Source organism: Onychomys torridus, chromosome 12 (assembly GCF_903995425.1).
Source record: "Onychomys torridus chromosome 12, mOncTor1.1, whole genome shotgun sequence".
NCBI lineage: Eukaryota > Metazoa > Chordata > Mammalia > Rodentia > Cricetidae > Onychomys > Onychomys torridus.
Genome location: NC_050454.1, coordinates 32509491 through 32581579, shown reverse-complemented (window position 1 = coordinate 32581579; position 72089 = coordinate 32509491).

Here is a 72089-nt window from a genome sequence, read left to right as displayed (position 1 = left end):
TTAACATTATCTTTGACTGATGCACCTATATCTTCAACATCAGAGAGGGTGAAGAACAGTGTCTCTCAACGTAGTCCTGCCTGTCCTGGAGCTTGGTGCTTGGTATTTGAACTAGGCTGGTCTCAAACTCACAGATATCTACCTACCGCATCTTGCACAGTCCTGATTTAAAGGCATGTGCTACCACATCTGGCCACTGTTTTATATTTTGAATTAAGAATCTGTTGGGTTTGGTTTTTTGTTTTTTGTTTTTTGAGTTTTTTTTTTTTTTTTTTTTTTTTTTTGTATTTTCCATCTTACAGACTTTTGTTAGTTTTGATTTGGGTGTTTTTGTTTATTTAGGAGTTTTTGTGTAGAGAGGGAGAGCTTGAAAATGAATGGGTAAAGAAGATCAGATATATTAAGAAGGAATTTGTGGAGGGGATGGATAGTGGGAGACTTTAATACCCAACTCTCTCCAATTTACAGGCCCTCCTGACAAAAATTACACATAATAATACTGGATAATTATAATACTAGATAATAATAATACTGGATGTTAGAAACTACATGGACTTAACAGATATCTACATAATCAAAACATAGTATATAAAATTAAAATATAAACAGAATTATAAACACACATAAAAATAATCTGTGGTTCTAATCAGCTGGGCCTAAAGAAATTTCCATGATTACTAAGAGAAGAACCCCATTAAAGGGAATCTTCTGCTCTACTTGGACAAATGATATTGTTTAACTGAAGCCAAGAAACTCGCAGTGATTAACAAGAAATTATCATGAGACAGAATCTTCTGGAAAGTGTTTCTTCAGAATCTGAACAAAGAAGGTATATTAAAATTGTGGCAAGATTGTGCCTAATAGGTAGAATCACCCAGGTGTTTCTGCTTTTGAAGGCATGGAGGAGTCACATATACCATCAGAGACTTGGTTAGTATTGTGGAGCAATGCTGGAGTCCCTGAAGAGAGCTCATTGGTGAAGGTGTAGCTTCAATTGTAATAGAAAAACTAGGAATGAAGGAGTCATGTGTGGAGAAAAGCTGAGATTTGGTACCATGTTGCAGGCATATAATCCCTTATTAAAACCAAAGTGAGTCAATTGCTAAAGGTAAACACAGTTTCAGCAAGAGACTCCAGCATTTAAAATTGAAATTGACATAGGATGCCATCAATATCAGCAGCAGCCGTGGAGCTGAGCAATTGTGGATGGTAGGACAGAAGAGTACAGCCTAGGGAAATAATGAGAGCATCCCAGAAGTTAACCCATGAACTCTGCACTGTTGAAGTTTGTCTTTGCTTTGATTTGATAATAACTGTGTCCTGGTTGGTTCTTCTTCTTTTATTTAAAATTATTTTTTCATTTTACATACCAACCACTGTTTTCCCTCACCTTTCCCCATCCAACCCCCCATTCACTCCTCATAGGGGATAAAGCCTGCCTTGAGTAGACAACTCAGACTGGCATACCAAATTGGGGCAGGACTAAGCCCCTTGTTCCTACCTCAAGGCTGAGTAAGGCATTCCACCATAGGGAATCGACTCTAAAAAGCCAGCTCATATACCCAATATAGATCCTGGTCCAATTGCTAGGGGCCCTACAAACAGATCAAACCACATAACTGTCACCTACATTCAGAGGGCCTAGTTTGGTTCCATTCAGACTCCCCAGCTGTCAGTCCAGAGTCTGTGCGCTACTACTAGCTTGGATCAGCTGTCTCTTGTAGTTGGAGAGCTTCTCTCCAGGTGCCACCAAGCCCTGTTAGTCCAACAACCCATTTGTAAAATAAACACACAGACATTTGTATTATTTAAACTGCTTGGCCATTAGCTCAGGCCTATCATTGTCTAGCTCTTACTCTTATATTTAGCCCATTTCTATTAATCTATACTTTGTCATGTGGCTCATGGCTTACCAGTACCTTATTTCTTTCTTGTCATGGCGGTGGCTGGCTGTGTCTCTCTCTCTCTCTGCCTTTCACTTCCCAGAATTTTCTTTCTTCTTGTCTCGCCTATACTTCCTGCCTGGCTACTGGCCAATCAGCATTTTATTTATACAGAGTGATATCCACAGCAGTCTCTGTCATTTTTCCTATCATGATCTTGACCTTGCCCCCTTTTGCTACTATAGTCCCTCCTCCCTCTTTTCAACTGAACTCCAGTTCAGCCAAGCACTTGGCTGTGAGTATCTGCATGTGCTTCCATCAGTCACTGGATTTAGGTTCTATTATGCCAATTAGGATAGTCACCAATCAGAGTACAAGGTAAGGCTAGTTCAGGCACCCTCTACATCATTGCTAGGAGTCTTAACTGGGGATATCCTTGTGGGTTCATGTAGTAGGTCAGGCCCATAGGTTTGAGGAAATTGTCTCAGACCAGTTGCTAAGGCATGCACATAATGTACTTCTTATGAGCAAACCAGGAGTCTGCCTGCAGGCCTAGCAACAGGTGCTGTCAGAATTCCTAGTCACTGTCAGAGTTCCTGATCATGACCAGCCAATGAGGGATGACCATGCAATGCCATCAGACTGTGACACGACTGGGTTCTGGGAGGAGGGTATATAAGGTCTTCCCTGTGATTAAATAAATGAGTTTGTTGTTTGCCTTCAACTGACTCCCAGTGTCTGTGCCATTGACACCATGCCTTCTCACCTGCTAGGATCCAGCAATATCCTCGGGATTTCCATTGCTCCAGGTTTCTCCCTAATCCCACACTGGCTCACTTAGTGTCCTGGTTCTTCCTTCTTGGAGAAAGAAAATGTTTAACTTATTTTTCATGTTACAGGAACCCATGGTTGAGAGGGTTAATTGTAAAGACATTTAGAAATTCTACAGATGCTTTGAAGTTTAAGAGAATTCAGGTTTTTTTTTTTTTTAAAGAGGATTTGGATATTTAATGGAACAAAACTTCTAAAATGTTTGAATTTTTAAAGACTACAGGACTTTTAAAACTTACAATATTTATTTTGTGATATCAACATGCCATCTTGATGATAAATGAAAAATTAAAAGTTCTAGTTGAAAATTCATGTGTTTGTGTGTGAAATCTAGAGAGAGTCAATTGTGCTGGTTAGGATTATGTCAACTTGACACATACTAGAGTCACTTTGGGAAAGAGAACCTCAATTGAATAAATGATCCTACCATGTGGCCTCTAGATAACTGTTTGAGGCATTTTATTAATGTATGATTGATTAGGGAGGGCCCACCTCACAGTGGGAAATGCCACATCTCTGCAAGTCATCCTGAATGACATAAGAAGCAAACAGGGTGATCAAGCCATGGAAAACAAGATAGCACTCCTCCATGATGTTTGCATCAATAAGCTCCTGTCTCCAGGTGCCTTTCCTGACTTCTTTCATGATAGACTGTGATCAAGACATAAAAGCTGAAAAAATTCTTACTATTCCATGTTAACATTGGTCATTGTATTTTAGCATAGCTATGGAAACTCTTGAAGTATCACATTATGCAAAGGCATGGTTGACTTACTAATAAGAATTTTGAGCTCTGATATATAATAATTAAGAATTCACCTCTTGTTTTTGGCAAATTTTAAAAATATTCTTAAACCACATTTTGCATAACTTAGAGCTTTAGATCAAACTAGATATGCAATGCTTGTCTTTTTAAAGATTCCATGGTATGAAAAAATCTTGAGCCTTTTTTGTTACTATAAAATCTTCCAAGAAACTTAAGAGTAACCTTTTTTTTGGTATCAAATGGAATCTTATCAATTTAATATGATTTCTTATCACATAATATCATTTCTTAAAGTTAAATTTCAAATGTCAATGCCTGGGGGTATGGCTTAGTTACCAGAGTGATTACTTTGCCTGTATGATGTCTCTTTTTGATTCCCAGCAACACATAAAACTGGAGCCAGTGGCAAATATCTGCAATCTCAGCCCAGGAGAGTCTGAGCAGGAGGATTAGAGTTCAACACCATCCTAAGCTGTGGTCTGAGTCAGACTGTAATGTATGAGATCCTGTCTCAAACAAACAAAATTGATGAAAAAAATGAGGAAGGCAGGAAGAAAGAATAAAGAAAAACACTATCTCTACATGATATTTATTTGCTATATATTGAGAATATGGGATACCTGTGAGGGACAAAATTATGTTCTCTCATGTGTAGTATATTATATATATTTTATACATATATTTATTTATGCTTAATGAATATAATTTAAAACTTTGTGTGGTTGAAAGACCTTCTGCTTAACATTGAAGTGCTATAATTTACATTTGTTTTTTCTATTTATCTGATTTTATGGCATGTTAGATTGTATTTTCTACTTATTGTTTTATGCAATTTGTATATTCATGCAATTGTATTTTACACCTATGCAGAAAGTAAGCATGAGCACTAGTGACATTTCTAGATAGTGGAGGAACTTACATAATACTTTCAGAGAATATTTTTCCTTGACCTTTAACTTCACTCAGTTATTATTATTTTCTCACCTTGCATTTCTGTTGTAATGTGAATTAGTATAGATGAATTTTATATCACTCTGAGTTTGTGTTTATAATATAGTTCTCTTCAATTTGATCACAAAAAGGATAACTTTGGAAATAGGATTTCATTACATTTTACATTATATTCCAAAAACTGCTACAACTTAAAATAACCAACTGTTTGCAAATGTAATGGATCAACACCTCTCAATCAGTCATGTGGCTTTTGCTGTATTTCAAGATTATAATCAATGAAACTTTCCTCATTCAAAGTGAAATTTCAAATTTTTAATTCTGTTTTATTCATTTATGCATTTGAAAAGTAATTATTGATATGGACCCTTCTGTCAAAATCATATTGTTCTAGTTACTTGTGTACTTCCTGACAATCCTTTAAATATTGAAATCATGAATTAGAGAAATATTTTTATTGACTATAATGTGTTTTACAACTTAGGTGGCAGGAATAGCTTTTCAATAATACTTAGCCATTACTTAGGGCTGTCTCTTGTCTCAGTATAAAACATTATAAAACCATAAATATTTAATAGTGCAATTTCAGACATTTAATTATTTAATATTTTGAATTGGATTCAGATGATATTTTAATATATATTTGTGTAGGTGACTTGGATGTTCTCTATTTAATTTAATTATTACATATGTTTAGCCAATTTTTAGCTAAAACATAATGGATCCCAGTTTGTTAAATCTATAATAAGATGGTTAATTAAAATTAGATGCTCAAAGTCAATACAGCATTTTTACTGCCCAGGAAAACACTTTATTTACCATATTAAATCTCAAAATCATTTACCTAAAAATACATATTTTTTTAGTTTGTTTACAAAAATCTGAGGGATTCTGAATAAATAAACTAATATTTGTCATTCTTCATCCTTTTACAACTGACATCAAATCATATCACCTTACTTAGAAGTCACTTTTGACATTGACTGACTCATTTATCAAACTATTGCCCAAACACTTTTTGAACATCTGAGTTCATCAGTTATCAATATTTATGATCACACACACACACACACACACACACACACACACACACACCACACACACACACACACACACACACACACACACATATATAATTATATATATATATATAATTTAAAACTAAGGAAAATATTATGTGTTTATGAAGCTGCATGCTTATGACAACTGGAATGGAACAAATCTGGCCATACATCATAATGACTTAATCAGAATATTCTCTGGTTAGATTTATTTCAGAGGTAGTTTGTCTTTATTTCTACTTTGATGCTCACACTTTCTTACCCTTAATCACTGCATTTTTTTTCTTAATAAATGACACATTTCCATTCATTCACACATTCATGACTATTTGATAAATGTCTTGAATTAAAAAATCTATTTAGATAATAAATACAAGATTGGGTGTGCATTGAACAATGAGTAGTGGGTCATGAATTAAGCAGAAGCATTCTCTAATTCTTACATCTTTGCATCTTTTCTGTTCTTTCAAACATACCTCCAGATTTATGAATGTGTTTGTGTATACATATATATAAATGAATGCATGTGTGTGTATATCTGCAAATTAAAATATTAGTGTCTTCAAAATAGCTAGGGGAGTTATGACATCTTTATATCTTCATACTATTTCATTTTATAAATTGAATATCTGCTGTTAATAATTAGTTTTTATTATAATAAAACAAAAAGTTTTACTTCATAAGAATTACCAGTATAAATGTTATTGCTTTTATGATACCTTAGTCTATGTGTGAACCTAAGCACATTTCATTAAAAAAAAAAAACTCAATTTATTGACTTCTATGGGATATTAATGTACAAATGCCTAGAGAATAAGAATGTAGGCAGGAATTAACCAATGATATTGGAAGAAATTTTGAAAACCACCACAACATGGTAGAGTCAAACATTACCAGGGAATAACACCAAAGAAATCAGTGAATGAACACACATTCCCTGAATAAATATTGCTTACTGAAGTGGGTGACATTTTCTTAGAGTTTAGGCAGGAGAAACCAGCTTCAAACCTCTTATTTCATGAATTAATCATTATCATTTTAGACTATTTTATCTTCTCTTTAACTTTTTTTAGACTATCCTTATCATGTCTTATTTCTTCTTTTACAGGTGTTTTGAAAATATTCCATGTGATCATTTGAGGATATATCTTTTTTTTAATGCTGCTTGAGAATAATTTAACTACCCACTCATATTGCTATATCTCTACCCAAAATTAATTATAAGGAAAAGTAAGAAAATTCATACTATATAATCTTAATTTTTTATTTACTATATTTTCCAATGATGGAATATGATTCAGAATTTAGAGAAAAATAATGCATACAAATCTTAAAAGACAATTAATAAAAATGCATGACAAGAGATTTAGAAATATATTGTTGACATCTGTAACTGAAAACAGCAAATTCAATCTATACATTTGAATAGATGTGGCTCACCCATAAGCAATCCAGACAGGCTGCTCTAAAGGAGTCTTATTCATTTACAAAAGTGAGACTCAAAAGTAGACTGATGTTACTGTTGTGCATCTCCCCAACACAAGCACACCATCTACCATTTTACTACTTTTTATAAATTTATTATAACAAAATTACCTACAAACCACCTACCACTACTTCTAGGGCAGTGTACCCTTAGCAATTAACTCACAATGTGTGAACAAGTAAGAGTTTTAAAACTACATAAGTAAGATGATCTAAACAATTACCCCAATTAATTAAAACATTCGTGGATGTCAACAAAACACAGAGGACCCCTTCCTGATGTTTGTAGCAGGATTTCTTGTATTGCCAGCCCACAAATCATGACATGGGGACATATAATTGATTGTAAAAATTTAGCCTTAGTTTAGGCTTGTTAGTAGCTCTTGTTACTTAATTTAATCTTTTTTTTTTCTTCATATACATTTTGGCTCAGGGCTTTTTACCTTTCTTTCATTCTGTATGTCCTATTTTCCTGCTTCTTACATGTCAGGCTGGCTGGTGGCTGCCTGGCTACCTGGCCCTGGGTATCTCCCTCTCTTTCTCCCTAGTTGTCTCTTGAGCCTAGATTCTTCCAATTTTTTCTCTCTGCCCACTGTTCCCACCTATTCCTCTACTACCTGGCAGTTGGCTGTTCAGCTTTTTATTAGACCAATCAGGTGCCTTAGGCAGGCAATGTGAAGCAGAAGCACATCCTTACATAGTTAAACAAATGTGATATAAACAAAAGCAACACTCCTTTACATAGCTAAAAAATGTAGCATACACAAATGCTATGCATCTTTACATAGTGAAACAATTATTCTGCAACAGGAACAAGTATAACACATATTTACTTAGTTGAACAAACATTCTATTCCAAAACAGAGGTATTAATTTAATAACAGGTCAGTGTCAGTGTTGCTATTAAGTTTTGCCAATACCTTTCTGTAGAAAACATAAGCAAAATCAATTCCTAGTTGAGGAAGAGAAAGGGATAGAAGAAAAGGGAAGACTTCATGTGAAGCTGTTTATTTTCCCTCTCAATTTACAGCAACTATTCTCAGGAATAGTCTCGATTATAGCAATGATTCCCAAAATATTTCCAAGTATTATTATTTTTATTAATAATATCAATGTTTCATGATATACACCATGGTTATGAGTGTAATCCCTTTGCTTGCTGTTGTGTCCTAACAGTGAATTAGAATGATATTCTGATTTTTTAGATAGAATGTTATTTGTTAAAAAAAATACATTTTGAATAATTATAAAGGGACTTTTTTTTACTATAGGGTTTCATTTGTATATTTGTACACGAACAGTAACATGTTTTAAATGATGAAAATTTTTATCAGTCTCGCTGCTCATGAAGAGGTTTACATAAACCGGAAATAATTCTAGCCTATTTGTCCTTCCAGAAGTCATTTGGTTGTAAGGGTGTACTGATTCATCAAGACTTTAGGGAAGCAGAAGTGTAAAGAATTGTGATGCTTAGTGTTAACTATAAGCTTCCCGAGCTGAGAATCCCCAGAGTGATGGATCTTGGTATATACTTATAAGAGATTATCTTGATTACATCAATTGAAGTTGGACCACCTCCCCACCATGGGGGATAGGGAAGATGAGCATAACGTACATATTTATTCCTCTCTGCATCCTGACTATAGACACAATGTTTCCAGTTGCTACAAACTCCTGCCACTTTTACTTGCCCATTATGACTGACAGTGCCTTTGAACTATGATCCAAACAAACAAAAACAAACAAACAAAACTCCATTAAATTGCTTAAGTCAGGATATTTTATTCACAGCAAGAGTTTTTAGTTATTGTATAACTGTCATCTCAATACTGAGTTCATTCTTGAGAAAAATAACACAAAGTGAGATAAGACTGCCATGGTTTTCTTCTGGGAAGGAATACCAGAAGGGAAAAAAGAAGTGTCATGAGACTGAATCTATGATTATCATGAAGGCAAGAAACTGAAATTGTAATGTGGGGAAAGGTAAATTTTCACCAAGAAGGGTTCTATACAGGAAACTTATAGAAATGTAGCACAGCCTACACTAGACAGGACTGTAGATGTTTAAGCCTAAAACTGCAACTAGTGATTCCTGAGTCAAACCAGGACTGCAAAACATCACTTCAAATCTGGGCCATAGAGAATTTTCCAATGAGTAAGTATTATTAGCTACACATACTGAGAAACCAGTTACATGATACAAAGCCTTGCCTCATAAATACTAATAAAATCCTAATTTCAGATCTATATTAAGAAATCTTAAAAACATTAAATTCATAAGACTTCTAGAAAGAAGAAGGAAAAATAATAACTGTGATACTTTATCTTATCAGCTTGACAGAATCCAGAATCTCCAGCATGTTGGGTCCTGGGACATACTTATAAGACATACCTATTCTTCATTATAATAAATATCTCAGAGATGAATCTGAGATATGAGTGAATTAAATCCTTCATGTAGAAAAAGAACTTTATCAGAAAGTTTAAGACTTACAAAATATACAATACAAATGGAAATTAGTGTTAGTGGAAATGTATAAAAATACGATCTCAAACAAGAAGGAAAACAGTGTAAAGAAAGTAAGGGAAAAAGCAGAGTTTCATATTGGAAGAGAGGAACTTTGAAGTAAGTACTATAAATATGGTCAACTGTTTAAGAAAATGTGTTATAAAGTATATATGCAATATATAATAAGAAGAAATATATGTGTGGTAGTTTGAATGTAATTGGCTTCCATGAGCTCATTGGGAGTGGAACTAATAGGGTGTGGCTTTGTTGGAGGAAGTATGTCACTGTGGAGGCAGGCTTTGAGTTCTCATATATGCTCAAACAATACTCAGTGTCTCCATTTACTTCCTGTTGTCTGCTAATCAAAATGTAGAACTATCAGCTACAGCATACTGTCTGTGTATGACACTGTGTCCCACCATAATGATAATGGACTAAACTTCTGAAACTGTAGACTACTCCATTAAATGTTTTCCTTTATAAGAATTTCTGTGGTTGTGGTGTTTCTTCACAGCAATAGAAATCCTAACTAAGACAGCAGGTTGAAGATGAATTTCTAAATGGTCTTATTAAATAAAAAAACACAGAGCCAAATATAGCTGGCGAAAGCCTTAGAGAGAAGTCAGGGAAATAGGAAAAGCCACCAGATAACCTTACCTCACCAATGCTGGAGCTTCCAAATGCCAGTTACTTCCTGTCTACCCACACTGTTCTGCCATCTGATTTTCTCTCTGTCTAGCTACATCACTTCCTCTTCCTACACAGCTCTGTCACTTTCTAGACCTACCTGTCTGTATAGACCTCCAGACCTTTATGCTTAACTAGTATTGGAATTAAGGCATGTGTCGCCCCACCTAGCTCTGTTTCTAGTGTGGCCTTGAACACACAGAGATACAGACTGCTAAGTGTTAAGATTAGTGGCATGTGCTACCTTTGCACAACTTCTTTGTTTACTTAAAATGGCTTGGCTATTTCCTCTGATCTCCAGGCAAGCTTTATTTATTAAAGCACAAATAAAATATCACAACATTTCAGCAGAAATAAAATATCACTACACTGGGTCAAAATTTAAAGTGCATGATAGTGTCAATAAATGACTTCTCACCATATTAACTTATATATTAAAAGCAATAACATCATAATTCCAAAACTTTTTGAAATATATTGATTTCTAAATATTCCTTTAAATGTAGATAAAAATACAAAACAATAATCTAGAATAATGAAAGTTGTCATGGATATAGAAAGCATAGATAATGAAAGGCATATAAATTCTTAATCATTCTGATATCTCCATAGTATTGAAATGATTTAGTCATTGAACATTTGTTGTGATATTAGAACTCCATGAGTAGCTCTATTTTCTATAATCACTCAGTTTTATATGATGTGGAATAAAATCAATAGAAAAATGAATTCAATGATTAAGAATAATCAATTGTTAAATGTAAAACTATAATAAATATTAAAGTTAATAAATTCCATATGTGTGTAGAAAGACTATATACATCATATTTTGATAAAATAAGAAATATTTATTTGTTTTTTTGCCTCTAGTTACTGATGCAGAGCTCCTGAAATCCTTGTAGTTTATTGAGCTATAGGGTCAGAGAGGATCATAATTCATGATTCATAATAAATTAATTCTTTTAATCATAGTTATATTTATATACATTTGAGAATTTTTTGTGAGGCTGTAGATACTTTGAGGAAGGGAGTTGGTTGCCAAAGGAACTAACCATATAGAGTTTGGAACTTCTAAACCCACTTTCATGGTCTATAGAAAGAACAGGACAGGATGTTAAATTACACACTAATACTCAATTATACAACCAATGGCATTTTCATGACACACTCATTAAATGACACTTAATGAGCTCCTATATATCTTAAGGATTATGCCTGGTTGTTTCAAACAACCAAGCTTTGATGACTAGGTCAAAATTTCTTCTCCAATCTGCTTCCCCATGGGAGCTCCTGTAGAATCTTAGTTTAAATATACATCATGGCAATACATTTCTAGCATATTTGGCTCAGAGAATATTCATCTGGTGAATTAAAACACATGTTGGAAGAATAGCACATTCCAATTGTACTGGATAGAAAGCCCTGTGCTCAGGACCTTCCCAGGTATCTATGTACATTGTTACAGTTTTATTCTGTATGGCACTGTTTATATAAGAATCAGTAAATTAAACATATTTACCTGTGTTTTCTGAACCAATATACCAAATTATCAAAGGGAAAAAATGATTGTATGAGGATTAGGATTGTAGCCAAGTCAGAGAGATTGCCTAAACCCTGGGTATATAATAGATGAAACTCATAACTAAAATGCAGGAACTCTTATCGGATTGATCTCAAACTACCTAGAGACCATTACCATAAGAACTTAATATGTGTCTACAGATTATTAGAGAATTAGAGAATTCTTTGATGTAAAGGACACCTCACCTTTGACTTTAAGAAGGTTCTGTGGTTCCAAGAAGATGATAAATATACCTTACAGTATATTTTTTTAAAAAAAAACTTTATATCAAAAGCATGTGAATTGAGAAATTCAACCTTGATATCATATCTAAAATAAAACCTTCACCAATCAAGCTATTTGAATAAACTGAATAAATATTTTAGAATGTTTCCATGATCCGCACTTACGTTAGAGCATTGAAAACACCATACATTTTTAGAAAAGTTAAATCATATTCCTTTTCTTTTTTTTTTTTTTTTGGTTTTTTTGAGACAGGGTTTCACTGTGTAGTTTTGTGCCTCTCCTGGATCTTGCTCTGTAGACCAGGCTGGCTCGAACTCACAAATATCCGCCTGGCTCTGTCTCCCGAGTGCTGGGATTAAAGGCGTGCGCCACCACTGCTTCTTAATAACATCAGAAACTGTTAACAGAAAATTAAGTAACAGAAAAGTTTTAGAACACCAGTTTTCTAAGCATATGAGATAAGTAAGAGTGCTAAATCCCAATTTTGAAGAAAAGGCTTGCATATATGGAATATTAGGAAAGGAAGAATCATCCCACATTTTATGTTTATAGTTTGGCATTTAATAAATTAGAGTAAATGCTTCTGATATCCAAGAAACAGCCTTGACCAAAGGAGATCACGCCTTGCCATTTAAGTACAATTATGTAATTGAAGGACCATGCTCCTGGGAAATTTATTGATTTCAAAGCCTAATTTACACAACCTGAGATAAGTCTAAAATATCTTTTTGCCAAAAAGTAGAGAGATGCTTAACAGCAATGTTGTGTTTAAGTTGAGATGACACAAATATCAGTTTATGAGGCTTTCAGCGATAAAAGATAATTCAAACTTAATATATCAAAATTAATGATAAAGTACTTCAAATAAAATATGACATTTTAACTTGACATTAATATAAGCAAATGAAACATTCATTAAAATGGAAAATAACTGAATAATTGATTACCATTGGTGTAAGAAATTTATCAACAAGTGATATAATTTATCTGAAAGTATTTTTTTTAACTACAACAGGAAAATTAGGTACCTTGTAATATAGAAACCTTGACAGACCACCATGACCAAAAGTCAAAGAGACCTGATGCCTACAAAGACTAATCAGGATAATTTTATGTTTCTTAAAATATGTTAAAAGGGTTGGACAATTGTGCAAGAAGGAGAGAACAAAACATCAAGAGGGAGAGGTTAAAATAATGACTTACTACAGACACAAATGTGCCATGTTATGGTACAAAGACAGAGAGAACCTTCACGTGAAAGGAAGCCAAAAAGTGTACTAAAATGAAATGAATATGTTATGCTGGGTTAGATTGTCATGCTACTTTGAAAAATGAAAAATGTCCCACAATGACTCAGCTACTTGAACATTCAGCAATGTTTTAGAAGCTTCAGTCTTGCTAGATCAAGTAAGACTGTAGGAAAGCTTAGAGAGTAAACAACCCGCCCTTCATCCAACTTACTCTCCCTCTGCTTTGTGCTTGTGAGAAAAGAGATGAACACTACAAATCTGCCTCCTGCCTTATGTTGTCCATTTGCTGCCATGCTACCTGCCATGATGGACACTTTTCCCTCTGGAACCTGGAGCCAAAACAAACTCTTATTTCAATAAGCTACCTGGAGCCAAAATAGAAGCCAAAGTGGAACATGCTTTCTTCTATAAGCTACCTAGTTCATAGTATTTTATTGTAGGAGCAGACAACTAAAGTATACCACCTAATAATTGACAAGAAAGATAAGCCAACCTAAACTCAGTTATGTTGATGAAATTTGGATATGGGTCATGAACTAAAAAACTTTATCACATCTAAGAATTCTGATTTGAATTTCCTGATAATATTGTAGTTGCATTGCAATATCATTTTGCTTGTTTCAAAAATAAATGGTACAACGTGGGACCTCATAACTATAGTTTAAACACTGAGAAGACTGGGGCAGGAGGATTGCAAGTTTGAGACCGTACACCATAGCCAAAAAAAAATAATAATAATAATCTGGAAAACAATTAATGCAAAAATTTATGTAACTTTGAATTTTCACATGAGAAATTTGGAACTGACAAGGAATTTTGAGTACCTTTTATTGATTTTTTTTCCTTGTAAATTTCATATATCAGTATAATTCATTCATTCTGTTATTGTCACTGACACTCTCTCTTCTACCCTTACCATCCCTATTACTTCATTTTATCTTTAGAGTCCCTTTATCTCATTCATGTATTTTTATTTATGACCCATTGATTGTTAAACAGTGTCATCCATGTGAACATGGATTGAAATTATCCACTGGACTCTGGAGGGCTTATCAGTGATTATACAACTGAAGACAAAGGTTTCCACACCCCTTGAATTCATCAGAATTAAATATTTCACAAGGAATTAAGGTTCCCATGAGATGCTTCCCAAGCCATGATTACCTAGTGACAGGCTCAGTCCTATGCAACTTGGCAGTTATCATAATTCATTTCAGAAAGAAGTTTCTCTGGTTCAATATGAGAGAAGCAGCACTTTCCTCTGATCATAAATATGTATGTTTGTAAGACATCTTGATACCCTATCAGTTTAGCAAAACAGCAGTATTGAGTTTCAACCAAGAAGCAAACATTTCATCAGCCACAGGTTTAGGCCAAGTAGACAGTACTGAATAAGACATTCCTCCTAGAGAACATACCTCAGATCTAGTCAGAGATGGGTATTCCTATAGCCATAGTGCAATATTTCACCAATGAGCACAGCTTGCCGAGGAAGTTTTTATCGTTGTTCCAAGATGGCTTATCTGCATAAACCCAAGTATGCCTCTTCCATCCCAGCAGCCTTGAGAGGCACCTTCCAACTCTAGAAAAGCAAATTAGCAGAGATGGAGATTGCAGCTCCTATCCAGACTGATTTGTGTTTATCTTTCAACCAAGATATGGGGTGTCTACACCAAAAGGATTATGAGCAAGTTCTGGTGGGCACCAAAGAGGAACGTAGAAGCCATTTTGTTCAAACCCTCTTGTTTTTCACCTAGATAGCTCTTCTCTACAGAGATTTAAATCAATTCAGCACAGTTAAAGCTGCATTGTTGTGTCTAATGCTATAGAACATTCTTCTTTCCACACAGCCTTTCCTCATTACACATATTGACCCTAGATGCAAATTAAAGTATATGCACTAATCAATTGTCTCGTGGTGTGAAAATTAAAGTTTCTTGCAGAATGTAGGGAAAACAGGAGACATCTGTATGTCTCTGCTTTGTTTTTGTTTGTTTGTTTGTTTCCCAATGTCAGGGGAAATATAAAATTGAAAAATAAAACCAACCAGAAGATATGTATATTTTTTAAAAATTCTATTTGTCTCTGTTAGTTTTATTTATTCCCCTAAAAGAAGTTTCATTCTTTCTAAAATAAACTTTAATTTGGTTGAAATGAGATTATTTTCCTTCTGACATTACATGATGCTATTTTTTTTCTAGGCATAGTTGAATATTTCCCTAATATTACTAAGTAAACAAAAACTCAAAATATCCATTAAAATAAGGGAGTACAGAATACAGAAAATGCCTTTGGTTCCTTCCATTGATGGCCCAACCCTTTGTTATGGGAAATATAACACAGTGCAAATAATCATCTGCCCACCTCTCTTACTACTGCATTTTACTTTATTTGGATAACATTTAGGAACAGCTTTGAAGTTTAGACTTAAAAAAATGCTCTATGATATTCAGTCAACCAAATGATCCTGACTGCAAACACTTATACACAGATTTTACTAAAATGAAAATATAACACAAAAGGCCCCATGTATGGAACTACATTTTGTCTCTTTGACCAAACATGCCTGTTTATTATGAAGAACAATACAAAATCACTCAAACAGTAGCAAACAGGACAAAGGTAAAGACCATAAAATACATATATAATTATATATAATATATAAAAATCATAATTGAACTTCAAAATTATGATTTTTATTATTTTAACTGAGATTATCTATTCCACTAAAAAATAAAAACAAGACATTTCCCTAAGATGCAGATATCAAATATGGAATATAAATTATGAAGGCAACACTTTTGCTCAAACTTTCTTTTGTGTAATTTTCAAAATTTAATTTCTTCGTCATTGTTCTTTTTATGGAATTATGTTATTATTTCTTCTGGAAAAATGATCTTCAGGTTGTTATCTTTCTACATGTGGTTTTCCTGCTAGCATTTGTTTGTATTAAATGATGTTTAAATTCAGCTTTCTAAATCATATTTCTGTTAATCTCATTAATAATATTAAAAATTTCCATTAAGTGCATTTTGGTTTCTTCACTTTTACTAATCATTTATTTAACAGTCATTCTGCTTTTCTTTTTTTTTTATTAGACATGGTATTATTTTTGAAGATAAGATTAAGACTTTAATTATTACTTATATTCTAAACTTTTATTTTTTATTTAGGTGATTTACAAGAGCCTCCTTGTTTCTGAGTGTACCATGTAGATGAAAGCATCCATGGAGGCCAGAAGGAGGTTAAAATATCCTGGACCTTGATATATATATCCTTCTGATATTTGTTCTTGGAATACACCTTAGATTCTCTACAAGAGAAATAGATGCTTTTAACTAAAAGATGCTGTTTTCAACCTCTAAATATTAGTTTAATTGTTAAATTAGATGCATTTTTCACTTATAATTATGTTCCTTAAAAATTCAGGTCATACCAACTGTAAGTGTAGCCCTTTCATCCCAGTTTTTGGAAGGCAGAGCTCTACGAATTTAAGGCCAGCCTGTACAACATCATAAGTTCCAGGAGAGCCACAGCTACAGAATGACATCCTGTCTCAAAACACCATCCCCACAAAATTAGATTTCGCATATCAAAAAAGTTTGTTTTGACAAATATCATACATTCTTCATCTGAAGCTTCTAGCTCCAAATGTTCAGCTGTGAGTATACAAATGGAACTGACTGCAGGAACCGTAAAATTACAAAGGGACTACTCTCAGAGTGGATGGGAAGAAATAAAGTGGAAAATAACTGACAACACATGATCTGATCCAGGAAATGGGATAACAAGGGGTGCCACAAATTTGGAAGACAGAAGGAGATAAATAGAGAAGAACAAGGAAGAAGGGAAAAATAACACTAAGGATGTGTGGAGAAATCATAATGAATCATAATATTAACTATTTAGCCTTTATATACATGTAAGTCTGTGTATACATAAGCATAAATATAGTTTAAATAAAAATTTCTCATCTAGGATTATGACTCTCAATCCAAAAGCTAAAGACCATCTAGCAAACCCCAGCATCAGGGATTACAAGCCCTCTTTTGAGTTGTTTGTCAAGGTTGTTCAAGATACTTGTGAAACATACACACTGTTATTATTGCCCTTTGTTGCCCCCTAAAGGTAGAACATTAGTCCCTATTGCTGAAGACATCATGCACTTCAGATAGATACAGGACCCAGAGGTCTGTATCTCCTCCCTAAGGACTATCTTTCCTGATGCCAGAAGGCATCTTACAAACTTCCAAAGAAGGGAAGCAACCAACAGTCATAACCAGCTGTGATGTCTACAAATCACAAAAATGAGTAACAAAGCACAATAACCCTAAGGAGCAGTAAGTGGCACCCATATCTTCATGATAATCAACAACTCTCTAATTGGACCCATTCAGATCAAATTTATTCAGCAGGAAAAAATGTTCCCCTGGTACTGTAAACTGAGCCAAGTACTGAGGGCTACTGAAGCCATGGATCTCAGAGCACATACAACCACCACTATACCTGACCAGCAAAGTCCCTAAATGCTTTCTAAATATCTGTCCTTATTCTCACAGATACGTGGAGTTTTCACCCCTTATGTTGGTGATATATTGTGTTCCCCAATATATTATGGACCCTAATAAAATTTAAACTGGGATTAGAGAACAGAACAGCCACGAGATTAGACATAGAGGCCAGACAGTGATCGCACACACCTTTAATCCTATCACTAGGGAGGTAGAGATCCATCTGGATCACTGTGAGTTCAAGGCCACACTGGAAGTGGAGCCATACAGTGGTGGCACACATCTTTAATCCCAGGATTTAAGATCTTATTTCTTGCTTGGGAAAGACAAATGCCTTTAATCCCAGGAAGTGATGCCAAGAAGCAGGAAGGTATATAAGGCACAAGGGCCAGAAACCAGTGACTTTTAAGCTAGCAGGCTTTTGAGCAGCAGTTCAGCTGAGATCAATTCGGGTGAGGATTCAGAGGCTTTCAGTGTGAGGAAACAAGACCAGCTGAGGAGCTGGTGAGGTGAGGTCGACTATGGCTTGTTCTGTTTCTCTGATCTTTTAGATTTCACCCCAATATCTGGCTCTGGTTATTGTGTTTTATTAGTAAGACCATTTAGCGGTTTGTCTTACACTGATGAAACTTCTCTTTGCAACAGATAGAGACAATTACAGAAAACTGCAACTGACCAAAGCCCAGAATCGCAAGCCCAGTCCCACTGTCCCACTGGATAAATTCATACAGCAATTCCAGCCCTTAAAGCTCAGGGAACACTGTGAAAGAGGGCCAGAAAGCTTTGATATGGACTGTTCTCCTTTTTGTGTAGGGAACTTCACTCATAAAGTCTCTACAATGTCACTGCCTTAACAAGAGCTGAAAAAAAGACAGCAAGGATAAACACTCCAAAATGGATGGAGGATAGCTCACAGGCCTCAGCCCTACATAAAGAACTATAGATAGTTAAGGAATGCTGAGAGTTAGAGGATGGTCCATCAATTAGTTATACATTTGTAAATGTTCAGCTCTGAAAAATTATACACAACTAATACATGTATACAGACTTGTATGTGTCACAAGTATTGACAAAAGTAGCCATGAATTTGAGAGAGGATATATGGGAGGGTATAGTGATATTTTATTTGTATTGAAATGTGATTATATTTGTATGTTAATAAAGTTGCCTTGAGGTCAGAGCAGAAGCTGGGCGGTAGTGTTGCATGCCTTTAATCCCAGCACTTGGGAGGCAGAGCTAGGTAGATCTCTGTGTGTTCAAGGACACGACATAGCCAGCATGGCAGACACATGCTTTTAATCTCAATACCAACCATAGAAGACCTGGAGGTCTGTACAAACAGGCAGTGACGAGGAGGTCATGTGGCTGGGTTTACAACCAATGAGAAAACAGAACAGAAAGTCTATAAAAAAAGATAGGACACACAGAAGTAGGTCTCTTGAGGAGAGGAAGAACAGCAGAAGCAGTGAAGGGTAAGGTTTTCTGCTCTTGCTCTGACCTCGTGGTTTTTAACTCTGCAATTGGTTCTGTGTTTCTTATTTAACAAGACAGTTACATCTACAGGAGGGTTTAGAGGGAGGAAGTAGAAGTGGGGATTGATAAAAATCTCTAAAATTAAAAATATAAGGAACATGTCTGGCTTAATTTTTCTAATTTTATATGTGATTTATTATTTTATCCTGTTTTCTTTTATACTCAAGCTCTATTAATGTTTATCATTTTAAATTCTAAAACTTAAAAATGTCTAGGCATCCAGGCTGTGGGACCGGGACCTGTCCTTAGTGCATGAGCTGGCTGTTTGGAACCTTGGGCTTACACAGGGACACTTTGCTCAGTCTGGAAGGAGGGGACTGGACCTGCCTGTACTGAATCCACCATGTTTAAATGAATTCCCAGGGGAGTCTTGGCCCTGGAGGAGATGGGAATGGAGGGGAGGGGCTGGGAGAAGGCAGGGGCGAGGCGGGAGGGGGGAGGACAGGGGAACCCATGGCAGAAGTGTAAAATTAAAACACAAATATAATAAACATAAAAAATATCACTAAAGGAAAACCCTTGAGCTTCCTTAACTTTTGCACTATAATGTCACTCTAAAATATTCAGAAATTATTTTATAAATTCTAAAAATAATTTTTTTAGAAAATATGTTAATTTTCTTTTCTGGTGTATGTGCGTGTGTATTCATGTGTGTGTGTGTGTGTGTGTGTGTGTGTGTATGTGTGTGTGTGTGTGCGTGCGTGCACCCACACATATGAAAGAAGCTGCCAGTAAAATCCAGAGGTTAGATACTTTGGGGTTGGAATTTCAAACAGGTGCACAACAGTACAGGGTGGGTCCTGGGATCTGAACTTGGGTCCTCTAAAAGAACACAGTGTGCTCTTTATTTCTGTTTTATCACTCAAGGTGAGTAGTTCTTGATCTGTGGGTTGCAGTAGCTCTGGAGGCCAAAAGATCCTTTCATGGGGGTCGAATATCAGATATCCTGCATATCAAATATTTATGATTTATAAAAGTAGCAGAAAAATACAGTAATGAAGTAACTTTGTAATAATTTTATGGCTGAGGTTCACCACAACATGAGGAATTGTATAAAAGGGCCACCGCGTTAGGAAGGTTGAGAACCACTGCTCTAGACACAAGTTCATAGTCTTAAAAATCAAATGCAGAGATATTTGAAGAGCTGTTTTCCATGCTTTTTCACTTTGATGGTTACTGTCATTAATGACAGTCTAATTATTCAATAGCCTCATTTAAATTTTATGTAGATATTTTGATAATCACTAAAATCCACTGAAATAATGAAATACTCAAATGCCTTAAGTGACTGCATGCTTGTCATATTTAGTGCTTCTGCTTAATTTCCTGAGTACACAAAACACAAGAAATTATGTATTCTTGTGGTTCATATCCCTTTGTGTTATTTAATAAGTCTCATTATTACCTATTTGCCCAAATACCATTACTTTGGGCAATCCTTGTTTACAATTCTAATGCCTTTGCAATGCAACCATTTTCAAGATCATTGTGTAATCTGTTGTTTGAAAACCCTCTTTAAATTTATCAGTGTTTAAATATAATCTAAATATTGTCAAGAGAAGTTTACTATTTTATTATGAGTAATTCTTCATGTTTAACTTATCAAAAGTATGACATTAAGTACTGGGAAAAATGAGGTGTTGTGTCAGTCAACTTTCTATCACTATAACAAATAGCTAAAATGATGAAATTATAAAGAATTTTTGGCTCATAATTTTAATGGTTTAATTCAATGTTCAATATCCCCATTACTAAGCTGGTGATGAGACAGCATATCGTAGCAGATAGTTAATGGTGGAACATATCCAGTGACCACTTAGCATAGAGAAAAAAACAAAAACAATAGAAAGTAATGCCTGCAAGGGTATTTCGCTGCTCAAGTTTGTCCCCAAATTATTTATATTAAAGTCTTGTGTCCAAGCATGTTGTATTTTTCGGACAGAGAAATAAGAAGTTATGGGATCTAATGAAGGAAGCTAGGTCATAGGGGTCACATCCATGATTGAATAATGAAACTCATGCCCCTGTATTTCTCATTCTATCTTCTCAGGTATCATGAGGTAGGCAGCTTCCTAGCTCTCCACAGATGAGGTTCAGATTCCCTGGAATTGGAGTTCCAAGTCGTTGTGAGGCAATATAGGGAGCGGGAATAGAATGTGAAGAGCATTCATTTTCTTCTTATTTACAGCCATTTATTTAAAAAAAAAAATAACAGTTTCACTGATTTAAATGTTGATTTCTTTTTATAAATTTTTGCTTTCCAAGAAATTTCACATTTATTAATTCTATTTTAAAATTTGTCTTCTGTCCTTTTTATATACCATCTTACCCTGGGCTTTTAATTTTCTCTTAAGCTAATTATTCATCCACTATTTTGCCATTTTTTTCAAAATATTCTACTTTTTTCCACTGGCTATATTCAGCATAAAAATTGGATATGTTTTCATTATGTTCAAATAAAAATGCATGCTATATTTTTGTGAAAGAAAACAAAGATTTTATTCATCAAAATGGCAATATTTTTAAGGGCAGTGATGGCACACACCTTTAATCCCAGCATTCAGGAGGCAGAGCCAGGTAGATCTCTGTGAGTTCAAGGCCAGCCTGGTCTACAGAGCGAGATCCAAGACAGGCACCAAAACTACACAGAGAAACCTTGTCTCAAAAAAAAAAAAAAGAAAAGAAAAGAAAAGAAAGAAAGAAAGAAAAGAAAAACCAAAAACAAAAGAATATTCTAAAAAACAAAACAAAACAAAAGAATATTCTATTCCATTTTCTCAAGAAACTTATTTTTATCATTCACAACTGAATTGACCTCTCTACTGCCATATAAATACACATTCATGGTCATCAAAATGTCATTTTCTAGTCTTTTCATGCACAGTACTCACAAACATATAATACTATATAAAAAGCAAAATTATAGTGGGAAAAAACACCTTAATTTAGTAAAATCATGTTCCTCAAGCTGCTGAATCAGTGAAGGAAACTCTTCTATACAAGGTCTAAGAACAATGCACTCAGTCAGCAGGAAGATTCCAGGTCACCCAGACCCATTTAGATTTTTCATCTATAGAACTATGAATTGAAATTTTCTTATGAGCTGAGTAAATAATAATGTTGTACAATTTACAAGCCTTGTAGGAAATATAGTTATCCAAGAAATTCTTTCTTCCTCCCAAACAGTTGTTCATATTCCAATATTTTTCCAAAGAAAAGTACACTTTTATTACCCAAGTTTCAAGATTTGAAGCAGGAGACAAATTTGTTGAAGTAATGCTAGTGTAAGTGTCAACAGAATGAGTGAAGCACATTCTTCGCAGTAACTTTGAAAAGAGAGAAATTAGACAGGCAGTACTGGCACACACCTTTAATCCCAGCACCCAGGCAGATCTTTTTGAGGTCCAGGCTAGCCTGGTCTACAGAGCAAGATCCAGGGCAGGCACAAAAAAAAAAAAAGACATTTTATTCAGTAGCTATATAGACTTATAGACTGACACACTAATGTTAGATAATCATATCAAAAAACCCATCAAAAATAAAATAAAGCTGAAATGGTGAGCACTAAGTGGTTGGAAGGAGGTAGTTGTGGATAGATATGATGAAGATACGTGTATAAATGTATGAAGTTTTCGAACAATAAAAAAATACTAAAAATAATTGACCTAAAATAGTACCTGATTTTTATTTAATATTACTACTCTCAATTTGGTATTGGCAATTTGTGTCTTCTTTCACTTTCAGATCAACTTTAATAGATGCAGGTTTATTGATCTCTAAAAGTAATAAGCTCTGTTTTCTTGGAGTTTCCATTATTTCCTGTTTTAATTTCATCAACTTTTCCTTGTATTTATTATTCCCTTTAGTTTTGTTCAGTTTGGATCCAGTTTTCCTCCTAAAGCAAAGTTGGAAGCCATTGATTTGAGAATATTTTTCTTTCTTACCGTAAGCATGAACTAAAGAGCTCACCATTTCATCTATCTCACTATTTCATGTTCTCTTTTATGTTTTTGTTTTTGCTATTAATAAATATATGAGTCCAATTAGTGCTGCTCACATGAATATAGGTGTATGGCCATTCACTGGCATATGAGCAGCCAAAGGAGGGTGACTTAAGGTACTCTGGCTGGCTCAAGTACGGCGAGCATGGCTCTGGCAGACCTTGCCCTTCTCCTCTATTCCCTCTGCCTTGCTAAAACCATTCGATTACATTTCTAAAGCTAGCCACCAAGGTCTATTCCATTATTTGGCCACTTCCTCCCCCTGAGGCTGACTACCAAGGTCCAGCTATTGAAGTATTAAAATCCAACAATCAAAAGCCCCCTTTGGTTCATCTAATTAACATACCCAACCAAAATATACCACTGCATCCTAGCCCATTCTAACACAGACCTTCCCTTTTCCTCTTCTTAAAATTACACCTGCAAAGTCATTGGCTGCTGTTTTTCTGCCTGAGTCAGAAAGTGACCACTTTAGCTTTTCTTCCTGCTTAATAAAGAATCTCCCTGTGAAAATAAATAAATAAATAAAATAAAATAAAGCTTAGTAACTAAATGTAAATATGGAAGGTACAATTCAAAATATTGGAAAATTAAATGTCCTTAAATAATGCATAAAATTGTATTTATATATAATGAAGTATACTTTTATAAACATAATGTTGAAAATTTATTTTAGAAGGAAGTATAACATTCATCTTTCTTTTCTACTTATATCCACTTATTTTGAAACTATCTCCCAAACATGTTTTATAAACAAAAATAGAATATATATTAAATATACATACATGTATTATCTAGTTTTACATATATATTATATTGGTGAAAGTGTTACTACTTATTTATTATTAAATTCCCAATAATTTTCAGTACCTATGTAAAAAAAAATCTGAGTTTTATTTTAGTATGATTGATTTTGATGTAAAGCACAATGTTCAACCCTAGTAGTCTCAATGCAATGTTTTCTACCTAGTCCATTCCCCTAAGACTGAATTCCACACTGAGAAGAATATGAATCTTCCTTATGTGATAATTAATCGCCTAACCCTTAGGAATCATATTCAATGACAAATAGATTTATCACAGTAGCATACAGATAATAGTGCATGAGTGAACATGGGACATTGTGCAGATATCCAAAGTATAATTATGGCTTGGGAAAAACCTCTCCTCACAGGTAATAACAGTTCTGTTTTCACTTGGTAGCCTTTAAATATTTTGCCAGATATAAGGCTGAAGAAACATAAGATAAAATGAAAAGAAAATCCAGGACAAAGTTCATGAGACCACACAGTTTATGACCTTCCATTTTATGCAACCACACTATTCTACATTGTTGCACATGCCCTTTTATGGGTCAACACATCTATAGTCCATTCCCCAAAGTGTCAGTAATAAATCCAATGGTATTGCTGCTGGTGTGAAATGGGCTGACTATAATGTAACAAATGAACATCTTAGAAACATTAACCAATTCCCCATGATGGATATGAAGATAAATAGGTAGAATTAATGCCAGTTTCCTTGCATATGAGTAATCAATGGCATGTGACAGAAAACTATCTACATTCAGCAAAAGAAAATGTACTATGATGACCATTGGAGGTAGTGGGAAAAAATTAGTTGATTAAAAATTAAATGCTATTTAAAATCAATTAGTTAATATTTAGACTGATAGGTCAACACACAGATAACAATTTTATTAAGAGTTTTAATTTCTTCTGCTCTTTCTTTAATTGGGAACAGATTCTTGACTCATACAGCAAATCCCAACCCGATTCTCTCCTCCCTCTACTCCTCCAAGTGCCTCCTCATCTATCCTCTTCCCTAGATCCACTCCCTGCTGTGGAATGCCATTCTGTATGCTGAGGATGTGTGTTGCTCTGATTGGTCCATAAATATAATGCTGAATGGCCAGTAGCCAGGCAGGAAGTATAGGCAGGATAAGCAGACAAGGAGAATTCTGGGAAGAGAAAGGCTGAGTCAGGAGTCACCAACCAGAAACAGAAGAAGCAAGATAGCAACGTAGAAGTGAAAAAAGATACCAAGCCATGTGGCTAAACATAGATAAGAATTATGGGTTAATTTAAGTATAAGAGCTAGTCAATAATAAGTCTGAGCTAATGGATGAGCAGTTATAAAATAATATAAGCCTCTATGTGTTTAATTGGGGGATGCAAGTGGGAAAAATTTTGTCCCAACTGCCGGCCGGCTGGGACACAGGAAAACTTCCAGCTGCAATCCCCCCTCATTTTCCCTTCAGAAAGGAGCAGGCCTGTTATTTTTATTAAATCTCATAATTCTATTTACAAATAATGACTTGGAAAAGAGATGTTCGAGCTAAAAACCTACTAGATCAGAGAAGCCAAGAAGCAATCAGTTGACCTTTCTTTTTGGCCCCATTCATTCTAAACCCTAAAGACCTGTGAATCTCTAATTTCCTCCCAACTCCTTCTTGTGTGTCTCTCTATTCATATATCTGGCTCCTCCATAATCACTATGGCTAATTCCTATCAACTATTCACTAGGTTGGCACCCTGCTACAAGGTTAATTTTATTAATACAGTCTCGGGGGTTCAGAGTGTGATAAAATATCCTCCAAAATTCCCTCCTTTTGTCTAAATATAAAGGAAAGGTTTTTAACTATACCACAGTAAAACTATATATAATAATTATAATTATCAGGTAAGAATTACAGCCACAGTGTCTAGTCCATTTGTATTTGCCAAATTCAGAGAAAAATACTCTATTATCTATCCTATCTTGGTGAGTCCAAAGTTTTATACCAAACCTACTTTCTATCATAACTTGTATTACCAGCTTAAAAATATCCTTTAAGATCTTAAAACATTTTTATAGATAAACGACTTAAACTTTTATGTCTCTCAAAGTTATAAATTTTAAATATTTTGTGTAAGATTCTTTTCTGAATTTGGTAAGAAAGAAAATGGTATAACTATATAGTCTTCAACCCCAATCAGGTACCTAAGAAGGAAAAAAAAATATTACCTGAATAAAGATGAACTGCAGAGCAAACAACTTTCAAACCTATAGAAATGACAGAGACAGCTGGCTACTTTGACAGTCTCCCATGTTTCCTCTGCAATGTTGGTGCATCCATTTTTTGTCTACAGGGCTAGAATATCTGACAGACATTATTGTGAAGCAGGAATTTTGAAGGGCTAGCATACCTTGTCTTTAAAGTTTGGTAGTCAACTTCCTTTGTGTTCAGCTTGTCCAATTTACATAGTATACTGTCATCAGTTGAGGCAAGGGCAGTTTCTTGCCCAGTGGCTAACTTTCCACACTGAAAGAAAATCATATAGAGGTTCATTGATGCTCATCATCTTCTCTGAAGTAGATTTGTGCTGCCAGGAACATACTTATCTCACTGTTACAATAACACTTACTTTAAGACATTATAAATGTCATATTCTGTATGTCTCTGAAGTATTTGAAGACCACTTACCTATCTAAAATATATCTGTTTAACCTTGAAAATATACCTAACATGAAAAGTTTGATTGTTATAGATGACTGAACTACAAATCTGAATTTCTTAATTATCCTAAACAATTTGCAATAATAGCTTTCAGGGAATAGAACTTTATATTACATTTTTATATGAACTGCATAAGTACAATAATTTAAACAATGGTAGAAAAAATTATACAGTATGCTATAACAAAAATAACCTTAAGTTTGTATCAATATACACAAATCCATACCAATGTAAAATATTTAAGACTAGTAGTTGCTTTATAGTAGATTGAGTGATCTGCCTTTTTATCCTTCCATTCCTATATACCTTTTATTCTCTTTTTAGAAAAAGATCCCTGAATCTAACCTTCTTTGATTAGCTTTCTCCCTGATCATAACCAATAATAACTTGCAACCAACCACACTTAATGCAGTACAAGCATCCATAACCACACAATGACCAAAATCGACCCACTCCACTCCTTGGGAATGTGAGTGTTATTTTCTTAAAATTTATACCTGCTATCTGCAGGCAATGGCATCTTTAGGGGACCCTGAGAAAATTGAGAAAATGGTCAGGTCCTTTGAGATTATCTGTATCATTTGTTGTCCAGTTTCCATGTCAGGAGAAAGTGCAAGAATTAACTGAAATCATGGCTGGAATACTCTCTGAAGCTCGTTCCTCCTAGATGGTTGATTTCAAGTTGTTCTGGAAGAAGAGTTTTGAGGAAACTACAAAAGAGGCATTTTGAGAGGAATCCATTGATGTCTGGTCCTTTTTGTTTTGGAAACACATAAACTTTTAAATGTAACATGCATATCTGCATTAATACAAGTATGGAATGTGTAGTATACACAAATCAGCTAAAAATGATTCTTTGCTCTATGTTTGAGCAGATAAAAGGCATCTGTCAACTTTATAAGTCTGCTTGGACTGTATAATTAAACTGCAATATAAACATCCATCCATGCCATATGAAAGAATGTCATGAGGACTCTATAACCAACAAGATTTATCATGTCGCATCCAGTCTCAGAGCTGTTCCTACATACAAGGATCAGCCTATATGTTACCTGTCTTGTAGTTTTTCTTGGTTTCTTTTTTCATGTCTACAGTCAAGATATTCATGAGGTATTCCCTGGTGAAATCTGATCTTTATTAATTTTGAGGAAGTCCATAGCTTTTCATTTCCTGTGGAAATAAAGTCATAACCTCACCCCCAATGCAACACATTTCCTGACTTCCATTCTGAAGTTAAGACATCCTTGAAATATATAGGATGATTTAATTTTGTAGTTTTTTTTTTTTTTTCTAAAAGATGTCTCTCAGCAGCTGTTGTATTTTGTTAGTAGCATTTAAAAAATTAAAGTTAATAAAACATTATATAGGACTCTGAAACATTATGTTAATGGTATTTTCTGTGGTTGATATATTGTGCACCCCAATAAACTTATCTGGGGGCCAGATAACAGAACAGTCACTATATTAAACATGGGTTTAGGCAGTAGTAGCACACTCCTTTAATCCTAGCATTCAGGAGGCAGAGATTCCACTGGATCTCTGTGAGTTCAACTCTGCACAGAGAACAGAGCCAGGTGTGGTAGCACATGCCTTTAATCCCAACATTTGAGATCTCATGTCTTCGCTTTGGAAGGACACACACCTTTAATCCATGGAAGTGATGGTAGGAAGCAGAAAGGTATATCAGTTGTGAGGACCAGTAACTAGAGGCTTTTTAAGCTTTTAAGCTTTTAAGCTTTTAGTTTTTTAGCAGAAGTTCAGCTGAGATCCATTTGTGTGAGGACTCAGAGGCTTCCAGTTTGAGGAAACAGGATCAGCTGAGAAGTTAGCAAAGTGAGGTTAGCTGCAGCTTGTTCTGTCTCTCTGATCTTTCAGAAGTTACCCCAATAGTTGGCACTGAGTTTTTTTATTAATAAGACCATTTAAGATTTGATTAATTTTACAATTTTCCATCCTTATGTGCCTAATTCTTTTTAAATTCTTTATTAGCTCTTTAAAGACATGACTTTAATATTTTTAAACTATTTTTTTCTATGACTGTCTCTGCCATTTTCTTTTCTTTCTTCCACACCTAATCACATTTTCAAGTGTACTGTATCTGTTAAGATGTTTTAACAGTCTGTATCTGGCTTTCTGTGTACCTTGGCTCCAGGAAAATGATGCAAAGCCCTTATGTACACCTCCAGGTTCCTTTTATGGTTTCATTTAGCATGGCATGGATAGCTGAATCCACCCCCTAGGAATTGGTGAGAATTGAGCATTTTGGCAGCTGTGCCTCTCATCCCTGCTGCTGGGGAGTTTGCTGACACTGCTTACCACAGTCACTGTGAGCAGTAGTTGACTTCTGTGAGTGCTTGCAGAGAGGCAGACAGCCACTGCAGTGGTGCTGGCTGGTGTGACTTCTCTGTCATTATTGCTGAGCCGCATGTTGGGCACCAAATATTGTTTTCAACTAAGTTGTTCTATTTACCAATAAAGACTTGGGAATTCAGATGCTCGGGTGAAAATCTGCTAGATCAGAGAAGCAACCAGATGACTCTCTTCTTTGGCTGGCTACCTAGCAAGAGAGTGTTGCTTGACTCCTCCAAAACCAAAAAGGTCTGTGACTCTCCAAATCCCTCCCTATTCCTACCTGTGCACCTCTCTGTCCATATTCCTGGCTCCTCTCTACTCTCTATGGCTAATTCCTGTAAGCTAGTCACTGGCTTCATCCCCTGATCCAAGTTTGATTTTATTAACACAGTGTTGGAGTTGTATACTGCTATCAAATATCCCACAACACAGACCTGCAAAAGACAATAAGCAAAATGACAAAATAAGTTGCAATAAGACAAAGCAAAAGCCCTCATATTTATCTGGTTCTACCCTAGTTTCCTCACCATCCATGCAGTGTAGTGCATTGGTTCCCTCTCATGGTCCAACTCTCAAATTAACCTAGATATTGGTTGGCCACTCATACAATTCTGTGTAACCATTGTCCCACTGCAATCAGGACAATTTTAGGTCAAAGGTTTTATGGCTAGATTGGATATATCCAAGTTTCTCTTTCTGTAGCCTGCAGGGTATCTTCCCAGACCAAAAAGAGTAGAATGTAGGGGTGAAGGCTCCACTCAGGCACCAGTTTGACATCTCTATGTTCAATAGGTTGTTTGGATGTTGGCCTTGTAATGCCTACCTCAGTGATTTTATGGAGAGTGACCCTCTGTCCTATAGCATCAGTCTGGGTTGTTTGGGGGATCTCCATGGGACCCCCTAGGCCAACAACTCAAAGAAATGTAACCCAGTTCCACAACTGGAATCCTTGCCTTGCCACAAAAGATGGCCAATTCAGACTCCTTGTCCTCCATTACTAGAGTCCTCACTAGGGTCACCCTCATAGATTCCAAGAAGTTTCCACTGTACTAAATAAGTGTTATACTTTAATTTCTACATTGGTGTTTCAAATGTTATTTTTTCAGAAGAGTAACTCTTTCTTCCTGTGGCTTATTTTATAAATTTAGCATTTAATTAATGTGATCATACTTAATTAAAGTTTGTTTCATTATTAAAAAATAAACCTACTGATGTGTATTAGTGATAAATAACACTTTTCATTTTAATCAACTTTTGTTAAGATTAGGATTATTATTATAATATGTGAATAAAATATATATGTATATATAAAAGGTATTTTTAAGCATTTTATTGAAATAATCAGTTTTTATGCAGCATTGTGGAGTTCTAAGCAAATAAATGTGGACATAAATGGACCAAGTAAATATATCCAATTACACAGTCACTTATGAAGACAAGCTAGGTGACTTGTAAATTCATTGTAGACACAATATGAATTAGGAGAAAAGTGACAGGTGATTAAGTCACCAGAGTGTAAAACATGATGCAAGAAGGAGGCACATATGCATGTGGGTTCTTAAGTGATGTTGACAGCCTTTACATACAATACCTCTTAACAAAAGTAGTGAATGTTTTCTAAAAGGGACTGTGAAAAAATGAGCTAAGAGTATATAATACATTATGACTGAAAATGAATCCTCTACCAAATGTAAACAGAATATTAAAAATGTAAGGATGCAGATACCACCATAAAAATGGCTGTAGAATGAGGCTGCTTGATATGTCATTTACTTACAGAGCTGGTGATAGTGTTGTTCAAATCAGGCTGATACTAACTTCCCATTTACACTTTCATAGGTTTTGTTCAAACAAATCTAATAAGAGATATTATAAAAAAAAAGCAGCCATTTGTAAAATTAAAAATCTCTGTCTTTCTTCTCTCATCATCTGCCCTGTCTCTCTGTCTGTCTAGCTGCCTATTTCCCTATCTCTGCCTCTATCTTTCGCCCATCCAGGTACTTTTTAATCACATATTTATTTACTTTTCAAGCCCCTTTTCTTGTGCCATTATTGCATCTCATTATTGTCACTTCTACACTGGTAAAATATAAGAAAATTGAAGTAAGAGAATGTTCTAGGTGGTGAGCCCTGTCAACATGAAGCCACCAGCTGTCAGAAAATGATTGATGTGGGAGATAAAGTCATATTTCTATGTTCTATGAAAAACACATAGCCATCCTAGCTGCTGAAAACATCCAGGATGAAAAGTGGAAGAATTATCTGGTTCATATCTGTGGTTGGAAATATAAAGTTTTCACATAAAGCAAGTGGCCGTGACCCACCAGCAGAGTGCATATGCTGTTGAATATGGGACATTTCTTGTTATCAACTAAGAAAAACTGGAGAGAAGATACACAAATCTGTTCAGGGATGTACTGTGGATGGCAAACTAGGTGTTCTCAACTTGATTAATGTAAAATAGAGAGACAGAGATATCCCTGGACTGATAGATAACAGTGGTTTTGAGCCCCAGGAGCTAGCAGAATCCACATTTTTCAGTCTTTCTAAAAGAGATGTTTTCAAATGATATGTTGTTAGAATGCCCTTAAGCATGGAAGGTAAAACATCTAGAAACAAAGCACCAAATATTCAGCGTTGTGTTGTGCCATGTGTCCTGAAACATAACTACCAATGTAGTGTTCTGAAGAAACAATACACTAAGAAAAATAAAGAAGATGCAGAATATACTAAACTTTGGCCAAGAGAATGAAAGAAGTCAAAGAATAAGGCAGTAACAAAATTCCAAAAGATATCAGTAATTCTTACTGAGAGCTTCTACTTCTAAATCTGAGTACAGTCCAAAAGAAGAAGCTGTAAAAGCAGCAAATAAATTAGCAGAATTGAATCTCCAAGAAGAAAGAATGACAATAAGAAAGAGAGTGGAAATAAGAATGAGAAGAAGAAAGGGAGGAGCAGGGGGAGGAGGGAGAATGAAAAAGAAGAAGGAGGAGGGGGAGGAAGGGAAGAAAGAAGGAAGGAAGAATTGAAGGAAGGAAAAAGAAGCAGTAGAACAAACATTCTTTCCATTCACATTCTTTGTTTTCTCAACTCAAGCAGAATTTTCATTTTAACTACAGAACTTAATATATTTAACAATGTCCATTGAATTCTCAGACCGGCTATAGATTTTCCCAACTAGAATAAAAGATTGACAGATTAGTCATGTTAGCATGAAGACAAGCCAGACCGTTTATATAAATGAGAGTTATTAACTTATGTTGGTACTACAGGTATGTTTATGTAAGAAAAAATGTAATATCTTATTTTTAAACATAGAGGAAGACCATAATCATGGTAAAGCTCATCTTGCTTCACCTTGTTTTTCCCTTTTAATAACACATCAATAAACTCTAAAGTTCTTTCAATGAAAATGTTATATAGAAATCTGAAGAATAGCATAGAGAGCTAACTTACTGAATCTAATATATATTTGGAATGAACTGAAGAATGAGAGGTAATTTGAGATATTTTATTATAGACTAGATGAGAGGGGGAGGGGTCAGAAAAGGAGAGAGAGGGAGAAGTGAAGCAGGAGATATCTATGTACTGATGCAGTGAGTTGATTGAGTGATAACTTGATCACACTGATGAGATCTAATTTTTTTTAATCTAAGGTACATACAGTTATTGTTGTAAAAAATATATGAATTGACTCACATGCATGATAGAGATAAGTATACAATTTAATATATATGGCAAATTTTATATCATCTATCATATACTATTGTATATATTAGTTGAAAATAATTTATAATAATTGAACAATTTTAGACATAATAATTTTGCTTTTTGTTTGGTTGCATTTTGTTGAGTTGGAGTTATTCTGTAACCCATGCTAACTTCAAGCCACAACTCACAATCATCCTGTCTCTACTTCCTAAGTATGAAGATTATAAGTAGGCCCCCACATCAGACCTTACTTTAGATATTAATTTTACTATTGACTTTTCAAGAAATAAAACAGGATGCCTTTTAAGAAGGTTTTATATTAGACTTAAACTCCTTATGATGGATTACTAAAGATATTATTATAAAGATAGCCATACATCTACCAGTTGAATGGAATCAATTGATTATGGTGAAAAAACATTCATCATAATATATATTGGGTAATTAGTAAAAATGTATTACTGTCAAAATAAGAGCATTTGGAAACTCAATGAAATTCTATAAACAAGGTAGTAGGGAAAATAATGAACTTCCAACTCATAATAGAAATTTCACATTTTTCTGTGTCTACCAGATTTAAGAGGGTTGTCAATAATCAAGTGTTTCTGTAGTGACAATATCGTACCCTGAAAGGTCTCTGTGTTCTTTCAGTAAAATCTAAAGAAAATTTAAATGAAATCCTATGACTGTAATATCTGGACCCTAAATACATAGTTTCAGACACCATGGTGCTCAGCTAAAGTACCAGTGTCCATCTGAGTCTCTAGATTTATAAAGTAGAATTCTGAAGTATGTATGAAAGTACATTTTCAGAGACACTGAAACACTGTGTTTGTTACCAACACACATTTATTTTTAATTAATTTATCTGTTATAGTTTATAGATCCAATGTTCTTCAAAGGCCACACATTTAGGATTTTGTTCCCAGGGCACCTCTATTGGAAAATGGTGTCACATTTGAGAGGTGCAACACAGTAGTGAGACCTTTACACATAGGGAGATTTCATAGGAAGAAAATTTCAGGACCCAAATAATTTTGTTTCTCACTATTTTTCTGCTCTGATTCCTGGGTACAAAGTTTCTTCTAATGCTTGTCCCTATAATGAGGCACTGTCTGACCACATCCTCATCACAACCCAAGTGATCATGGTTTAGAGACTTCAAAATTGTATTTTCAAAAGAATGTTGGATAAATTTGTTATCAGAGAACAGAGAATTATTCATATAAGGAAACTCTCACAGACTGAATCAAATTTATTATTATTCTGTTTTGAAAAGCCATGATTTGTGTTTTTCCCAGAATCGCACTGAGTAATTAAAACATTTAGAATCAATATTTACCAATTGTTTCTTATGTTTTACTACGTATTAGTTATCTTGTGATTAATTTGACACTTTATATGATACAATGGTTTATGTACTTTAGCTTTCTAGAAGAATGCCTTTGATCCTGGCTATCCAGGAAGACAGAATTTTAACTTCCCCCCTTGCCTGAACTTCACAGAGGTAAAATGACCTTACCTGGCTCTTCACCTAAAGCTTGGCCATCTTACTTGCTTTGCCTAGATTCTCAACCTAAGTCTCACCACCCCTCTGGTGGTCATATATCAAAAGTCTGCCTATAAGATGTTTATATTACAGCTCATAACATCAGCAAAATTATACTTATAAAGTCACAGTGAGATAATTTTATGGTTAAGATCACTACAACATGTATGGGTCTCAACTTTAGGAAGGTTGAGAATCACTGACCTATAGGATACAACTATGCATAATGGCATATCCCTTCAAAATATGTCTGTATAGGCCCATACAGCTCTCTGTAACCTATTGTGCTTTTGACATTTCAAAGTAAAGAATGCACTATTGGCAGCTGCCCCTGGTGTGATGGCATATGTGAGGGAAAGTCCCATCAAAAGGAACAGAACTTAGCCAGAAGCAGATGAACCTCTGATGATTTTCAAAATCCAAATAAGGGAAGCTATCATCCAACTTCTGTCTTTGTCCCCAGCCTGCAAGTAACCCTTCCATAACATGGAACCTACGATTCTCAATAAGAAATTTTCCTATGTTTGCATTGGGCAATAGTTTTCTAATAGACCTATTCAGTTACCTTTGATGTTCATATGTGTGTTATTTGCTGTTTTTTTCTGAAATTAATAAATAAAGTTAAATAACTCAGTATGTCATTAAATGGGCTGTGGAAATTCAGCAGCAGGAAGTAGAGGTACACATTTAAGAACATGAAAGGTATATCTACATATGATTCTCAGATACTTGCAGACATAAGAGTTAGAATGTGTTTCTGTCTCTGTGGTGGCCTAGCTTTCATTTAAGTCTAGCTATTGAAAATATTTCTTGTTTCTTTTTAATTTTTCTGTGATTCAGCTGTTAGCATCTGATGGTCACTCAAGTACATGGTCTTCAAAGTCACTTAAACTAAGCCACAAGTTTTACATTGTCCTAATATTTATATGCAACATATATTTCTCTGGACAAGATCTATCTGGAAACCTTTTCATAACTATTGTTTATTGCTCTAAAGTCATTTGTAACTCCTCAGTATTACACTTAGTTCTACCTACTACATGTTTTTTATCTTAAAATTAAGACTTTACAGTCACTGTCCATAAGATGTAGAATCAAGTTTTCATTGTAATCTCTCTAAAGTTTCCCCTCTTCCTTATTATGTGATGGAAAATATATCTGAAATGGTTATTGTTGTTACTATTTAATGTGTCTCAGATTTATATCATATAAATAATTTACTAAGAATAGGAGGTCACCACAATGTCTGTGTATGGAGCCTTTAAATTGCTCAACTGAGAAAAATAAATATCCCCATGACAAAACAAACTAATATTACCCCAGTTCAGAGGTTATATAAAGGAAAGCCAATAAGAATGATTAGTAAGATAGGAAGCCAGATATAAACTTAGACATGAAAGCAGTGTAAAGATGGTTTCTCCAACACTGTTAAAATGACTTAATCAATATGCATGGAAATTAAGACTGCTAAACCACCATGAGCTGTCATAGTTATTAATCAAAATGATAAGATTTAGACGAGTTGCTGAAAGGATTAACTTAAAATAGAAAAATACTAATAGTATTTTTTTATCTTATAAGTAATCTGTAAAAAATATAATCAGTAATATTGATTTCAAATACCTAGAGAGCCAGGCGGTTCTCTGTGAGTTCAAGGCCAGCCTGGGCTACCAAGTGAGTCTCAGGAAAGGCACAAAGCTACACAGAGAAACCCTGTCTCAAAAAACAAAAACAAAAACAAACAAACAAAAAAACCCCAAATACCTATAACTTCAAGAATCTTTAAAAAATGAATTATTTACTAACAGAACTGAAAAGAGTTAATACTAAAAAGGAAATATAAGATATGAGAAAAAATATGTAAATGAGTAACTTATATAAACTAATATTCATGTCTAATATATATATATATATATATATATACTTATTACATATCATACACATTTAGTTAATTCTAAAACTACGGTAAGACTTACATTATGAATTATTTATATATATTGAGGAAAATAATCTGAGCATTTAAAGTTTTTATTTTCTCTTTTCTGACAGGCTAGCAATGACATTTAATACTGGATCAAACTGTCCCACTGAAATGAAATTGCATAATCTTATCTGGCAAATATTTTCTTAGGGAATGAGTGTATGTTTGTTAGATGAGCAGAATCATTATTCTCCTTACATTCAGGCATGACATAGCATGGAGTCCATTATTTGCAAATGTCAATTTAATTTGAAATCTCAACAGAAAGAAGTGAAACCTATAACATAAATGTGGAAACAATGAATGATATGGAAAATGAAATATGGTAAGTGAAACAGCTCTTTTTAAATAATTATCCAATATTTGGGAAATCTAGAGGATTTTGAAAGTGATAAATATAAAATGTTATTTGAAATTAATAAAAACACACAGATTGTTATTTTTTTCTATGGAAATACACTGGTCTTCCTGATGTTCCATAGAAAATTAGGGTTTTGAGTTCTTGAAAAGTCAAAAATATAAGTGAAAGAAAATGTATTTACAGGTCTTGGCTCCCTGAACTCAGTTTTATCATGATATTCTTTCTTTTATCTGATGTTTTTTAATTAAGAGAAGAAAAAAAGAATATACAAAATATTTAATATTAGTTCATTATCCCCAAATTGATATTGGAGGACACTCTTTAAAACAGCTTGGACTAAACCATTGAACTAAATTACCTACGCTTAGGTACCATGTATGGCTGATGAGCATCAGACTGAGCTATCTTCAGGGCCAAATCCATTTTATTAGTCATTTGTGAATGCTTACTTCTACTTTAAATTATTGAGAGTTTGAAAGAGCATGCAATCCATTTCCTGTGAGTCAGCTTGTCTCTTGCTATTACCAGTCATAATTCCTTATCAAACATGTGATATAACCCCTAGAAAATTTCAGCTTTAAATAGTGTTGCTATTTTATAAAGCGTTGAAGAATATTTTCAAGGCTGTTTGAATCTATGATTTCCCATATTCAAATACTAATAATCCCTGAACAAATACAATTTTCAATATTCTCAGCTATGTTGATTTTATTATTGGTCAATGCTTTTTTCTCTTGTTAATTTTGGTACTGGCAAGTATCACTTGACCATGTGGTGTTGGTTTAAAGATTATCAAGAGAGAGTACAGAAGAGAGATTGAAAAAATAGTTAGTGCAAAAGGAAAGGTTGTGTTGTTTTGAAAACACCAGCTGTGCATTGGAATTGGAGGTCTGCTAGTGTTCATTCCAATGACTTCAAAAACCAGCTAGGAACCTGAGGAAATCCAAATATTCAGTCTAAGGTATAGGGGTTGTGTTGTTCATGTATCAATTGGAACTGGGCATCCTTTGATTTGTTCTCTGAATTTCCTGGTGAGAGGTGAGAGATACAGTTATCTGTGGAAATAAGGAAAACATTCATATTAAATTTCATTTAATTGAGTCTGACTTGACTCAAAATACCCTTGGTTCTTATTCCACATTGTTGTTTATCTTGATGTTTTGTTTGTTTCCTTTTGTTATTATCCACTCCATTTATTTTCTTCAGATTAAAGTATGAATTTTTTTCTTATTGTGGGGAGTTCAGAAGATTGTGAGAGCCCAAATACCAGGTTTCAACTTCTGCTGTGAAATAGTTTATTCTATGTATGATAAGGTAGCTGAACCAAGAAATCTCAACAACATGGTTGCCTACACAAGATCCAAAGATATACAATACTAATTGGTGTGCAGAATATACATGGAAATTCTGTAGAAGCTGCAACCCCAGAAAAAAGATAAGAGGCAACTGATGGTTTCTGCATGTTAGGTAAAATCTGTCTTCTCCAAGGGATAGGCACCTAATAGGTTAGTCAGTCCCTAGAGGTCAGCACCAAACACACATGAGCAACATTAAATTCTCTCTCTCTCTCTCTCTCTCTCTCTCTCTCTCTCTCTCTCTCTCTCTCTCTCTCTCACACACACACACACACACACACACACACACACACACATACACACACACACACATACACACACACACATACACACACAGAGAGGTTATATATAGTAGATATTATTGATATATATCAACTATAATTAAGTCCCCAATAATTTTTTTCTTCTAAATTTTTCCTAGGTCATGGTGCTCTTCCACAAGAATAGAAAAGTAATTAAGATAAGGGAAGACCTAAAAACTGGGATTGATGTTTAATTGGAAACAGAAGAGCTACACCAGAACACTCAGGCTTATTCTGGTTGGTAGATTTCCTACAGGATGTGAGTATTCCTTCTTTCCTTCTGAGTGGCAGAGAAACTTCCCCAGAGTTATGGAAAGGAGGTGGCTCACAACAGTATTCACTGTAGGACTACAAGCTTATCTTCTTGATATTCTGACCTGTTTTATTTTTAAACACACGAATTAATGTTTTCATAGTCTATTCTCCAACTAATCCAAACTATTATGTACTTGAGAAAAAACTGTTAAAAGTCATTGGATTTAATGAGATGGTGTCTTAAAAGTACTTTGACCTTGAACTTGAATATTGCCTCCATCATCTCATTAAATCCAATGATTTTCATCAGTTTTCTCAAATCCTATCGTTATGAGCTGGGTAAAAGGAAATAGTAAACAATAAATAAATGTGATTTAGGCTAATATGTAAAGGAAAGATTGGTTCATATTTCTCTTTATATTGTGTCCAAGATCACCATATATAGCACAAATAACAATGTCTCTAAGTATGGCAATTACCTGTGCAATTATGAAGACCAGAATTGGGATCACAGCACTTGCATAATCAGACATTGTTGCACCAATACCTGCAGCCCTAGCTCCAAAAGGTTCTGACAACTGCTTTGGACCTCTGTGCATGAATCCACATACATATGGATACATAAACTCACAGCCACATGAGCATAGATCAAATATATTTTAAAAAATAGGTTCAATCCCTCGTCTCTCTTTGATGAGGGATTATATGAGCAAGTGTATCAGGATCATGATGGGGAAACCTGCAGAGACGACCAAACCAAACTACTGGGAACTCATGAAAGTTGGATCAATGACTGTGGAACCTGCATGGGACTGGACTAGGCCCTCTGCATGCCACTCTGACAGGTGTAAGGTGGTATGCAGAGATCCTCAGCCAGGTCCCAGGTGGAGCTCCAGGTGTCCAATTGTCGAGAAAGAGGAGAGACTGTAAGAGCATGAATTGTTGAGACCAAGATTGGAAAAAGCACAGGAACAAATAGCCAATGGAATGGAAGCACATGAATTATGAACCAAAGGCTGTGGAGAACCCAGCTGGATCAGTCCCACTGGATAAGTGAGACAATTGAATAGCTTGAACTGTTTGGGAGGCATCCAGGCTGTGGGACTGGGACCTGTCCTTAGTGCATGAGCTGGCTGTTTGGAACCTTGGGCTTACACAGGGACACTTTGCTCAGTCTGCAAGGAGGGAACTGGAACTGCCTGTACTGAATCCACCAGGTTTAAATAAATCCCCAGGGGAGTCTTGGCCCTGGAGGAGATGGGAATGGAGGGGAGGGGATGGGGGGAAAGTGTGGGAGGGGTGGGAGGGGGAGGACAGGGGAACCCATGGCTGATGTGTAAAATTAAAACACAAATATAACAATAAAAAAGAAAAAAGAAAAAAATAGGTTCAAATAATAAACCTAATATTTTAAATGGTTAAGCTAAAATGAAGAAAAGATTTTTGTTAATAATTACTATATTTAATATTCATTTTGTGCACACATGACTTGTTTTGGTTTACTTTTTTTGGTTGTCTGTTGTCCATTTGCTACTTCATTTACCACAAAAGTCAAAGAGCCAAAAGTAGAGAAATGTGAAGACAGAATGAGGGAGATAAGAATATATTAATTTATCACAACTGTCTGTTTAATGACCTGAAGGAGAGCTGTAATTTTACTGTCATTTTTTCACAAAGTGGTAAGAGATATTATACAACATTGACAGTTCTTGTCAACTATAAGTTATGTTAGAAATATTAGATATATTGAATGTTCTAGAAGGTTATTTATCCCTTTTATCACCATAGGAGAAGTAGAGTTAAATTTTAAAATAATCATTAATATTAATCTCCATTAATATTTCAATCACAATGAATATGTTTGTCTTAGGGTTTCTATTGCTGTGAAGGGACACCACACCACGACGATGGCAACTCATAAAGGAAAACATTTAATTGGATGGCTTGCAGTTTCATAATTTTAGTCCATGACCATCATGGCAGTATATGGTGGCATACAAGCAGACAGTGTGCTGGAGAAGGAGCTGAGAGTGGAGTTGCTACATTTTGATCCCACAGAAAAGGGGAAGTGGTCAGAGGCACTGAGCATGGATTGAGCATGTATGAGACCTCAAAACCCACTCCTACATTGATACACTTCCTCCAATAACACCATACCTACTCCAACAAAGAGACATCTAATGCCACTCCCTATAAGCTCATGAGTGCCAATTACATTCAAACTACCAGTGTTTAATCCTCTTCTCCAGAAGGGTTTTGGATCTGGAGGAGAATGAAGCTGAGGGAGCACTAGGGGGAGTAGAAAGAAGGAAACTGTGGTTGGGGTTTATTGTATGAGAGAAGAATCTATTTTCAACTAAAATAAAGAATAAATTAAAATTAGAACTTAATCCTCTTCTCCTTTTTTTAAATCTGCTTTTAGATTACTCCTGTACCTTTCAAGATGAAGGTATTTTACTTCAATTGGACACAACTGAATGAAGACCTGTAGAATATGTGAAGGGCCATCTAGGACTCATGCCTTCCAGGGAAAAATCTGTCAGAATATCTATACAAATTGTAATTCACCACGCCACATGGTGTCCACTTGTGGCTGCCTAGAAACAAGCTTTGTTGTCATACTGGAAACTTACTCTGTAAATGACTGTTTGTCATGTTTTCAATGTTCCTTGAAACAATAACAAAAGAAATTAGGCTGAAGGATCATAGAGAGATAATATCCATGGAAAGTACATAAGATGTCTTAACAAGAAACTTCAGGCAAAAATTCATATGCTTTATATTCTGAACATATGTGTCTCAAGGGTGAAAAATTGGAATTCTCTATTAAAAATTGATTTTCTCAGTTTCTTATTATTATAAACAGACCTTTTATGAATGGCTTTGTGATGACAGGCATCCAAACTATGATTGTAGTGCATTGTTTTTCATAAGTCTTGGAATTTACTTAGAGAAAGAAAATGTATGTTGATAAATGACAAAGCAGCAAGTCCACAAGCCATAAAGTTTGTAATACTCATCTTCCTTTTAACCTTAAGAATGTCTTAGCTCTGAATACTGTTTGTTTTATTTCATAAACAATGTTGTTTGTGGCTCTATTTTTGCTGTATTTGAGAATAACACAACCAAAAGTATTTAGTTCTTCATACATAGTTGTAAAAATGTATAACAGACTGACTCCATAATTGCGTTGACAGTCTCACAATATAAAAATAAAACTTAGTATTAATCTTCATTTATATAAAAAATAAATAATAAAAAAACAAGAAATATGAAAAACCTTTCCAAAGTTTGAAACACTCAAAACTTTCAAAGGCAAATTATGCAAACAACAACTAATGTTTATATTTCAAATATAATTTTGAAGTAGATTAATGTTATAATTTATTAGCAAAAAGTAATTTGAGAAGTTCTATTTCAGCTTAAAGATAAGAGAAGCAATTGGAAGATAATAGAGAATAATAAGTAGATACTGAGTTGAGAACTCTTAACTCTCTCCCCTTTTATTTTATTTCATAGAATTATATACAATTACAAGATATATCCTTCCCTTTTTCTCCATCCAAACCCTCCAATAATTCCACCATGTTCTCCATCAAACTCATAAACTCTCTTTTATTAATTGTTATTACAAGTCTACATGTACATATGTATATATTCCTAAGTATATCCTGTTCAGTCTGTATAATGTTACTTGGATGTATGTTTTCAAGGCAGAAACATTGGTACTGGACAACCAATTGTTGTACTCTTCCCAGGGGAAGATTACTTTTCCTTTCCCCAACTTTCTTTAGGTGCCTATAGCCTTTTGTGTAGGATTGATAGCCTGTGGATATTTCTATGTCCATATAGTCATGCCCATTGGTGTAGTCCCTGTTCAGTTCATGTTTGGACAGTCATGTTGATGAGAGTTAATGAGTGTAGCTTTGGATATTAATAGGAGACACAGTCTTACAGTAAACTCTCTGATTCTTTAACTTTTATTGTCAAGAGCTTCCAAAACTTGCTGATATTTGTCCTCTTGACACTTTGTGTCTGCCTTGAGTTTATTCCTCTCCTACTCAATATGTATCTCGGCCCCACTTGAACATAAATTATTTTATTTGTTTATGATCCCTGCAACTGATAACTATATCTTTTTATTCCTCCATTGAATATAATTTTTATGCTAAATAATTTAGTCTTCTTCACATAAGTTCAAAATTTCTATGAAGTATATCTGATAGGGGTGTTTTCACTGGGGATCTAGAGGTTTCTATTAGGGGAGTGTGCATGCAGGCATGTGTGCGTGCGTGCGTGTGTGTGTGTGTGTGTGTGTGTGTGTGTGTGTGTGTATGGATGAACTAGGCCTAGAATAGCTAAATTTGGTTTAGTGCAACATAAAAATGATTTCAGTACTATTGAAAGCATGGCCTTATTCATTGTTTTCAGCGAGATTTCTTCTTTCAATTCATCCAATATTACACATTTAATGCTTTTTCATGTAATTTGTCACAGCTTGCTTTCCCTTGACACACTTGTAACATTTTAATATACCATCCCATTTCTAATTGTGCCTCACATTTACAATGTATTCACATAACCCACTACATATTCACAGAATTCTTAAAGTTATACTACTCTTTGTATGTAATTCTCACTAACATCATCTATATAATCTGCAAAATTGGTAATTAAGGTCTGATGCTATTTGCTTAGTGCCAAAAGTAGAATATTAGTTCTCTCTAAAAGCTAGGAGAGGCTTAAAACAGAAATTAGAGCTGGGTCCATAAAAATGTATGTGTTTACACTACAGAAAACATTACATTGACCTTGTGTATCATCATTTTCTTATAATCATTGGTATACTATGTGCATTACTTTGAATTATATCTCCTAGAAGTTTAGAAAACAATCGGAGATAAAAATAAAAAACAAATCATCTGTTGAATAAGTGATGGATGAGGAAATCTTCAGTCACATGTACAAAAGACCAAAAATAAGTGTCATTAAACAACTAAAACTAGATTTATGTTTTCTTTAAATTAAATTTCTCATGTTATTCAAAATTTATATATGTAGTTTAGTAAAAAATGGCCCATACAATGAAAATGGTATATATGCGAGAATACTCAGTGTGGGGTCAATATAACAAAGGAAACAAAATATTTTTCTACTGTTTTAGAGTTAAAACTTGGAAAAGCAAATACTAAGGTTATAAGCTGAGTATAAGAGGGACATGGAACAGGCAGAGGAGGGAAAGAAATGGATGAGGAGGAAGGTCAACAAAAGTTAAATATAATTGAAAATGCAGTAAGCTTTCCTACTACTTTATAAGCTGCTTTAAAAATGAAATAAAAATGTGCATAGAGAATTCACTAGTTCCTGCTTTAAAATGTAAGACCATGCAAAAGTAGAACCAATTAGAAGTTCTAGGTCTATAGTACAGGTTTTGCTTTTTTCCTTGTGATAAATATGTTAATATAAATAAATCAGGGAAATGGGTTTATTTCTTTGCACAAATTAGAGTTCATCATCTCACACAGGGAAAGCTCAGGAAGGAGCTTTAATCAGAAATCAGAAAGGAACACTGTTGAGTATCTTGTTCCAAACCTCAAGCTCAACTCTTTTTCTTACAGACCAAGGGCCCACCTGCCTATGAATGGCACATTCCTTACTGGCCTGGGCCCTGCTACCTCTTTAAGTAACCAAGGAAGTGCCCCACAGAATGGTTACAGATCTCTCTGAATGGAGGTAATTCTTGAGTTGAGGTTTATTTTTACTGGTATGTCAAATAACAACCAAAGGCAACAGAAAGGAAGAAAAGAAGAGGAAGCGGCAGCATATAAGAGGACAAGTTTAATTAACAACAATAAATAAATTATGTAGGCCAGGCGGTGGTGGGCACGCCTTTAATCCCAGCACTTAAGAGGCAGACCCAGGCAGATCTCTGTGAGTTCAAGGCTGTCCTGGTTTACAGAGCAAGATCTAGGACAGGCACAAAAACAACACAGAGAAACCCTGTCTCAAAAATAAATGAATGAATAAATGAATAAATAAATAAATGAATAATGTTTTGACAAAACAAGTTATAAAAAAGATTTTTTCTTAACTCTGTTGATGATGAATAATGATATTGGTCATGAATAATGATTAACTTAAATAATGAATCCTTATACAAATACTATTTTTAGGAAGGAATAAAAGTAAGTATAGATTTTTTGATATGATGAAAATCCTATCTATAATTTTATTTATTAAGTGCAATAAACTGTATTTTGATTCCTTGTAAATACATATTGCCTTCAATAGATGGATGATTTAAAGGGTGTAGGATTTTTAACTGAAGATCCCTACAAGCTTTAATTGTGTATTATAAAGCTCATTGGGTTACATGGTTTCTGATAAAAAGTCAGATAATGTATACTATTTTTAATTTGAATGTGATGCTACAGTTCTCCCAGACTTTTAATATTTGTGTTTTTTTTCTGTCATTGTAAATCCATTTTCCTTCAAATATACCACTATATTAAAATATTTATAAGGGGATTGTTGAAACGTATGCCTTTGGTGATATTTTATTTGTGCTGAAATGTGGTGATATTTTATTTGTATGTTAATAAATAAAGTTTTCTTAGAAATCAGAGGAAATAGCAAGCCATTAACACAAAATCAGGCAGTGGTAGCACATGCCCTTAATCCGACCACTTGGCAGGCAGGGTCTCTGTGTGTTCAAGGTCACACTGGGGAACAGAGCCAAGCATGGGGACACATGCCTTTAATCCCAGTACCAACCATAAAGACCTGGAGGTCTCAACAGACAGGCAGTAACAGGTGAGGCACCTGGGCTAAGAGCCAATGAGAGGGCAGAATAGCAAGGCAATAGAAGCCTGAGCAGACAGGAAGTCATGGCATTTTCAGAAGCTACAGAGTTGTTGAGGTAAGATTGGTTGGTGGATCTCATTATTTTCCTGATCTCTAAGGCTTTCACCCCTATATTTGGCTCTGTGTTGTTTATTTAATAAGATCACTTAGAAATGTGTCTACATATGCCAAATTCAACATATTGACCAACTCAAGAACAATTACCAATTATTTTTTTCCTTGAATGTCTGTTGTACTTTCCAGTGTCATGCTACTGTTGTTGAATGTTGACCAAATTATTTGACAAGCAGCTTCTGTAGTAACCTAGTTTTATTGCTTGCTTGATAAGCATACGTGTATAATCTGTCCAAACAAGTCATTCAGTAGCTGGTGCCCTGATGTTCTTTCTCATTACTTGTCTAAGTTTGCTAAGGTGAAGCACTCCAGTGTCTCTGTGGATTAGTGATAGGTACAGTATTTTTTACTGTGATGACATGAGATTATAGGCTTCTAATTTGTGCTAAAAAAAAAAAAAACCTATATACACCTGACCTGGTCTCCTCTATATTCCTGAAGTCTTCAGTCTTTGTGTTCAGATCTCCCAAACCAACCAGGCCCATGTAGAAAAGGGAACCCAGTGGCCCATTGGGACTGTTAAGTTTTATGTTATCCCCTTTATGTTGCAGATATTTGCTTATTTTTTAAAGACATAAGCACTTTTGTTCTATTATGTTCTCATTATATTGAAATATGAGACTCCATTGTCCTCTGTGATTTGAAGCACAGGGGAATGGAAGTATTTTTTAGTCATATTTGTATCTCACAGTGCTGTAAGTCAGTAATATGTCATCTTCCTATCAGACTCCAGGGGATTTGATCAAAGCAGCATGGTAAGGTTGGGATAGCCAGAGACAATTAAAATAAAGTTTGGTTTGAACATTAGCTTCTTAGCATATTTGATGTATGAAAACAGTTTCTGAGTCTCACTATTATTTCCACATGCTAGTGATTTATAAAACCTCATTCCTATGGTGTAAATGAAGTTTACCAAATAATTATACTGAATTTTCAAAACAAATGAAACAGCCCTCTTTTCTTATTTTTACTTCACTGTGTGCAATCACATCTACCCAATTTCTCTTCTTATTATCAGCAACTAAACATTCCTGATTCTTCCGCAATTACCTCTCAAGAAGGGCTGAAAATACTTACTGTTAAAATTCATTGTAGCCTTTCTTCCATAAATTAGGACAGGCTGTGCATCAATGTTTTACCAAATGTGACTGCTATATATGTGAAGAGACTCAAGCAGGACTTGAAGACACAAGTTACATGAAAAGGCCCATAGTTTCTGCTACTGTTACAATGCCTTCTGTTCCCAAGCATGCACATATGGCTTAATTGGTCATGCCTTAAGAATAATTGACTGCAGAAGTTAAAACTAGGCCTTCATTTATTCATGGTTCTGCATAATATACTACCAGAAGTTGACAGATGCAGCATTCCATTCCTTTTCTGAGAGAACCCAAAAGACACAAGTAAAGCCTAATCTTCTGGTAGTATACATAGACATACATTGTATTTGGAGGGAGACATGGCCAGATGTGCCATTGTTTATTTGTCCATATGCTGTAGTCAGTGGTTTGGCTGAATGGTCAGGGACATAGAAAGGAATGGATTATATAATTTGTGAGAAAAGGCATTTGGAGAAGTATGTGGATAAAGCTCTCCAAATGAGCAATGATGTAAATATTCTTGTGTCTTGCATAAGTGATCATCTAAAGGTAAGTTTAGCAGAGGAGTAGTTCAATAATAAAGTAGAGTGATCACTTCTGTTTTAGCAATAATCAGGTTCTTTCTCTAGCCTTTCCTTTCCTTTCCCTATGTATCACGAGCAAAGTAGCCATTATGGCAGAGATGGAGGTTGCTTGGGGTCTCCACAAAATGTACTTTCATGCATCAAGGCTGACCTGGCTGCATGTTCTGTGAGTGCTAGGTCTAAAACAACAGAAAACCACACAATGAAATTAGAGAAAAATTCTTCGCTACTTTCACCTACAAATTCTTTCAATAATTATTAACACTTTTCTATATTAACTTTAATTAAATTGTTCTTGTTTCGCACATTTTACAAGTGACACTATCCAAAGATATATAGATTTCTCATTGGCTATCTTATGAGACAAGCACCAGGTCTTATGAGATAATTACTCAGTTATAGTTATTTCTTCTGGAGATCAAATCACACAACTTTGTCCCATGATACTGGCCATTTTCGTATAGTTTACAGTTTCTGTTTCAGAAACTTGAGACTTAATTATTTCTATTGTTTTGTCATTTTACCTGTGTCATTTTTTCCCTGATAATTAGGAGATGGAAAATTTCTACTAAAGCCAGTATGAAAGTGTCACCTCTGTTCTATCTTGATAGCTTACTCAAATTCCCTTTGAAGAACTTATATTTACTTCAACACTTATGACTAAGACATTATCTTTCCTGGGAGTTGCTTAGAAAATCCTGACTTGCTCATCTCTAGCAATTTTTCCTACTGAGTTTTTAATTTCAAGTGCTTTGTGGGAGAAATAGAGCAAATATCTAAACAAAGTCTATGATTTGTCTCAACAAAATGTTTCTGTGTATCAAACTTCAGGACACTTTTCACTGTATTTTCTAAATTTTATATAATTAATGATGCAATTCTTAAGATATATCTTGCTAAGGAATTAATAATCATTAAAAGACAAATATCCTCTGGTGTTAAATAAAAATTTTAGACCAATTTGATTTGAAAAGTTTTTATGTAAAGATCAATAAGTGTCTTAAAGCAATCATTTAGAGATATTGTCAAGGAAATATGTTCCATGGTCATATGAAAGGAGATCATTGGAAAAGATTATGAATTTAGCATTTGGTCATGGTGAGAGTATTTATTTTAAATATTGGAATATATCCTGAAAACAAACTTAAATGACAAATAGCTTGTATTTTAAACTAGGCCAGTAAGATATAGACAGGTTACATTACCTAAAAGGACAGATTTTCTAAATGGCTGGATTGATGTGCAACTTTATCCAGTCTGACTCTTGAAACTTAATTATTAAGTTTGATATAACACTTACTGCCTCCATCATTTACTGATAAATTTATAATGGTTATTACATTTAGCACCATCTTTTTTGGGACAGAAAATCATGAGCACATTATGGCATATTTATCCATTCATTCCTGTGATTATCTGGCTCAACATAGGCCTTGTTTCCACATGAATCATGCAAAAAACATAATTTTTAAACCAAGTAGAAATGTTCTGAAGTTGAAATCAGAGGATTTAAAATCCGGTACTTGCTTCCTATTAACTTCTCTTGGACCTTGATTATAAATCTTTCCAATATGTTAAATTGTGAAACCATATTAAATTGTACAAGAAAAGGTTTTGTCCTCTATATCATAACTAATTCAAAGAGAAGTGGGTGCATCTACATGCATTAATGCTGAGGTTTAGGGAAATATTGTCAAATTCACTAATTTTTCAAAGTTATAACTGAAGAGAAAATATTTTTTCCTTAAGAAAACAACTTTTTCAAAATATTTAACACCTTAAACTGAAATTCTAGCCTCTCAATTAAGCAAAACAATCTTTTTCTGTAATAATGTACTTTACCCATGGATTAGTTTTCATAGGTATTATGACAAATATATTCAACAACATACATATATTTATACATGACAATATATATTCATATATGACAATACACATATATGACTATATATACAATATCTATGATAATAACTTTTATTGATTTTTAATTTAAGAGATATGAATTTCTGAAATTGTGCCAAGGCGTGAATTCAACCTGTTGTGTACATTAGTATTTCAATTACCATCCCTTTCAATGTAGAATATTACAATTAGTCAAGAAGTAGTTATGTTCTTATAATATTAGTTTGATAAAAGTAAAAGTGGCAAAAGTCAGTAAGCAAGGGCATAGATTGGAATCTACAAAGTCAGGTTTCCAATTTTACTTTAACATTTGTTTCCTACTGAGTTCCTATTGCCCCCATGTTTGAGAGATTGGCAGGAGGTATTGTGCTTTCTTTTATTTTTAAAACTCAATGGTATGCAGTTTTGCTTTGTCCTAGATAGAGTTTCCCCATGGTATGTTGGTCTTTGTTAATTCCCAGTTGGATAGGTAGTACACATGACGCTTTTCTTGAAAAATCTCCAGACATTTCATACTGTGAAAAACACAGCAGTTTGAGTCCAAGCCTAGTGAGCAACTTTGACATTTGCCAAGCAAGGACACTGCTCCACACTGGGCATCTGGCTGTAGAAGGTTTCCCAATTATTTTTCTCAATTGTTTCCAAAGAGAGAATGCTCCTTTGGCATCATTACTCTGAACTCCCTTTCCACATATCCGCAAGTTGTAGATACAGCCCATTGTCAGATGGCGGTCAGAGACTGTTTCAGGCATTAGAGGATTGAACTCAATTTTTAGTTCTGTCATATTGACATTTTCCACATAGTCAATATTTCCATTCTTCACAAATGACCCACTTTCTTGCACATTTGTTAAAGCAGTACTATACATACAAAAGCCTTGCTTAAACATTCTTACCAGTAGTGAGCTGCTTAGGGGTTATGTCTTCTTTCTCTTTCAACTTAAAAGGATTAGGACAAGGATCTCCACTGGCAATCCAGTTTTATCAATTTTCTGTATTATTTTAATGCAAAAATTTAAAACAAGAAAACAAGCATTTTCTTATATTTTACCTGACATGCTTGCTTCTCATTGCTCTATTCTTTAACTATGACTATGGAACATTTCCCCCCCCTAGGAATTATCATGAGTGCACTCTTCTGTTATATAATATATATTTTTTCATTTAAGTTAACATCACACTATGAGAACTTCCTGTCCTATAACTTTATGTCTCACTTAGCTCTAAAAAATAGGAGGAAATGATTGTTAGGAAGCTTCCATTTCTCAAATTTTGTAAATGAAATACTATCTAAGATGATGAGATTATTTGATAAGAAATATACAGGCTATACAGTGTTGTTAAAGAAAGGGAAAAATTTTATAGGAAGTCACAAATACTAGTACAAATGTGATAAGTTGTGTTATGGTTTAGAACATTACAAAGACTAGTTAACAGCTAGATCTTGAAGTAAAATAAGTAATTGTTTAGAAATCAAGATTATATATCATTCCAGGTGATAAAAGAAAACAAAAATATCAAGGGACAGGTAAAGTTTTAGTAGTCCTGAGAAAAGTTCAGGTTTGATGAAATTAAATAAGAATAATATTTAGAAAATTTGCAAAGCCAGGAAGCACTATATTTCTTTCTCAGTGGATACTGGCATGGTATTGAAAGTCATTGTCTTGATGTTGATTACATTTTAAGATTGGCATGGAAGAAAATAAGGGAGAAGGGAATAACATTAAAATGGGGCAATGAGGTATCTGTCCAGTTAGGATAATATTAGAGAGTGACTCAGAACTCCAATTAGCTGTGTTCCATATTAAGTAAAAGGAGTAAGCACAGAAAGATAAATACTTAATATGTAACCTGTATTAAAAATATAAATATTATTAAATAATTTGTATAGTATGTTATGTAATAGAACATATATATAATATGTAATATAAATAAATATATAATTATGTGTTTATGCATATATCTGATTCTCTGCCTAATTAACATATTTTAGCTTTTGTTTGTAGGTTATAGATTTTGAATTCTTCCTCTTTTGATAATGGTGATGATATCATCATGAGGACATAATTACAAGATCTCAATTAAGCCTAATTGTTTTCAAAAGATCTCCTCTTTAAATACCACTACATTATGGTTTACTATAAATGTATTCCATACCTGTAAGGTATAAAGGATGTGATAAGCAATAGATCAGATGTGGTAGTTGACAGGTCTATATAAGTATAGTATATATGAGTATCAGTGGTCATATCCAGCTGTGATCTCTCTCATCCACAATAATAACCAGACTGACAAGATTTTCTCATCAGTGTAGTATTATCATGAATGTTCCAGAGGTAAGCAATGGCCTTCTGATACAATGTAAAGTCTACTCCACAGGAGGAAACTATATCTGATACAGTAAACCTGTCCAAAATCCCATGGCTATTAATGTCATACACCCTAATGGAGAATCTACTTCTGATTTATGTCCTAAATGCACATAGCATCATATTAACTTCTTTTTTTGGGGGGAAGGGGTGGTTTCAAAACAGGGTTTCTCTGTGTAGCTTTGGAGCCTGTCCTGGAACTCGCTCTGTAGACCAGGCTGGCCTCAAACTCACAGAGATCCACCTGCCTCTGCCTCCCGAGGGTGGGATTAAAAGCATGCACCACCACTGCCCGGCCCAAATTCTCTTCTAAATACTTCATATTATAATCAGTATATAAGCGCAAGTCTCACACCTCATCAGAGAGATCATAATGTAAGGCAGTCAACACAGACACATCCTACCACTTCAAAGAGCAGAGAATAAATGACATGGCTTGCTCAATCTGACATTGGACCTCTGTATCACCTGCTACCCTCAAGGCACAGGAAACATTGCAGAAGAGGGGCCATAAGCAGTCTAAGAGCCAGAGATCAAAGAGGACTGCTGCAAATATTTGCTTTCAGATATGACAACACTGTTGTACTCACGCACTCAACACAGATGTGGAAATCTGAACAACACCTGAACAATATCAAGTAAGTCAACTTTCCATCAGGGATTGAGGAAGGTCTTATAAGGCCCTGATCCTAGCTGAAAATGAGTGTCCACTGATGACTACAGTGGGAAGACTTCTCAGCTTTCTTCATGAATGTCAGCTCTCCTAGGTTCCTCCTCTGTAATAGACAGCCCCAACTGTATTCAGTTTGTTATAAGTTTTGTTAAAAAAGAGGTTATGACTTTTGGAATTTTTATGGGTGATCTAGGATAAGTTGTAGAAGATGAAGAGGGTATAGACATCATCAAAATATAATGTATATATGTATAAAATTCTCAAAAAATAGATCAATGAAGCAAAATATAAAGAAAGGAATTTGGTTTTATCACATGGTCAATAGGCATCAATTTGGATAATATGGGAAAATAGAAAAAATAATTAGGATTTTTAAATAAGATGGGTCTGATACCAGAAAAATACCTTCACCGTTACTATAAGTTTAACATTTAGAAAAATATAACAAATATATTAGATGATTAAAAAAAATACTCTGACAAAGGAGAAACCACTGTGAAGTGACAGGAGTGAATGACCAACTCTTTTCTTCTCATTTCTTAATTCCTGTGGTCAACATAAGAAGACCTTGTGTGGAAACACAAACACATCAATAGTTCCTCTTTAATACCCCTCTGGGGGGAAAGAGAAGTTTGCAATGAGTTTGCATGGTCCATGATGTGCCTATCAGCTCTTGGAGAAACTGGTACAGCACATTCTAATGTAAGGCCAGATACTTCCCCATTGGCACCTTTACTTTTCAGACGAAATGTCAACATAAGTTACAGCTGGAGATGAATGAGATCACAGTCGTTCCTGTTGGTTAGGTACAGCCAGGTCTCCTTTAATTAGATTCTGTGGCTCGCATCTAAAACTTGATCACCTGTTAAACTCTAGCAATCAAAGTTTTTAATGTGGACACATTATTCATTTTAACCACTGTAGACATACATTCCCCTTGAATTTGGAAAAATGTTACCTCTGATCCATTGGCAATAAAGAATTTGTAGTGAAAAAACCTCCTTTAAACATCATTTTCAGACTGATAATTAATGAAAACTACTTTTCTGTATAGAGCAAATGACTGTTTTAATTATTACTTGGATTGGATCAGATTCATTTACATCTCATAATTTCTTAAGCAGAGGTTGTTTTCCATACAGTACTTCCAGAAGAAGTCATATATCCTTATAGTTTTTGCTCATTATTTCTTTTAAAAGTCTAAATATACAGGAATTCAGTGATAAGAATTGAAGTAGTGACTGTGAAGGCTTAATATCATGAAACTCACATCATCTGGAAGCTATTTTACATTTCAGAATTCTTAGAGCTCAAAGTGACTACTGTATTACAACATTATAATTGTATTTTATGTTCTTGACAAAATGGAAATTTTATGATCTCCTGATTTGTAGAATGGGAACAGCTCCTGTATTATATTTTCAGTTTTAATGTTAACCTTATCAGGTAAATCAAAAAGAAAAAAGAATTTAAATTATTAATTTGTGTTTAAACAACACAATAACTTTCAAGTCAATTGAAGTATTTTTGGGGTGTTAAAACCACTACATGTTCCAAGGTACTATAAAAAATCTTAACTTTATTCCAGTGTTCTTTACTTATACGTTTTGTTTCTTGCTTATGAGAATTTAAGACATAGGAAAGGACAGTATCATAATACTTTCAGATATCTGGAACATATTAATAGAATCTGAATCTGGAACATATTAATAGAACCTTTCAGATATCTGGAACATACTGATAGAACTGTTGTACACTGTGGCTGACCCTGTAAGTATCAATGTCCAAACGACAATTTTTCCTTGTTTTCTGCTTTATGTCAAACTACTGGGTATCTTAGAAATTAAAGCATTTGGGGAAGGGATGTAGAAAATTTATAAATTCCATATACTGTCTTGGACCAGCATACCTCAGTATGATAGGCTGCAAAATAGAAGAAACATGGATGCTAGAGTTATGCAAATCTTGAGATCTGCAGGTGCAGTGACAACCATGCTATCTTACTGAAGTGTAGGTTTCTATTATAAAATAGACTCTTACGAGGAAAAAATAACAGAGCCCAAGAAATGATCATGCCTTGTATTTCACACTTGTCTTAAACTGTTGATAAAACACCTTGACAAAAAGCCAGATATTGTGACTCACACATTAAATCTGGTTCTTGGGAGGCAGAGATGGGCAGATCATTTTAGTTCTAGATAAGCCTAGTTAACATGAATTCCAAGTGAGGCAAGGATAAACAGGGAGACCCCTATTTCAAAATAAAATACATAAATAATAAAATTAAATAAATATTTAAAAATTACACCCAAAAAATCAAACAACTTAACAAAACAAAAATCTAAGAAGGAGTTTACTTGAGCTCACAGTTCAAGGGGACAGCACACCATGGCAGGGGTATCATGGATTATGTTGAGATTATAGCTCAGAATCAAAAAAGAATGAATGCAATTATTCATCTTTCCCCATTTAAATTGTTCAAGTAGTTATGTGGCTCTTCTCATTTTTGTTAAGCCAATGTAAATATCCCCTCATAGGCATGCTCAGGAGCTTTTCTCCTAGGTGATTGCAGATCCTGTCAAGTTGGCAATATTAATCAACACAGCATCCTGATCGCCAGAACACATGAATATTTTCAAACCTGGTGAGATTGCTACAGATACTAAAGCGGAAACTATTATTTGCTGGAAACAATGGATTCACAGCATTGCTTTTATGTAAAAAAGGGGGGGCAAGAATTAGAGTTAGAATAGAATAGATGACTATAGAAACATAATTAGACTGCAATAAACTCCATTGCTGACTTTGGAGACAGAGAAAAACTGGTATGAGGAATGTGGATGACTTCTTACAAACGAAAAGGGCAAAAAAAACCTGTTGGTCCTATAGATTCAAGAAGTAATTCAATCAACCCAACATCTTAATTTTAGCTTACAAGACGAATTTTGTACTTGTGACCTTAAGAACTATAAGTTAATAAATTTGCAAACCACAAGACTCACGGCAATTTTTATCAGAAACAATTGCAAGCTAATGCAATTCTCTGTGTAAGATATTATGAGGATTGAGTTTTCCCAGCTCATGATGAGGTCTCCAGAAACATTAGGGGTTTTTTGTTTGTTTATTTGTTTGTTATTGTGAAGGATATAAAGAGTGTTTAAGTACAGAATTGCTGGAAGGAAATTGTGCAGAGATGCTCCTTTCCAAGTTACTGAATCCAAGCATGAATGTCTTTATTTTTAGGGAAGGGCTCAAAAAAGAAAGTGTTTTATTTCTCCTAGCATAAGTATGAGCCTTACAGTGTTACCTGGGTTTCAAAGTAGTGATGTTTTCTTGTGTGCTGAATACTCAACCACCTCACTTCACTTACTCTGTGCTCTCCTCCTGGCACTAGCACATTATCAACTGTGTGTTTTCCTCTCTACCCTGTGGAGTTCAATCACAGGTTAGAAGTTTCAATTGTTTTATAGCTTCAAGACACATTTAGGCTCTTTCGAGTTGACCAAAAAAAAAAAAAAAAAAATCCAACCTAACAGGATGAAAAAATAAACACTTGTGCCTCTTGGAATGTGTATGATTATGTGTTACTGGTTAGAAATATATTCTCAAATTTGGAGCAAGAGACTGCCACAGGGGTCAGAATTTCTTGAAGGGCGGAAAAACATACTAGACCACTGAGATGTTCTTAGGAGCTCTAGATAAACACACATCCTAACGTGCATGTTTCCATGTCCAGCATCTGGTTCTTATAACCCTCTCCATTGTACCCAGGCTCAATGAGAAAATAAAACATTTTATTTAAACTAATTGTAAGGAGTTTTATAGAGCTTATTGACATATTTTATCTGTCATATGGTGACATGGATTATTAATTAGTTCAGACATACTTAAATGTAACAAATGTCTCAGAGACCTAAGATACTTTAGAAGATGAAAATTACAATTAGGATTTGAATGAATTTTGGGAACCTGTGATAGCCTAGAGGTAGAAGTGACTCTTAAGATCTTGGACTTTAAAACAAAAATGAATGTTTAATTATAAAATGAATTAACTCCATACATTTATATTTTTTAATGCATTACATGAATCATTCAAGACAATTTCACCTGGAGATGCACATATTTTTAATTGCTCTTTTTATGGTAACTATCTTTTCATTTTTGATCTTTGACACTAAAACATAATTTGAACAGATTTCTTATCTAAAAACTGTGTAGAAATCCATCATATTTCCCTGGTTTCTTTAAAATTCAATAAGACATTTTAAAGTAATTAGAGCCAGCTACACCACATGTGACCTCTCTAACTTTCAGTAGTTCTTACTTAAGAGGGCACATACATAGGAATGTTTTTGAATAGCAAAATTATTACAAGTTGTGGGGATGTGAGCTCTATGTGGAGAAAAGCAAACATTTGCAACTAGAGAAAAAACTATGAGGAGGTGGCTGTGTAAATACCACCAGGGGTATTGGGAAGGATGAAAATGTTGTATACTCTCTGACATTGGTCAACCACTGTCCTATAAAATCAATAACCATCCTTGGGGAAAATGAATCAAGTGCTTATAAATTGATAGTAAAAATGTAAGGAACTCTTATTCTGTCTTTTGTTTTAAATAAAATTTAGATAATAAGTCATATAGATTCATTGTCTTTGACAAATTAGTTTGTTATGTAGATTTCAGAAATCTATCTTCCCGTATTTATCTTGTCATTATAGTAACTCTGGTCCAAAAGGAAATTCATTATGCTTAGTACTCATGAAGTCTGGAATTTATAGCTTCCTTGAACTGGGGGTTATAAAGAGAAAACCATTTTGCTCATAATAGTATACATTTAAAAAAGACAAATGCATTCATATAAACTAAAAAAATATAACACATACAAGAGGCAATTATTTTATCATTATATTTGTGTTTTAATTTTACACATCAGCCATGGGTTCCCCTGTCCTCCCCCTCCCGCCTCCACCCCCACCTTCCCCCCATACCTTCCCCTCCATTCCCACCTCCTCCTAGATGCCCTTCAACTGAAGAATGGATAAAGAAAATATGGTACATATACACAATGGGGTACTACTCAGCAGAGAAAAACAATGACATCATGAGGTTTGCAGGCAAATGGATGGAACTAGAACAAATCATCCTGAGTGAGGTAACCCAGACTTAGAAGGATGAACATGGTATGTACTCACTCATAGGAGGATACTAGATGTAAAACAAAGATGACTAGACTGCTACACAACTCCAGGGAGGCTACCTAGAAAACGGGACCCTAGGAAAGACACAGGGATCACCCAATGACAGAGAAATGGATGAGATCTACATGAACAACCTGGAAGAAGCAAATTTTTATCTCAAAAGCAAATACAAATGGAACATATAGAGATTTTTATTGTTTTTATTTCAGATTTAATTTGTAAAATATGTATATGTTTGTTTGTGGTGTCTGCATGTACATCCACATCTGTGTCTGTGTATCTGTGTATATTTGCATATGAGTGCTGGTTTCCACAGAGAACAGAGGCACTGGGTTCCCTTGGAGCTGGAGTTATTGGTAGCTATGAATGGCCAGATAGGGGAGCTGGTGACTTGAGTCCTCAGTAATAGCAGGAAGCATTCTTAACTGGTGAGCAATCTTTCTAGTCCCCATGGTTATATTGCATATAAATTGCTTACTACAAAATGAAAAAAAATGGTTAGGAGAGTTTACAAAATAGGCAAATACATTTTAGGTGCACATATTATTTATATTAAATAGGAAACTTACTAGTAATTTCTAAAAATAAGATGTACTCAATAAATCATTCTCAATGAATCAATACATAAATACAAAATCAAGTTTTAAAGAAATAAACAATCATAATTTTCATTTTTAAATAGTATTTCTGCAATCTTTGCACTATGTAGAAAATATAAGAACACTGAAAAAGAATACGATGGAGTTTTGAAGTTTTCACCACAGGAATATAATTACATGAAAAAGTACAAGAAATAAAAAGGATGAAAATTGGCTGTGTTAATCTATATAAGAGGTTCATATTCTTTGCTAAGAAAAATATTCAGACACAAAGCAATAATCAAAATAAGTAAGTTTCTAGTTAACATATTTGATTTAGTAAGAAATGTAATAACAATAAATGTCATTGATAAGCAAATAGTTAAGAATTGAAATCTAACCAGCTGTCCCCATGGGAGAACTTACCCTTTTGGAGGAAAGGATGAGAGAATTGTTGGGGAGAGGAAGGCAGTTGGGGGCAGGAGAAGGAGGAGGGAGGAAAGGGAGAGTCTGTGGTTGGTGTGTAAACTGAAAACATTAAAAAAAAAAAAAAAAGAATTGAAATCTAACTGTATATCCCTTTAGTCCCTAAAATTGTCTTGCATTTAATGAAAATAGTCGTTGTCAACACAAACACATAAAAGGAGGCAAAAATTATTCAAAAGGCCTTCTGTGTCATCAGCATCACATCAACAGTAACCAATAGGCTATGAGAGAACCAGCTCAAATCAGCTTCACCCAAGACTCTAGGTGATTTTCTACCAGTTCTTCTTCAAAGCTTCTCAACCAATCAGATTCTAGACCCCAGTTATCCTAAGGGTGTGAGCTGGTTTTCAGGTTCCTCATGGCTTTACTCAGCAGATCTGCATAGAGAGGATGACTAGACCACGGTCCTGAGTGCAGGTGTCTGAGATGGTCTGCACTTGGCTGTGCTTGGGGGCGAGGTCTTTTTCTCCACCCCTTGGCATCTCTATAAATACCCTGGGGCAGAGACAGGCCCATTGGAAAAGTTTCCAGGCCCTCTCGAGGCTATCCTTTATTTTCTATCTGTTTATCTCCACAATCTAAGTCCTTCTATCTAATATTTCCTGCTGCTTGCACTCAAGAAAACTCTGGGGAGCTGTGGGGTTGGTGGGAAAATGCCCCGCCCCTAAGAAATGAGATATAAATATTCAGAGTGGTATGTATTCAAATGCTTTCCATAATGTAGGAGAATTTGGATTATCACATTCTGCCATGTAAGTAACAGCTACCAAGCACACACACAAAGTAGTGGATAGTAAACGTCTCCAAGATGTCTTAGGACACAGTGTTACAAAGGACACTTTCGCCTACTTTCCATTGCCTCCCTTAATAAGCCAAAATGACTCCATAAACGAAGGGGGAAAAAAGGTATAATGTGAAAAGGAATCTAACATTCTCACATCTCTTTCCTTTCATTTATACACAATTGAATGAGAAAACACTAAGATGAAAATTCCAAAGGTAGGCAACTAAATAAAACAGTTGAAATGTTTTGTTTTGTTTTTTTTAAGTCTTAATTGCAAGGCCATGACTAAGAAATGAAGAGAGAGAAAAAAGAGGGAAACATACAAAGTTATGGAAAAAAAACAGAGTAAAGTCAAGTGTAAAACACCTTGAAGTTTATTGCTCCTCACTTCCATTACTACTTGGCATTCATCCAGTTAGAAGCAGCACTCTTGAACAGTGATAATCACTTAAATAGAAGGGGGAAAAGCATCCTCTGATATGGCCAAAGGCAGCATCAAAGCCAAAAGACAATGAAATGAAGATTGACTTTGAGGTGAAGCTATCAGCATTTCATCCCTAAATATAGGTGACACTGAGTTCAAGTCCCTCTAGCTCCTTCCACTCAATAGCTCTGCTTATTATTGTATTATTGGTGATATCTGACCCAAACCTCTGACCAAAGCTCAGCCTGTGCTGGTCAGTGAATCATAAAAGAGCCGTAGTAGCCTTTCCAAAGTCTCTTTCTCCAGGGATCCATCAACTGTAAAAGCAATATAATGTTTGAATGTTATTCTTTCTAGTACTATTTATTATTTTTTAAATATATATAAATATATATATATATCTTGATAAGAAGAATTACATCTTACTGTAACCTAAGAAGCTTTTGTTAAGTACAATATTTAGATGATATAAGTGTCTGTTTTTATACGACCTATTTTTACTTTTAAGAAAATAACCAATATATAGAAAGCATCAAGAAGGACTTAGCAGATAAGTCAGTGTTCAAAATACGTTCTGGATAGAAAACAGGTAGACCAGGGCAGCAAGCAGGTGATCTTCAGTTCTTCACTCTCTGTCCCTCTCCTCCCAATCTAATCTCACAGTTCCATACCCAGCTCTGCAGCAGACTGCTTGCTGCTGTCTTCCCAGACTCTTTGCCCCATCATCACCATATCACATGTTTTCTCCTACAGACTTCCTTACCATGTTATCCCTGTGTCTCAGCCACAGGCATTTAGTAGGAACCTGCCGGCCAAGTCATCCAAAGATGCAGGTAGGTGATTTTCAGATTTTCACCCATGCTCTTCTCCCCCACCATCCACTCCCCTAGTCTCAGCCCAAGCTTTGTACCCAACTGCCTGCCATGGCCTCTCCTTCCTCACTTTCCCACCTCTTAGAGGACAAAAAGATCCTGGTTAGCACCCCTGCTTTCTTCCCTCTTGTAGACCCACTCAGCCACTCACCTCTTAGCCCATTTCCATTCCTAAGTGTCACTTCCCAATTTCAAGAAACACAATCTTGAATGAGCAAGTATATTTGTAGTAGGATATTGAATTTATTGGATTTATGCCCAGGAACTATTTAGCAATCTAGATGACCACCAGCAGATGAATGGATATTAAACTATGGTACATGCAAATAATGAGATTATATTGAGCTTTGAAGGGAAATGAAATCATAAAATTTGTAAGTAAATGGGTAGAGCTAAAAAATACACCTAATGAAATAACCCAGACTCCCCCCACCTCCCCGCCAATAATGCTACACACACACACACACACTCTCTCTCTCTCTCTCTCTCTCTCTCTCTCTCTCTCTCTCTCTCTCTCTCTCTCTTTTGGACAAGTCCTTGTTCTGAAGCCTTAGGTTTGGGTGTAGTATATAGATTGGAGTAACTACAGAAAGGAAGAGAGTACAAAATAGACCCATACTAGATAGTAGTTTTTGTCAGAAACTAGGGTTAACTGGGAGGAGGAAACTTCAATTGAGAAAATATCTCTATCAAATTGACTAACAGGCAAGTCTGAGGGCAGTTTATTGATTAATGACAGATATGGGAGGGCCTAGATCTCTGTGGGTGGTGCCACTCATGGGCAGGAGATCTTGAGAGATATAGGAAAGCAAGGCAGGTCAGCCACGGAGAGCACCCAGTCGGCAGCATTCCTTCATGGCCCCTGCTTCAGTTTCTGTTCCAGGTTCCTAACTTTAGCTCCTGCCTTGATTTTATTCCAAAAATGGAGTGTGGTTGGGTGTTGTAAGATGTAATGAAACCCCCTTTCCCCCAAGCTCCTTTGGTCATACTTTTTATCATAGCAATAGAAATTAAAACTAGGACAAGAACATTGGTGTACAGGAGAAGAAAGCTCTAAACAAAGAAAGCAGAACTCTGATGCTATGAAAGAGGAGAAAAACACATATGGAGACTCACCTGGGATGTAGAATATACTTTATACATTTATATAAAGCAGGAGAGAAGGAACTGGAGGTGGATGGATAACACTAAAGATCATTGAAAAGGCCTGTGGGAACAAGATCCAAACTTGTGGTCAGAGAGTCAGAGTTAATGTTGCCCTCCAAGGCTGCATAATAGAGTGCAAAGGCATGGTTACCAGGTGCCTTATACTTCAAGGCCTAATCACAAGATGCTTAGCAATGGGACATGGTTACCAAGTGTTTTGAAGGGTCTGCACTTGGTTGTATGTTGTGCTTTGATCTTGAAAGGGGGAGGTCTTTTGCCTCTCCCTTTGCTAGTGTATAAAAAGCCAATTAAAAATAAACTCAAAATTGCTGGGTATTGACCCAAGGCCTCCTGAAGCTATCCTGTGTCTCCATCTTTTTCTTCCTCTAGGTCTGTGTCTATCTAGCATTCATCAATTCTTCACTGCCTGCTTCAAGGGATCCTTTGATAGGTTCGGGGCTGGACTCCAACACTGGGCTCTGACAAAGGTCATAAGGAAATCTAATATTTTATTGGGGCAGATAATGCTTCTCCCAGAAGCAACAGACCATTAAACAAAAAGGACAGTACCAAATATTTTGAGGCTAGGGTGCAGCAGGTCTTTGAACACAATGTATTCTGCAACCATTGCTCTTAGTTGTCTGGCAGAACTTCAATCAAAGTTCCTATTGCCAATGACCCCATATGTTTTGGGCACAGAACTTGAAGAAGGCAAGATGGTACTGACTGTGATGCCTCTTGTGGGAGATCTAACTCTCATAGTGTTTGGAAGTGCTATACAGGTTGCAATTGAAAGATTATCAATATTTTTACCCATTATTGAAGTCTCTGAACTACAGCATGGCATGCTCAGCAAAATATATACATCACAGTGCAATAGTAACCAAATGTTTGACTGGACATAAAGGTCACTTGGAAGAACTCATGCCTGATAGTGCAAGCTGACCTAAGAAATCATAGCTAAAGAGGGCATGGACCCAGGAAAATAGCCAACTACTACCATTTTGCTAATGTGATATAGTACCCCTATGTCTTCAAAATATTTATTTTTATGCTTACAGATTAGTTAATATTTCACACTTCACCAAAGAAACTATCATTTTTGGCAGGTGGCAGTTGTTACAAAAACTCACAGCTGATCCAAGTAGAGAATGAGTGATTTTGCAGTGTTCATCCACAAGTAGGACATCTATGATACTACCCCTATACCCCAGGCTCAAGGAATATGGGAGAAGAAGGAGTTAAAAAGTGAAAGAAAGGGTGGACTGAAAAGATTGTTTCACATTCACGTCTTTTGGTCACAACAGCAATGTTGTTTGTACCTCTGCCGTTTCAACAGGTATGGATGTCTTCATAAGACCTTCATAAGGCACAAATCAATGTTTCAACATGGTGGGGGAAAGACTCACAAGGACTTGTTCCTAATTGAGGAACCATAGATAGTAAAAAGGTACTGAAGGAAGAAGATTCAGTTTTTTCCAAGGATGCATCTGCCAATAGGTTCGTCAAGCCCTAGTGGTCAGACCAATACTCACTCAGGTACGTACAAGCAACACTATTGGACTCCTTAGGTTATTTCTGTCTCTCTGTCTCACTACCAGTCTAGCTATCTGTTCTTTAAATATATATATATATTCTCCCCCACAATTTTATATATTTTAAAAAATCAACTATTACTAATTTCAATTAGGTTTCCTTGTATGAGCAAGAATGGAGATTATTTATTTCAATTTGACATATTATCAGTGGAATTTTATTCATCTCTAAATAAAAATTGAATTTATATTTTTTATTATATGGAAACTATTTCAATTGGATTGATACCTTTATCAATGTTAAGTTATTTTGACTTAGATTTTCTTAGTATATTTACCTGCATTTTTGCTTGTCTTTTTAAAAATATTTTTCACATATCCATCATACTAAATTCTAGAGTCCATCATCACTGGAATTTATACTCACACTCTTGCCTCTCTCCACAAGGCAGGAACTCTATTTGAGGGAAAGCAGCTTTTCCCAGTGAAATAAAATGATGATTTTGTTTGCAAATATTGAGTCACCTTGAAAAATTCTGAAAAAAAAAAAGTTGAAAGGACATGAAGTCACACAGTCATATCAAAGAAAAATGGGAACTATTCCTTTATGGAGTTAGTAAAGTGACACATGGCCTCCCCAAGACAAATGGCTGACTCTGCCATCGACTCTGGTATATTCCCCCAAAATAAGGTCCAGTTATTAACTACAACACACTCCCATCTTCCCCACCTAACTCCATATTCTCAGGTGCAATTTTCATCCTGAAGTTTATAATAAGCTTTGCCAGATGAGCAGAAAAAAAAAAAAACCCTCCACTTGCAACCTACAATGGAAACTTTAACATTCAAGCAAGAATTTAAAAATTCAAACAATATATTAAATTGGTGTAAATATTTAGGTGATCAGTTTTTGAGGAGGATAAACCTTGGATCACACTGAAGCATCACCCCAATAAAAGTCAACTGAACATTTTCCAGATAAATCCAAATGATCTAGCAATCATTTGAGAAACTACATTTTCACTTGCGTATTTTGTTTTGCTTATGCTCTTGTTGTGTCTCAGAAACTCATTTCCCATCTATTCAATTCCCTCTTATTTTTTAAAAGATTTAGTATGTAACTTTATTTTTGACAAATCTGTTTTATCTTCAACTGCAGATCCTTAATTCATACCAAAATCAAATTTTTTATATTTCTAAAATTAAGTAGATGATAGATATGTATATATATGTTAATGGTGAGGTGGACAAACATCTGTATCTCTTTATAATTATACTGAGAAGAACTATACTTGGCCCTCTGGAAAATTGAATGATGCCTTATTAACTTACATATCCATATTTTCCATGTACAAAATGCTTCATTTGAATGTAATTACAGATTATTAAATTATATTAAGTTGAATATAATTTGAATTTCCTGAATCCATTTAAAATTACATAATCAAAATTAAATTATTCTAATCTGGTAATGTTCCCTTGTTATGAAAGAACAGGTGTCAACATTAAACAGTATAAATATTTCACCTATTTGACACATTATTGCAGGCAGTGAACCAATAGTATCTTTGAAATTTATTACTATTTCTCCATATTCATAAATACATTTTGAAAACTCAATATATTTAAAACATTTAAATTTCTGCCATCTTATTTGATTTAATTATTTTGATATCTACTATAATAATGTGTGGCAATTTTTGAGAACATTATTTTCTCAATTCTTGAATTTACTAGTCGTTGGTAAGGTTAGGCCTCATCCATTAAAAATGTTTATGTTTTGACCATTTCTCACACATATACAATGTTTTCTGAACATATTTCTCACCGTTGCTCTCTCTCTCTCTGAAGCCCTTCCCATTCCTGCAGACAACCTCCTTCTTTTTCTCAAATATTTCTTCTGCTTGCTTTCATGCCTTTTCTGCTCATGTTCCACTGCATTTAAGTGGGCGTACTTGTATAAGCATGGACTAGAGACATTTTACTGAAGTATGGACAACTTACCAATGCCTGAACTGCTGACCTCTTATTTTATCTGGTGCTTGCTAGCCATTGTTACCTTGCTCTCTGGTTGTTAATTTGCCACAGAAGAGACAGATAGAAAGCAGTTTCTCAAATAGTTTCCACTATTACACAAGTAATTGCGAGAGAATAATGTAAGGACAAAAGCAGAGTTCAGTCTAGAGTAATATTCAATCTATGAGGCAAAAAGTAATTCAAACCATAGACAACTTTAAATATTTTTACATATCTTGATGACAAGGTGTTATCTTCTTTTTAAATTCTTATTGCTAAGTAGAATTCTTGATACAGATCAGCAACTTGCCATGTGCCTTTTCAATATGTTAATTACAACGTTGAACACTTCTATTATGAAGGCCTGACTTTGATCAAAATCTGATTTCTTTTTGAGGCTTCCCAAGAGAGTTTAACACATAATAGAATCAGATGCCATTTCTTTGGTTAGAGGGCAGAACAAAGTGAAGTAGTCACTCTCAAACATGGCTGCACAATGGAACTACCTTGGGAGCTGTAAAAGTTCCCATGGGCAGACTTTATGCCACAGCAATTAAGTCAGAATCCTTATTCTTAGAACCAGCCATCTGTAGTTTTAATTTTTTCCTGGTGATTTCAATGTGTCTTTATGTTTGCACTGGAGATCACTGGGATTTCATTAATTTACCTACCACTATGCAAAGATTTCAAAATAAATGATGTGATTTGCTTCAAAACAGCCTTCAACCCTTTGTGAAATAGTTGGACTTGGGGAGTGGAGTGGGTCCTCTATGGTTACTCTTGTTTTGAAGGATGCTCAAATTATCTTCTGTTCATCAGTTATGTGCCTAGTGTAGCGTCCTCCCAGACATGTTTTCTATCTTCCTAGCTCCATGGGACTCTGCCAAGACATTGCTTGCACTGACTAATTAATTAGCGCAGTGGGACCTGTGACAGTACAAGCTGCCACTCCATTTACCTTTAGTGCTGCTTATCCAGAATGAGCAGTTGTTCTTAGTCTAGTCTAGTGTGTCATAAGGAATGCTGTCGCTAATGATGACCACATCTAGCACTCACAACATTGCCGTGTACTGCCATTCCGCACTATCACTCTCTGCATCGTGAGGGTATCCATTTATTAGAGCAATTCTTGTGTGACACAGAACAATTACTTTCACAAAGGACAAACTGAAAGCAGGTCTGGTAATTGCATGCTAGTCAACCAGTCATGTCTGTAAACAAAATCACTCACTCTCTTGTTACCTCTTTTACCTTCGTGGATAATGCACTGCCTGTAGACTGGAGGTCTTTCCTTCTATTTGATTCCATTTTTAAAAAAAAAAATTCTTCATTATCAGTATGCTTTCAGCCAATGTCCTAAAACCTTCCAAAAATGCCTGGGATGTTTCCATACCTCATGCTTGCTTGCTTGCACTAAGAGTTAATGTAGGAAAGTCATTACAGGGGCAATGAACATCAGGGCCAAATTATGTTGCTAATTAGTAGGCTCAGATGCTGGTAAGAGAGTCAGTCTTTAACTTTACTACTGCAATGACTAGAAAGGAAGGAATTAGAGCAGTTATTCCCAACAGGACCACATCTTTCTTTTATTATTCTCACAATTGGTCTCTTTTGGCTAGTACTCTGCATTCTTATTTTACATATAGCATATTATTTATATTGATGCATGTTGACTCTATAACTTAAAAATCTAACTTTAAATGAAGTGTGGTGATACATGTTTGATACTTTCTTTCTTGAAATAGCCCTGTGGTCATTGAATATGATCTGTACTATAAGATGGGTGCCTTGGTTTCTGAGGTATATTCTTTCCTCTGACCTAATGTTATCCTCTATTCTGGCCCTGAATATCTTTGTTTTACTTTCTGGGGCTTTCAGAAGCAGTTTTCTGCTCCTCTTTAGGTAAGGCTAAGAAATCTGGCTTTCCTACTCAAGTGTGAGGTCTCTCAAGCACAAATGCAGAAGCAGGCTGAACATTGATTCCACCATCCCACTGAGATGTCTCCCCTAAAAAGGGACAAATAAACAAAATCACAAAACCATCAATTTTGAGCCTCTCATTCTCCTTGGTCCCCTAATGTTTTATTCAATGACCGAATCAAGCAACCATTGAGGACAATTCTAAACACAACTCAACCCTATGAGTCACATACTGATTGCCTGTTTCTTAGGATGTTAGGTCATATTTGGGTCTTGAAAGTGACTACTGGAGAGGAGAAATAGCATCTGACTAAGATTCATGACTAAGATATCCACAGTTTGGGGGATAAAGTGCTGCATGGTGCATGAATCCTCAGGGTCAGATCTGAGAGTAATAGTTCTTGTTGGAAGGCATTCCTTACTCTGAGCTAGTCTTCATCACCATTATTCCTGTCTACAGCTTTCAGATACTCTAAAATACTGGAGTGCTTATTAAATTTTATTTCAAATAACATTTAATTTGGCTCTTATGACAGAGCATATTCATTAACTAGGCTAATTCTTTTTTGTTTGTTTGATTTATAGATTGTATAAAATGACTATTTTGAATAAACATGCATAAGGAGTAGACATTTTGGGATTTTTTATTTCTGTGCTCCATAATTATACTACAGCCTTGTAATGAAAGAAATGCAGGTTTCATTAGTTTCTGTATACAAATGGAATAATAGGTGATTAATGTTTTATTTTCTTTAGTCTAGTTTAGGAAAGATTTTCCTTTTTTGTAGTAATTTTCTCTATTACTGTTATGTTTTAGTGATTATGATAGAATTATAGCATTTCTGTCTTCCCTTTTCTCCTTCCAACCCCTAACCCGTCTGTCTTTATCCTCTTTCTAATTTTTTGCCTCTTTTTTCATTGTTACTTCGTGCATGTTATGCGTATGTGTGTTTTCAGAACTGAACACTGAGTATTCAATAACCAAGTGGTATGCTTTGCCCTAGGGAACACTATTTGTTCTGTTCCTAACACTCCTGTTGCCTATAGTTATTTGTCCAGGGTTGAGGCCTGGAGTTGGGTGGGTTTCCTAAGCATCTTTCCATGTGCCCATTGGTGTCATTCTTATTGAAGTCATTCACATTCAGCTCACAACTGGGCAGTCAGGTTGGTGAGACTTCCTGGGTAAAGCTTCTGATATTATAAGGAGACACTGTCTCACAGAAAACTCTCTGATCTTCTGGTTCTTACAATTATCCTGCTTCTTCTATAACATTCCTTGAGACTTGGGTGCCGAAGTTATTTGTAAATGCATTCTTTGAGTCTAGGCTTGAAAATGCTGCACTTTGATTGGTTATAATGTTTCTGTAATGGTCTCTTTATGCTGCAAAGACAAGTTTCCTAGATGACGGGTGATAACTACGTATCTGTAGGTATAAGGATAAGTATAATGTATGTGATGGTTTAGTAAAGTAATGTTTGTAGATTATCTTCCAATAGCCATGTCTTCATTAACACAGAGTAGTTCGCTAGGTTTCCAGCACCAGGAATAGTTTCATCCTTATTGACAGGGTCTTAAGTCTAATTATAAAGCTGTTGTTTGCCGTCAAGGTATACATGCCACTACTGACCCTTAGGGTTATCTTGGTCATGTTGATCATTGATGTGATTAATAGGCATCATAAAGGGGTAGGACTGTTGGCTGCCTCCCTCCTTTGGAAGCTTTCTTAGTGCCTTCTGGTAGTGTGAAAGTTAGTCCTGAGGAAGGAGACATTCAGGTCAATTCCTGCTCAGGGATCTCTGGTCCCTGTTTCTGAAGTTCAGAGTGCCTGATCTTCTCAAGGTCACTTAAGGGAGACACTTTCCCTTCCTTGGGGTATGTGGTAACCTTTTACCAGAGGACTTCCAGATTTGGAATGGCTTGAAGTGTCTTGATGGAGACTATAAGTGTTGAGGTGAGTAGTCTGTGGTTTAGTACTTTTTGAAAGAAAGATGTCAAAAACTGCACTTTTGGGTCAGTTCCAACTCATATCGTGCAGTTGTTACTGTCTTGTACTGCATTTTATCAATATATTTTCACAGCATGCTTTTTACTATTAGTAGTTACTCTCCATATGTGGCATGTCAGTTTGGAAATGGCCTGTATTCTCATCCTTGGAAAGAGGTTATCCAGTAGAAACATATTTCAGGAAGCAGTCACTTTTTCATTTATTGTTAAAAATGTCACCCTTACTCTGAAGGGGCAGATTGTATTTATTTCCTTAAAGTACTGCCATGTAACAAATTACTGACAGTTATTGTCATCAGAGAAAAGGTCAGCAAATTTAGAAATGCATAATTCATCACAGGCTAAATAACTCTCTTAAAAACTTTGCACAGAATCACCAACTGCCACTAAACAATACAAACACCATTTACATTGGTGACCTTCTTTAGTCTAGAACATTCTGATACATAACATATTTAACGCCCTCTCTTCTAAAGGGCTCTGAACTCCCATATTATCTTGTACACATAAGAGACCTGATGCAAGACCAATTTAAATACAAGCCTATTCATGTTCTTTTCCTTCTTTGAAAAAAAACAAAAACAAAAAACCTCTTATATTCTGTATATTCAGGGTTTCCAAGTTGTTTTTTTTTTTTAATTCTTCAAATAATTTCAAATAGGTATTTGATCCTACCAACACATTATGGCTGGACCTTGCAACACCTATATCCATAGTTATTTTTAACAACAATTTGGACAAAATTGGTTAATATCTTATTCTTTTGGTTTTATTAGTTGTGGTCTGTAGCAAGAAAATTTTTCTTTGTCCTTCTAAGTCCTACAGCCACTCCATCCCAAGTAACAGAGAGAGACTTATATTAATTACAAAGTGTATGGCTTGTAGCTCAAGCTTTTTGCCAGCTCTTTCATCTTATATTAACCTATTTCTATTCATCTCTATGTGACCACATGGCCATGGTATTACTGGTCTGTTGGCATCTTGTTGCTCTTTGGGCAGTGAGCTGCCATCTCCTCTGACTCTGCCCTTCTTCATCTCAGTCTTCAGTTTGGGGGTACTACATAACTTTATTCTGCCTCACCATTGGCATTATTTATCAACCAACACATATTCACAGCATACAGAAAGACAGCCCACAACAATGGCCTTTAATGATTCTAGACATGCATGTTATTTACATGATCATTGCTATCCCCTTCACACTTCTTTCATTCCTTTTAATCCATCTCCGGATCTGTGGTACATTCAAATATACACTTTTCTTCTATAATTCTGGATACTAAAGTCCCTCAATGCTTTGTTCTTGTGCTTTGTTGGTAGCTGTCCTTTGCACGTATCTGTTGCTAAGTCTATCCAAAGGTGTGCCTTACAATAATATCTAAGCTCATGACAGCTGTAGTTGTAATTTTCTTTGGGCTGCCAATCAGATTCCAAATAAAGACACGCAGACTTATTATTAATTGTGAATGCTCAGACTTAGCTTAGGCTTGCCCTACTAGCTCTTTTAACTTAATTTAACATGCTTCTATTCATATACATCTTGCCTCAGATCTTTTTACCTTTCTTTCATTCTGTATGTTCTACTTCCCTGCTTCCAATATGTTTGTCTGTCTGGTCCCTGGCATCTCCCTGGGTCTCTTTTTCTTTTACCCTGAACCTAACCAAATTCCTCCTCCAACTTACAATCCAGGCAGGAAATTCCACCTATTGCTATTGGCTGTTAAGCTTTTTATTGGAACCATCTGGTGCCTTTGGAAGGCAAGATAAAACAGCAATACTTCTTTACATACTTAAACAAATGCAACACATCTTTGCATAGTTAAACAAGTATTCTGCAAGAGGCAGCTCAATGCATTAACTTGACCTAGATAACTTTCCTAATATTGTAATCAGCATGCACACACACATACACACACACACTATTAAATGTCTATCATGTTAAATAGTAGAAATATTCAAATCAGATGTTCAAACTAACACAGTTTTGTTTTGCTGAATAGTCATTACTACTCACACTAGTACCTCCTTAGTTTGTTTATTTTCTTTTTTTTTGTGCTTGGTATTTTAGCATTTATTTCAGATGAAAGCAAATTTGAAATAATGAGATGAATGTTATTATTTGTATTGACATAAATAATTAAAGCATATCTCCACATTTAATATTGTAGGTTATAGAATATTTTCAATACTGGTCATCATATATAATATTTTTGGACATACAATTTTTCATGCTGAGAATACTACCTTAAATATATTGTAGTACAACATGTCAGAAATACATTCAGGTTCATTTCAGAAATTATTAGAAATTCTGGCCTAACTCAATCCAGAATAATTTAACACAATTTTTAAATGCAATTTCAGTCATTAGATTAAACATCACTGTTTTTATTAATCCAACAGGCAAAAACAATGCAATTCAAAAATATACAATCTAAGAAATGATGGCATGAAATTATTAGTTTGTTTTCTTAATTTATGTTACCTGTATTATTCCAGATACTTAAGACAAAACCTTTGTATCATCTTTTTCCACCCTCTTTTCTTCTTCAACATCTACACCTTAATATTCTTGAAAATTATGAACTCTTTACACTCAAATGTATCCCTGTTGTTGTTTAATTTATACAATGGTTCAGTTTTTAGAGGATGCAAAGCTACAAAGATCAACTGCCCAGTGATGTGAGTGTAGAAAACATCACTAAGTTACATTCTGCAAATGACAAAAAATACATACTTTTGTGTATTTTGTTGAAATTAAAACATGATGCAAAAACAACTACAAAGAAAATAATACATAAGGAAAACATACCTTATTACTTTAACTTTAAATACTACTCTCTAGGACATGAGTCATTATCTGTGGCAAGGATTCTT